This window comes from Papaver somniferum, chromosome 9 (assembly GCF_003573695.1).
Source record: "Papaver somniferum cultivar HN1 chromosome 9, ASM357369v1, whole genome shotgun sequence".
NCBI classification, from domain to species: domain Eukaryota; kingdom Viridiplantae; phylum Streptophyta; class Magnoliopsida; order Ranunculales; family Papaveraceae; genus Papaver; species Papaver somniferum.
The window spans coordinates 191,385,209-191,457,297 of NC_039366.1; the positions used below are offsets into that span (position 1 = coordinate 191,385,209).

At 37.4% G+C, this 72,089-nt stretch overlaps 4 protein-coding genes and 1 long non-coding RNA gene across 5 annotated transcripts; all 5 read left to right on the plus strand.

Moving 5' to 3' along the window:
• The first annotated feature begins 8,518 nt into the window (after positions 1 to 8,518).
• LOC113313461 (OTU domain-containing protein At3g57810-like) lies at positions 8,519 to 10,944 on the plus strand. Its single transcript, XM_026562241.1, has 8 exons — positions 8,519 to 8,590; positions 8,705 to 8,855; positions 8,985 to 9,099; positions 9,200 to 9,263; positions 9,862 to 9,967; positions 10,069 to 10,123; positions 10,556 to 10,609; positions 10,707 to 10,944. The coding sequence occupies exons 1-8, from the start codon at positions 8,566 to 8,568 to the stop codon at positions 10,848 to 10,850; spliced, it is 714 nt and encodes a 237-aa protein (XP_026418026.1). The 5' UTR covers positions 8,519 to 8,565; the 3' UTR covers positions 10,851 to 10,944.
• Positions 10,945 to 27,197: 16,253 nt separating this feature from the next.
• Positions 27,198 to 28,005, plus strand: LOC113313770. Its single transcript, XR_003342040.1, has 3 exons — positions 27,198 to 27,244; positions 27,737 to 27,811; positions 27,942 to 28,005. It is a non-coding gene; the product is annotated as an uncharacterized LOC113313770 (long non-coding RNA).
• A 1,688-nt stretch (positions 28,006 to 29,693) lies between these two features.
• LOC113313019 (homeobox protein Wariai-like) lies at positions 29,694 to 38,552 on the plus strand. The gene is made up of 13 exons (XM_026561745.1): positions 29,694 to 29,786; positions 30,026 to 30,096; positions 30,222 to 30,232; positions 31,246 to 31,419; positions 32,005 to 32,145; positions 33,428 to 33,567; positions 33,866 to 33,952; positions 34,817 to 34,942; positions 35,464 to 35,622; positions 36,301 to 36,402; positions 37,373 to 37,543; positions 37,629 to 37,708; positions 38,247 to 38,552. The coding sequence occupies exons 1-13, from the start codon at positions 29,694 to 29,696 to the stop codon at positions 38,290 to 38,292; spliced, it is 1,401 nt and encodes a 466-aa protein (XP_026417530.1). The 3' UTR covers positions 38,293 to 38,552.
• Positions 38,553 to 38,844: 292 nt separating this feature from the next.
• Positions 38,845 to 45,065, plus strand: LOC113313020 (lysine-specific demethylase JMJ25-like). Its single transcript, XM_026561746.1, has 12 exons — positions 38,845 to 39,370; positions 39,493 to 39,611; positions 39,994 to 40,096; positions 40,210 to 40,351; positions 40,811 to 40,874; positions 40,958 to 41,879; positions 41,934 to 42,290; positions 42,651 to 43,217; positions 43,564 to 43,636; positions 43,714 to 43,799; positions 44,018 to 44,137; positions 44,458 to 45,065. Exons 1-12 carry the CDS (start codon positions 39,254 to 39,256, stop codon positions 44,812 to 44,814), a joined length of 3,027 nt encoding a protein of 1,008 aa, XP_026417531.1. The 5' UTR covers positions 38,845 to 39,253; the 3' UTR covers positions 44,815 to 45,065.
• A 2,854-nt stretch (positions 45,066 to 47,919) lies between these two features.
• LOC113313022 lies at positions 47,920 to 49,143 on the plus strand. The gene is made up of 2 exons (XM_026561747.1): positions 47,920 to 48,020; positions 48,099 to 49,143. Exons 1-2 carry the CDS (start codon positions 47,920 to 47,922, stop codon positions 49,141 to 49,143), a joined length of 1,146 nt encoding a protein of 381 aa, XP_026417532.1.
• Positions 49,144 to 72,089: the final 22,946 nt, after the last annotated feature.

Here is a 72,089-nt window from a genome sequence, read left to right on the forward strand (position 1 = left end):
AAATTAATCTCAACGGCAGTTACAAACAAGGAGATAGTTTTAATCGGTATAACTCAACATAAGAAAACTTACAGAGTGTATGTTGTAGTAAGAACACAAAAGTGTGATCACGAGTAGATCGACACTGCGATAAAATTTCTCAAAAGTTTGTTTTATTTCTCGTTTATAAAAACATAATAGATTTAACTTCGGAGCATATATGAAATATCAGCTCGATTCATGAAAACGTGAATGCACATATATTTCATACAACTTTTGCAATAATTAAACCGATAATGATTACATACTGCAAGTTCATCTTCCAAAAACTCTAGAATTTAAATAAATATCTCTAAAAATATGCACGATGAAAAACGTTGGAAATAGCTTGTGTAATCACAAGTTTTGCTATACCAAACCCTATTTAATTGCAAATGAAGGCTAGCAATTTCAACCTTAGAAATCGATATGAGCGTGAGTCGGATCCTTAAAAGAATAAAAAATCCAGGAATTATGTTCTTTTCTTAAAGCAATTCTTTTCAGCATTGTTTCATAGAAAGAGCTTCCTTCATTTGATTTATCTTCATCGAGGACGATGGTTTCATGAGGTATTTTTGAGCTTTCCGTTCTTTTGCAGAGATGAAAACTAAGAATCAACTATTTATTCTTTCAACCAAAGGTTTATGAACAAATAGGAAATCTCTACCTCCTTTTATAAGAAATCATAAGGTTTATCTCCTCTAAGGATACGTGAACCGGTTAAGTAACGGTCCGGAACAAGAGGAGAATCCCGGGTTGATAACTAAAACAAAGACAAGTTTACTCTTCACATAACAACAGATTCTCAGCTCAATAAAATTAGTATTCCCCAGAGACACTATAAATTAGACCACTAGATAGATACTGTTGTACAAGGAATTAATACCAAAAGGGATAAAATTTTCCAACTGTAATACTTAATCCTTATCCTAAGAGATGCAACTAAATATAGCCAATCAAGAATTAGGCTTGAGAAATCTCGATATCAAAGACAACCTTTGATATATGTATAGCCCCTGTAACTCTCAAGTTAGTTTCAAGGACACATCTGTCGAGGTTAAGCAACAGAATGAGACAGAGTCCCACCACTAGTATCAAATGGAGATATGTCGAGATTGACTTTCTTGTGAACATTGTCTATATTTTCTTTCTTTTCTTCAAAAAATATTTTTTATGAGGTTTTGATCTTATTTCCCTAGTTACAAGGAAGTTCGAAAAATCCTCTTTATTTGAACGCTTTTCCGAAGAAGAATTTACTTGAGGAGAAAGACGAGGACGTCTTGAGATCCATTTCAGAGAGTCAGAATCACTTGAATTTCATTTTCTAAACTTGAATCTCCCAAGATTACTTTCACAATCAGTAGAGAAACTGATGTTCGTAGTGTTGTTAGCCACTGCATTATGAAAGTTATTGTACTTATGGAATTTTCGTGAGGAATCACCCAAATTATTTCTCCCATAAGTTTTCTAGCTTTCTGTAGAATCGAAATCCATTGCAGTCATATTTTTTACTTCTTTAATTGCAAAGTTAAAACAATTTTTGAAGATAAAAAATTTGTTTCTTTCTAGAATAACAATTCAGATAAATATGATTCCTTTTTCAGCAATGTGAATAGATTCGTGGACTAGAAACCTTGATTGGTACATTATCTCTACTAATAGCTTCTTTAGATGCTGGCAGTCTACGTAAACGTTTCTTACCGGACATATTCTTGGAAGTAATTTTCTCAGTACTAGGTAATGCCACAGGGGCAATAACTTCAGGCAATGAGGTAATTTTACTTTTTAATACCGAGTTTTCTTCTTTCAAAGAGATACATTGTTCCTGAGTTAGTAGGAGATCTGTAGCCATTTTCTCTTTTTTCAACAGGAAGGCAACCCAATTCTGATGAGTGAGTCTTGTGTAAGCATTCTTCTCTTATTGTACTTTCTCTAACAATATCTTCAAGCATACTGATATTTTCATGCTTAATAGTAGCTTGTTGAACAATTTTTTGGATATCGTTAGAAAAGTTTTTAATATAATCAGAGAGTTTACGTTCCCAATCAAGGGACTTATCAAGCTCGGATAAGTTCCAACTCAAATTCTAATATTGAACTACCAGTAATTTTGGGAAGCATATTATCAAAATCTGACAACATGAGTTCTTTTCCTCTGGATTCAGAAGAATCAACTAAGGAGTTATCCTTTTAGGTAAGTCCCAAACACTTGACGTAATCAAAATCTTTAGTGGACATAATCTTTCTGCGAAGATACAGGTTACTTCAAACGTATCAAACACAGACTTATCTCTGATACCATTTGAAAACGCAGGGGTACCAAAATACACCACCAAATTTTTCTTAGGCAACCTGTATGGACAAATATAATTCCGAGAGTTCAACTTAATGAATCTCAATCAAGAATTAATATTCAAAATGTTTACAGAGACAAGTCTGTGAACCTGATTTCCGAGTGAGAGTACTTGGTGATTCCAAAGATCAATTTCCAAGTATCAATCAAGTCGTATCCAACAAACAAGGATGGATGTATCTACTTTGATTGATCGACACACAACCTGTGATATTTAATACACAAAATTGGTTAAAAAGACCAAAATCAACAATTCCTGGGTGAAAAGGACATTTAGATTTTGATACTGTTTAAATGGACAAAAATTTAAAAATAGCCAGGATGTAAGCAGTTTCATCCTACCCATTTTCAAATACATTTTCTTATTTTTAATTTACATCAGGATGCATCCAGTTTCATCCTTGCTATTTTTTAAGTTTAAGTCAGGATGAATCCAGTTTCATCTTTGATGTTTTTTTTTGTGTCCATTTCACCCATACAAATTTTTACTCGTCCATTTGAACCATGTTTTAAATATATTTGGACAAATGGCCCATTTTCCGAATTTAATAAAGATAAATAATATAATGCGGAAAAATAAATAACACAAACACCAGAAGTTTTGTTAACGAGGAAACTGCAAATGCAGAAAAATCCCGGGACCTAGTTCAGATTGAACACGAAACTGTATTAAGCCGCTACAGACACTAACTACCGATTAACTTCAGACTGAAATGTAGTTGAGACCGAATTAAACCCTCCCAGCAATTCAGTTACATTCGCGCTCCTAACACTTTCATAGCCGCCTAGGTAAGAAGTTTGCTACTTTAAAATTAAATAAATTAGATTTACGGTCATCCAAAGTTGTTTTTTTAAACAAATCTATATAAAAGAATAAAGTAGTGGTCTTCCAAAGTTTTAAAATACAAGAAATAACAAATTTTCTCAAGCAAGAAATATTTACCCGCTTAATGAAGACTTTCACTCCTTCACTTGAAAGAGTGTCCGAACAAGTTAAAAGAAAGCGAGGGTTCTCTATTTCCATAGTGGTAGCCAACTTGTTATTTTTTGCTTCACTACTTCGTTCCAATGAGAGATTCTACTTCTCATGGGATTTTGTCTTAGGTATTCAATCGCAAACCCAACATTAATACTTTTGGGTACTACTTTGTATGATGATCTAATAGGGAGAGCCTTCCCCAGGCTTGTAAGGCTTTTTGTTAATATATTCCTGTTACCAAAACAACAACAACCTAATAGGGAGAGCCTTCCCTAGGCTTGTAAGGCTTTTTGTTAATATATTCCTTGTAAGGCTTTTTGTCTTTATCCTGCTTCATCTCAAGTATTTCCAATCTGACATCATTACGACCATGATGATACTTATAAAGATACATGATAAATGAAAATTTTATGAAAATTAATTGATGGTGGGTTTTAAGGCAGAATTCAGAGTTCCAAGAAATTTATAATCACACGGGATTACAAATTCTGGGTTCATGAAAATCCCTCTTATGTTTGGTAACTCGATTAAAATACCAGGGAGGGATACTATATTGTCTGAATCTCTTCCTCAAAACATCAAATATCTAAACCTTGTGTCAGAATTGATAAACTCTGACATTCAGAAGTGGAATCTTGATACTCTAAATGCAACCTTTAACAACACATTAGTCACTGAAATTCTACAGATTAAACTTTACTCTGTTAGGCTTCTAAAAAAAGACAAGTTAAGATGGATCCTCACTAAGAATGGGGAATTCTCTGTAAAATCTTTGTATGCAAAACATCAAGATCTTGCTAACTCTGTCATGGAATGAAAATGTTGGAAATAACTGCGACTCTCAACGGATAAAACTGTTTAACTAGAAATGCATTCATGATGCATTACCAACAAGACAGAAGATAGGAACAATTCTTTACGTAGAAACTAGATTCGTTTTCTGCCAGCAAGCTGAAGAAACAAACACTTATTTTTTGATTGTTCTTGGGCAAAAAAAGTGTGGAGTATGGCACCTTGTGCCTCCCAGGGAGTAAATTCTAACTCTAGTACTGGTACTTCCTTTATAGATTATTACAATGTTTGGTGAATAGGAAATGAAGACTTCATCTCCATAAATTTAACTTCTAACAAATGCTGGTTCATCTGGAAAAAGAGATGCTCTAAAATTTTTGAAAGTAAAAAGTGTTCTTCATCTCAACTGGCTATGTCAATAACAAGACATTACGCGCATTAGCATCTGAATATAATTCTCTCTAACAGTTTACCCATAATAGTATAACATTTTATGGAAATTTTCTGTTAGAAATACTTATAAGATCAACTGTGATACTTCCAAGGTATCTGTAATTTCTAATGCAGGTTTTGGTTTCCTTATGCGTGATTATACAAGAGGTTTCAGAGCAGCAGGAACGGGAAGTTTCTGAGCGTCACCAACAGAAGAAACAGAAGCAGTAACTCTGCTACAAACAGTTCAATGGGCCATCACAAATAGGATAAAAGATTTGGTCATTGAAGGGGATAATCCAGCAGTTATGTATGTTCAGTGAAGAAGTAGTTCACTTCAGTGGTAATATATTGCAATCTTAGATGAAGTAAGGAAATTATCAAACCAACTAGAGTTTTTTTTTTTTTTTTTTTTTTTGGGGGGGGGGGGGGTGGTGGTGTAGGGGGTAAAAGCATATGATGCAAACATTTTAATTAATGTTTCTCATGTAATTCTAGAGGAAACTGATTCATTAGATTCAGCCATTGTTGGGGATACTCATACAGAGTTGACTTTAAACGAGACTGAATCAAATGATTAGTGGATTCTGTTTCGTAGGCTTAATATATCTATCTTACTTTCAAAAATAAAAAAACTCAATTAAAATATTTATGAATCATAAAATTTGCTTGTTTTGAAGTCCATGTACTGTTTGGCATAACCCTCAGAATATTGAAATCGTGTATATATATATATATATATATAATTTTGGATTAAAAAAATTGGGTCCATGAATCACTTGATAAGTTTCTCATCAAATCTTAAGGGAGAAGGGTCGGACTCCATACGAAAGATTTGTTGGAAAAGTGATCCCGTAGGAAACGCAATTATGGGATTTTCGCAACCAAATATTCCATGAGAAATGTAATTCCACCAAATCCCCTGAGTCATGAGACTAAGTCTTATGGGCTAGATTGAGCTGCTAGATTAGCCAAAAAGTGTTGTAGTTCAAAAAAAAAAATATGTTGTCTATTTGTTAACATTGGTTCTCTCTCATAGCATTTGCTCGCAGTTGAACTAGCATCGAGATAATACTGCTGAATGGTTCAGCGCTACAAAAATTACCTTTTCGCTGAATAATTCAGCGCAAATTGATTTATTTTTTGATCTGACGGCTGAGATTGGTTGCGCTGAACCAAATAGCGCTGAACTCTAAACCAAACAGCGCTGGACGGTAGTCCTAGCTGACGTGGACTGCTAATCTAACTGCTAAATTAGCACTTCCATAGGATTTAGGAGGTAGTCCTAGCTAACGTGGACTGCTAATCTAATTGCTAGATTAGCACACCACAGGACCTAGCCTGCATCTTACCTTTAAAAAATTTCATCCAAACCCACCAACCTATCACATAAATGTCGATCTTGTTTCCTAGTCAAATGGCTGTGATACTGTTCGACCAGTGCGATTATTGGGCTCAGTGGACTTCAGTGGTTCAAATGGGGTAGACAGTCTAGACTCTAGACGAGTAAGTGCGATAAAACGTTTTGCTGCCTTTCTGGTAGTAGGATTACTTCTTTTACCCTGAGACTAAGGGTGCACACGGTACGGTTCGGCTCGGTTCTTTCCGAGACCGAGTACCTGTACCTTACACCCTTCGGTACCAAAAAAATGGACCGGTCCCGGTACCGAGTACCTCGGTTCCGGTTCCATTTTGGACCGGCCGGTTCCGGTTCCATTTCAGGGGAAAAAAAAAAAAAACCTACTGCCATGTTTTTTATCTATTCCTAACTGATGATACCATAAAGGAAATGGGATTTCATTATTAATGATGAAGACTGATACAAGACTAGTACTGTTTATATTTCTAACTACTAACAATATACCCACTAGGTGTAAACCAAGTGTGGAAACAAAAGAAAGACTAGATTTTCTTACTCAAATAATAATGTTATCTTGTGAAATGCTCTTGTTTGCAGACTGCGCTATCTGCCCTTGCAGAGGTCAACGGCAAGTGTTTTGTGGATGGTATTGGTTCTCACACTAGTAGTAAAGGAAAATGAGAGTGTCACCTTTACTACTCGACTTCTTGACCCAGCGATCCAAAGCCATTGATTGGCCAAATCGACAAAAAGAGCAGCTAACACAAAGGTATGCTTTCACTTCTAATTCAAAACTAATGACTAAAACGTTTGGGAACCACAAACCACCAAAATCACTTCCTGTTGTACCAAAGCCAAGTTAAGATGATATCAAATTATTATACATAAAAAAACATGTATTTTAGTAAATCCAAGGTTGCGTTGTTGGTGGACAGGATGGTGACAGTAGATGTGATGAACCTATAAAAGTGTTTAGAGAGAATTTGGCAACAAGACTGAAAGAGTTAAGCAGTTGACACAATGATGGATGCCCTACAAAGAATTCCTTCAAAAATAAATCCCTACTAAAAGACTTGCCAAATTAATTTGGCCTTATCTATTAGATTCAAAAATCTAATGATAACAACATCAACTACTATGACCTGATTCATAGTCTTAGTTTTATTCCTTGGATCACCAAGACATCATCAAACCACAAATGCTGCAGTAACCAAGCTATGGTTCAAACATTAATTTTGTGGTGTCCAACCATTGTTAATACATAGATCTTTTTCAAAGATCTATCAGTGCTCTTAACACACCACATACGAAGTTCATGTTTCATTTTCAAACACCAAACATGCATATTTATAACACTTGATCAAATGCATATAACCGTAAACAACATGAACCAAGTTCATTTAACAGCATAATTTATACCCCCACAGTTTATTTACTTCAAATATATGCATTACTAATTTGCATTATATTTCATACCACCCTGGCGTGTACTGACTAATAAAGTTTGCATCCATTAACCGTCAACAAACAACTACGCAATTCTAAGTTTAACAATTTGCAAACGTTCATGATACCTTACGACTTTGCTGCAGGTTTAAGGCAAATATATAGATCAATTGGGGCAAAGACCTCATAAGCCTCAACGAACTGTTAGTACACACCAAGCAAACTGGGAAGCAAATAAGATCCAAATAGGCTAGCTGATTTTTAAACCAAAAACATTCATACATGTAGAAAATTTAACACTTAATATATTAGTACTAAAATTGGTATCCAAATTTAGAACATGTTCTCTAAAAACAATAATTTAGAGATTAACACTTAATATATTAGTCAAATTCAACACCCATATCTCAAAACAATAATTTTATATCAGACATAGTTAGAGATTTGAAAAAAAACCCTAGAAATGAAAAATGAAACAAAAATGGTTTCAATCAAAAAAATAATAATTGAAAAGAAAAGAAAAAACACTTACCTAAATCTGGTTCCAGCAGGTTTGAGATCCACAAATTGAATAATGAGTTGCGGGATTTTAGAATCAGAACAAGAATCAATGGTAAATGTTTGGGGTTACTAATTTCTCCATTTCCATGGCTGGGTATATAATAGTTGGTAAGGAAATGAAATTGAACCTGTATGAGTGGATGAGAACGATGAGAAGAAACACAGTGAGGGAAAATACTACGAAGACAATCTCCAAGTTGTTTAGTCTTTTGAAGTGAAGGTTAACAGAGAAGATAGAAGAAGTTCTTCTCCTTCTCAGAACTCAGACACAGAAGAGGCGAAAAACAGAACTGAAACCCTAACCAAGTAACCAGTTAATGTTAGCTTATATACCCCCCTATAATCCAACGACTGACACGATCCCTTATCCCCTAAATCTAACGGTCATAATCATTCGGGAATTCGGTCCGGTACGGGACGGTTCTTGTATTGGACCGTGTACCTGTACCCCCAGAGCTCGGTTCCTATATTTTGGACCGGTACCTGTACCCTGTACCTCGGTTCGGTCCAAAATCAGGTACGGTTCCATCGGTTCCGGTTCGGTCCATCGGTCCGGCTCGGTTCCTGTGCACCCCTACCTGAGACTCCATTTTTATTTCCATCCTCTGAATTTATACAATTCTCATGGCAGGGTGGAACGATTCGAATGGTAATTGATAACTCCACGATTTTTAGGGTTTTGAAATTGTTAAACATGAAAGACGGAATGGATTTGCCTTCCTATTTAGTATTAATCGTTCTACTTGTATATATTTGTTTGCAGAGAGTAGGATTCTACAACAGTTAAAAGATGGAACTGCTAGATTCGAGCTAGTCAATTCACCTGTTTCTCCCATTTCAACTCAGAGTTTTTCGTCCCCGTTTCGTCGAGAAAAATGTAGCACTCTCTTCTTTGCTAAAATTGGATCCTTTTTGTAAGTATTCGGAATTATTCGAATTGGGTGTTTTTCTTTTTTTAATTTGAGAAGCTCAAACTCTGAACCCTAAAAGTCTAAATTGAATATTAAAAATTGAAAGATGTAGTCTGGGTGTGATTTTTGTAGTGGCGGTGGTGGTAATGATACTGGTGGCGGTGGAATGTCACCTGCAATGAAGAAGGTGGAGCGTTTCTCAGTTCGGAAAGTTACAGGGGATGGAAGATGTTTGTTCCGCGCATTGGTAATGACTTCTGGTTTTTTTTTTTCAAAGTTATATGTGAGGGTTTAAGGCTTTTGGTTTTACCTAAGCGTAATTTCATAATTTGGTTAAAATTGAGTAGGTGAAAGGAATGGCTATCAACAAAGGAATTGGTTTGAGTCAATGGCAAGAGAGAAAAGATGCAGGTAATGTTGATTCTATTCTGTTAATGTGCAAGGATAATTGAGAAAGGAACCCATTTGCTGCTGGATAAAACTTACTGTGATGAGCTAGACAACAAAGTGATATTGAATCTTGTTTGAGGAAATGCATTTGAAGTAAGGAAGCTGATAGTGTGCTATTATGTTTGTTATTGTTGTCAATGAATTCCTCTAAACATGACCGTTTTGAACCATAGAGAGCGGTTGTTCTTTAAGGTGTCCATATTCAATTTTTATTCTGCTCTTGCTGTACTTTTGCAATGAGTTATCATGGACTTAAGCTGTTCTATCTTCAGTTAAAATTCTGTCCTTCCAAGAATTCAAGCTTTATTATATGCTGCTGCCTGCACATTTTTTATTGAGATTCGGCCATCTTTTGTTCACCACGCTGGCAAATCTGTTCTGTTAAGTGATACTGGTGATTTTGACCGGCGAATATTCTCTAATTTTTGCATAGTGTATTCTATGATTTGTTTGAGCATGGTGTCGATCACTTCACTTCGTAGCGCCTTATTGGTTAGGAGGTCCTTCAATAACACATTTGCTTAGTTTCCAAGAAGAATTACTAATGTAACTGATGCAGATGAATTGCGCATGGCTGTAAAGGAGGTAATATGTGGAAGTAGTAAAGAACGCCGTCAGTATGAAGAAGCACTGATTGCAATTACTGTCGAAGAGTCATTGCCACGGTTTGCGTCTCTATCTTGGAAATTTTAAAAAGTAGTTCTTTCCCAGTTTGTGTTTCTCTTCTAGGATATTGTGGAAGTTAATATTTTTCTTCCCGTTACAGATACTGCCAACGGATTGAAGGATCTGATTTTTGGGGAGGAGAGTCGGAATTATTGGTGAGTTCTACAATGATACAACATGGTTTTCTCCAGCTTCAAACCTCTGTCTCTACATAGTTGTTTTAGTTCTGAGATCCCCTCCTTGGTTTAAGGGCGTAGCTCACGCACAACTGCAAGTGTTAGAAGATATAGAACTTAGTAATTAAATTGGTTGCTTGATGCCCATAAGTTCGGTTTCGTAGAAGTTCATTATGTTTAGGTACTTATGATTATTGAAGTATTTTATCTGCATTAATCACCTGTATAGTTACAGAAGGTGTAGAATATTTTGAGTTATCATTATTCCTTTGGTTTACATTGTCTAATATTTTTTCATATTGGTTCACTTGGATCAAGCATGTGGATGAAGATAATATATGGGATGGGTTCAAAGCCCTAGATATTGATATAGTACCGCTCCAGTGTTTGATTGTCATTACTTCTTTTCAGGTCTTATCGAAATTATGTCGTCAGCCAATTGTTGTGTACATACCAGAACATGAGGTATGTTTTACTTACTGCCGAAGTAATATATCAAAGCATGGACTCTATTCATGTTTCCTGTTACTGTTAGTGATTGTCGATTTCTATCAATTTGCAGCATAATCGGGGAGGATGGGGTGGTGGTTTTATTCCAATTGCGGAGTATGGAGATGAGTTTCGTAAGTCATCTAAAAATGGAGAACCTAGGAAAGCAGTGAGACTTCTATACAGTGGGAAGAACCATTATGATCTTCTCGTCTGAGAGTTTGTAGTTGTATTCAGAAGATACTGTCCTTTGTATCAGTGACATGGAATTGTAATCTTAAATATCAATGAAATCAATGCTTCTTCCTCAATGTGAAATGGTAGGAATTTAGTCTGATACACTAATGTTGCACCTTTAAGTTCTCTGTTTGCAGAAATCAACTGGTACCTTTTAGTCTCTGTATGCAGAAATCGACTCGAAACGTCATTATATCAGCCTGCAAGCAAGAGGGTCATTGCACATTTTTGAGCAGTGAAATGGTGCACCATGATTCATGAATTTCTGCTATGGGCCCTATCAGTCTCACCAAAGACCACTCAGTTATTTTTTTTTAATAGGAAATGAGAATTTTATTTGTAATAGATCAAATAATATTGTTTTGGTCACTCAGAACCATAGTGTTGATCCAAGCAGGTCAATCATTCGACCAATCTACTCTAGTAACTTGAGTTTTTGCAAATTTGGCTAATGAATCTGCCAACTTGCATCTCTGTTAACATAGCTACATTTCCGGTAATCAAAACTTGCTAAATAGATAAAGTATCATTAATGATATTATTATTGATCTGCAACATGGATTTAGCTTGCACATATTACGGCAGCTGCTCTACGGATCCGGAAAAATTAATGAGTCAACTCAGTTGCTAAGTTTTTTCTTTTCTTTTTTTAATTTTTCATGATTATACGCTATCTTTTCTATCTGAATCTAATGTTTATACAGTTTTTGTAATAGATTTCATTTTTAAAATTTAATTTCTCTTTACTGTTCTTCCTTCAAAGAATCCGTCTTAAGTTCTAACTTAAACTTTTATTTCGTTCAAGTTTGAAACTTTTTCTTTCATTAATCTTTATAATGCAGAACTGATTCAATCCTTTTCTCTCCATCATGTTTGTGCAATTTGGATTATCAATCATCGCCTTTTGGCTTTATGTTTGTGCTAGTGATTATTGCATTTGCTGAGAAGTTTGCTAATCGCTTGAAAGCTTGAGTCGTCTTTGGAAGTATGAGTGGTTTGCAATGGCAAAAGGTATTGGATCGGTTCAAGGTTCTGAGTCAAGCATTCAATGAAGCACGCCATCAATGGAATGAAAAAAAATCAAAAAACGTAATTACAACTTCATCACTATCTGCAACTAAGTGACTTATAGGAAACTCATTATTTGAATGATTAGAAAATATCTCATTATGCACGTCTACTGTCTCTAAGTCATCAGACTCAACAATAGTATCTTCTGTATAAATATATTCTTCTAAATCATCATTATCTAAATGAATGGCGTCTCTAACACAACTCTCATCCTTTTGAATAGACAAATAATCAGTTAAATGATCATGAGTTGGGTAAGATACAACAAATTCAGATATTATATCGGTATCATAATTCCTAAAATCACTTGTAGCGTCAAGTTTATTTTCACCCTCATGGTATTGGGGTTGATACTCATCTGAATAACCACCCATAGCAAAATTACGTGGATTCCAAGTTCCATACCTGAGACGATTATAAGCAAGAACTTCCTTATACCGTGACCCATACATGTATTCACCAAGCGTCATATGAGATGAAGTCTCCTGAGGATGTGAACTTCTACGCTTATATTCTCCAATTGTCATCTTAGATGACGTCTCCTGAAAAGCAGTCGGCATCCTCAAAAAGGTACCCGAAATAAAATTCTAACACACAAAGCAAGTCAAAAAGAAAAAGAAATCCTAAAAAAAAATATTGTACAAAAAAAAAAAACTAATTACAAAATCGAAAATACTAATTACAATATTCCACAACCGTTCCTCGGCAGCGGCGCCAAAAATTGATAGTGATTTTCACAGTGGTTGTAGAAGTGGTAAATAATAGAGTTCGTTCAAGACTTGTGAAGGTTGTGCTTTTAGATTTAAATTTTAAGAATAACAAAAATAAAGTAAGTAAAAGTTGATGTAAAAATTAGAGAAAGACCGGTGCTAGGATTCCACCATTGGTCGATATTAGTGATTTAATAAAACAATAATAATGCAACTCAACATTCAAATTGATTCTAATAATATTGCCTAGACATGTAGATTTTCAAAAGAATAGATGTTAATCCAAGCATAGAATATCAAAACACTAAAGAAAGCATATTCTATCAAGAGAAAATACACCTAACTAATAAAAATCATATAATCAATTTTGAGTTCAATGCAAAAATCATAATAGAGTTCTTATAATTAATTAAAATAAAGATATATCATTTTTACCGAAATAACAGCTTCCTCCATCGCCCCAAGGATTGGGTTTAGCTCATCATCATGTTGGAAACAAGCTCAAAAATTTATTTCATTTATGCTTAAAAATGGTTTACAAATGATGAGAATGGTTAAAGTTACAGAGAACGATAATGCAAACTGTCGATGTTATTGTAGTATATAAGACTGTCAACTGTCAGGCGCTGTTACTGTAGCTTCTAAGATTGCCACTGCTGTGTTGCAATTATTGTAGCATGAACGACTGTTTAGGATGGTCTTATGTTCTTCGTGTTCTTCACAGCAACAGAAATGGTGATTTCCTGCCACTTGATTATCTCGACTCTATGATGCTCTGCAACTATCCCAATCTCCCTCTTTTCTTCGCAGCACAGCTAATTTCTCAAAATGTCCAATGAAACCCAACTGCAGTCAACTGCTGCTCTTAACCCCAGTTCAGGCTACCCCGTTCACAGCAAACTCCAGTTCCAGCTTCGTAGTTTATGTCTCTAATCACCACACTAACTGCAATCAACTCCGGTAACTTCTACCCGATGTTTCAGCTGAAGATCAACAAACCCCGACGGCAAACACTCATCTATCGACTGCATTTCAGGCCAAGAAACCCAAATCCATTTTTGTTGTTCCTGTCGACGAACCAATAGCTGCTTCTTTCAATCACGAAATGCAGAGACTCCATAATCCAGATTGAACTCCGCCTGTAGTAGATGGGTTGTTGTTCTTCTCTTCATCGACGCCACAATAAGCTGCTGTCGTTTAATCAAGAACAATATACAGTTCGTTTCCGGAGTCTCCATCTTAGAATCATTTCTTTGGCTAGGAACAACACTGCTGCTCCAGACATCCCCTTTGTTTTGACACGAACAAGGTGATGTTCAGTGCTTGGAATGTACCACAAAATTATATGTTGTCATAGTTCGGTAAAACAGGTCCCACTTTCTCTTTAATTCCTCAATGACTTGGCTTCAATACACGCACACAACACTTGCCCTCCATGTAGACCTAGGTAGTATATACTCCGATAGTCCTAGTGTCAGTCAAATGGGCTGTTGAAGAGTGATAAGAGCAACTGCAGTGGTGCGATCAAAACCAAAGATCAAAGATCAAAAAAAAAGACCAAAATTTGGGTTTAGTCCGTGTTGTGACGCAACGGTACATGATTAAAATTTCATCAGGCGGACTTTAAAAGTCCGCCCCATTTTTTTTTTGTAAAATTTCATCAGGCGGACTTTAAAAGTCCGCCCCATTTTTTGTAAATTTCATCAAGCGGACTTTAAAAGTCCGCCCCATTAAAATTTCATCAGGCGGACTTTAAAAGTCCGCCCCATTCTTTGTAACTTTCATCAGGCGGACTTTAAAAGTCCGCCTCATTCTTTTTTTTTTATTATTTAATTAAAATTTCATCGGGCGTAATTTAAATCTCCGCCCGTTAACAAGCGTACTTTAAATTTATGCCCAGCAACAAGCGTACTTTAAATTTACGCCCGACTATATTAGAATTTGGGATTTGGTCGCGACCATATTTGGTCTGGAATTTGATCTTTGGTTGGGATTTGATCTTTACTCCGTCCCACTGTGTTACGATCTCATCCCAAATTTTTGGTTATACTCGCCCACTGTGGATGCTCTAAGCCATATTCCAATGGGTTTCACGTGCTGGACTTGGTGGACAAAAAAAATTCTTTGTTGCTGTGATAAGTCATGGCAATGTTTGTTGCAAACGCCAAAATAACTCACAATTTAGCCTTTTTTCCTTCGGTAATCGGAATTGCTTGTATTTTCTATAAAAGACTCAGAGTAATGTTATTAGCCAAAATATCGAATTCTAACTAATTTAAATGTGGGTATAAAATGTAGCACTTATGTGATTATCACGTACTATTCAAATTGGGAAACATAACATCCTCAATTGTGACATGTTCTCTTTTCTTTCTCTTGTTAAAGTAAGAGAAATAGAATTGGATGTCTCTAACCAGCTTTAAAGGGTCTGATTTTTGGTTCTTGAAAATTACATTGCACCCGTGTTTCCAAATAAACCAAGTAATTACAGTAGCTGTTTCAGTCAAACAACATCATGATTATGAAAAAGACTTGTAATCCAATCCTGAATGGAAAGGAAAGTAGACCCTGCAGTCAAATGAGTTAGGCTAAGAGCAAACCAAATAGCAGAAGAAAATGGACAGTTTATAAACAGATGCAAAACACCCTGCAATCAAATGAGTTACCTTATTCTTTTCAGTTGGTCAATATACGTACCCATTACTTACCAAACTTCAAATCTCAGTCTATCAATATGTCACCGTATTTCAAGCCAAAATATTAGAAAAAATATTTTATGTATATACTCGGTTAACCCAAATATTGAGAGTTCTTTATATAATAACCCTATTTTTATCTCTTACATTACCAATAAGAGAAATTCTACAGTTCACAATACAAAACAATTGGAGACTAGAAACTCAAGCCAAATGGGAGATCTAGTTAACAAGTTCAAACAAGCCACTTTGGATCTAGGAGACATAGTAGGACTGGAAACCTACAATTATAAACCGCAAGCGCACGGTGTCTAGAAAATAGATAACAGCAAATACAGATCAATCCTACTGGGACTTGGTTAATATGAAATTGAAATCTTAAGTTTTACTATACCAATTTAAATCGTATGATTGTCGAAACGATGAAATAGTTTGTTTTGTGAAAGATAAAATATTAAATGCGACAACAAAAGAGAACGATTTAAAATAGTTGATGGGAAAGTACTAGGGCAGTTGAATCCGCCACCTAGACCACACTAGAATTCAGCCACTGAAATTGTTCTTTTCACTTATAATGGATCAGCAATGAAGATACGAGTCTTTCGCTTTTCCAAAGGGGTCTCAAAGATGGAGAATTCAATATCAAACAATTACTCCCTAGTATTAGATGTCTTCTCACAACACATCTAATCACAAATTAAAGATATCAATTAAATACGAGTTGATGAGCAATATACAAGTTTTCTAACAACCTAGGATACATGATATACTAGGTGAAAGACTTATATTGCAGCTCAAAAATTAAACATCTCCTAACTCAGTAAAGCTCAACAAGAACAAAATCAGAACATGAATATCTAGTGATAGTCTAAGGGTTTTATCTCAACCCTAGCTTAAAAAATTAGAACATACTGAAAACGGGAGATAAATGAGATCCAATTATAGATAAACACATTGATGTAACAAAAACCCAATTGATTTGTTTTTCAACTGATCTCATTTAGAACCCTAAGAACAAAGGAAAACTAATTAGAGTGCTTCCCCTGTCTCCCTCACTGCCCACTCGATTACACAACATAACCCATTTTTATACAATTCCCCCCACCCAATTTCTGCCTTATACAGTCAACATACACATTATAAAATCGAAAAGTATCAACAGACCGAGAAATAAACAAGGGGAAAAAACCCGCCACACACAAAGCATGGGAACCCCTGCTAAACTCCCGAGGGGTGGGTCCCACTTAAGCCCACAAAACCTGAAGTTCCATGAGAGGCGGTTTTCTCGTTGTTTTATTTCTCGGTCTGTTTAGAATTACTCTTATAAAATTTAGGGGTTTGATGTCCTTGGAACTCACCATTGATGCAGACTTCAAAATACACATTCATCTCACAACGACTCCTGAATTTGTCTGCACGCCTCTACGTAGCAAGCTTCTAACGGTAAATTGATGTGAAATGGTACTAGGTTTGAGAGAAACAAAGAACCATATAGGGATAGAGGGAAGAGGGTTAGGGATGTTTATATTGAAAGAGAAGGTACTGCTGTCGGGTGGAGAAAGAAAGAGATTGATTTTTTTAGTTCTGATGTGAATTTGGTAAAGGTGATGAAAGGTTTCTTTGGTTGTTAAGCACTAAGACCATGCTCGGGTAAAAGAGAGAATAAAGATTTGACCTATTATTTTTGTTTTCCAACAGTGAATGACTTATTTGGCATGACCATCTTAGACGTGTGAGCTTCAATGAAAATAATTTGTCTGCCACTTTAATCAAAGTCACGTGCCTTCTTTTGAACTTCATTTCTCATGTGAACACCAAGTCCTCTCTAACATTTCCCTTTGTATCAACCCAATGCTTTCTTGCTCACCATTTACTCAACCACCTATAACACAGTACAAAATGAGAATACTCCGACAAAAATACCCATTAAAAGAGATATGCGCAAAATACAAGATTTGTCATAAAATAGAACATTAAGACACTAAAGATGCGATAAAAGACAACAAAATGATCTAGAAATATGCATTATTAGTCAACAGTCAAGACACTAATGAAGTGGAAGTCATTAATCCAGAAAGTAATCATGGAGAGGAGGATGGAAATAATTGGGAGGCTAGCGCTATCGGAAAGGTGATTATAGAAGGAAAAATGAGCTACGAAACTGCGGAGAAGCTTATCAAGTTCACCTACCTTTCTTGACTGAAGAACAAATCAAAATAATTGAGGTTGATCCAAACATTATGAAATTGACATATTTAAAATTGTTTCCATCCTCCTCTCCATTAGTATTGAACACCTGCACACCTGTGTTATTAGTATTGAACATAGCACATTACCAATCATGGAAGTTGTTCCTCAATGTATGATAAAGATAATGATTTACTAAATTCCAGATATACTTATAGTAAAAGGACATTCAATAAAGAGATGATGAGCAGTTTCAATACCATTAACACACAGGGGGAAGAAACACTTTTATGCTTAATAAATCTAGCTGGTCTATCCTTGGTGGGAAGACAGGAAAGCAGACACTTCCACATAAATGTTGTATCCTAGGTGGCAACTTGATTTTCCAGAAGGATTTCCAACTGATATTCAGATTATTCTTAGAGGGCACTTGCGCTAGAGACTCATCTAAGATAGCCATGTAAGCAGTTTTAACAAAGAAAATACCATTGTAAGCTGTAGACCATCTAATCTTATCACAACCAGAAAAAGGTATCCTAATTTTTGTTATCTCATTAACTATTTCCTCATCAAAAAGAACACTTAGAGTGTCAACTTTCCAGGGTTTACTATCAATTAACTGTCTGACATATTTCATGTTAGCAGAATAATTGACAGAATCTGGTGGCTTGTTTTTATTTGGGATCAGTTATCCTTCTAAATAGATATGTTTTCACCATTTCCAACCTCCCACACATGATGTAATGACTCGTCCGTCCACCGATACTATCCCCACTTATCCACTGCGGTCATCCGGCAGTGTGGGGTTTTCAACGAGCATCGCTGCGGTCATCCAGTATCAACTTCTAGGATGGTCACCCATCCCCGGATTACTCCCGCCCGAACTCGCTTAACTGCTGAGTTTTCTGCCAACTCCGGAGCCAATTGTGCTGAAAAGGACAAACCATTACTTATATTCCATTCAGCGAACCCTACCTGCCGAATCGGGGTATTACACATGATGTCTCTTAACAATTTCAATACCTTGACATATCCCTTTCCATACTCAGGAACCCTGAGTGCTAACACAATCAACAAGAGGATTAGTATTGATAAAATATTTGCAACCCATAATTTTGACCCACAATTCATCTTCACTAATAAGCATTCTCCAAGATAACTTAGTGAGAAGAGATAAATTCAAAATATCAGTTCTTTTAATGTTCAGACCACCTAGAGCTCCAGGAAAAGCAACATCTAGCCATATTTTAGGGTATATACCCCCTCCAATATCATTTTTTACCCCACTGGAAATTCATTTGGACATTATTCATTTCATCTGTAATTTTTTTTAGGCATAGGGAAAACAACTCAGTGGTGATTAGCCATGTTCCCTAAAACAAACTAAATAAGGACAATTCTACCCAGAGGAGCAACATATTTACCTTTCCAAGTAGCTAGATTAACCTTTAACCATATATCAAATGATAAAAAGACTGAGATTTATCCCTCTGAAGAAGAAGTGGCACTCCCAGGTATTGCTCCTGTAAAGCCATTCTTTTAATCTGCAACACATTAGAGATAATGTTTTTTATGTTACCTGGAACTCTTGGACTAAAAGCAATTGCAGACTTGTCAAAGTTTGCAGCTTGACCTGAAAAATTACTAAATTAACTTATAATAGTAGCTAAATAATTGGCTTTATTTATTCTAGTTTTGATGAATACAATGCAGTCATCAGCAAAGAACAAATGAGTTATAGGAGGAGCATCTTTAGTTACCTTAAAGCCATGGATGAGATTGGCATATTTTGCAGTCTTTAAAGCTCTTGAAAAAGCTTCCATACATATAATAAAAAGATAGGGAGAAAGAGGATCTCCCTGTCTAAGGCCTCTTTGAGGAAAGTATATCTTACCTGGAGATCCATTGAGGATAATAGAAGTTGACATAGTTGATATGCATTGTTCAATCATTTTGCACCAAGTATTAGAAAATTCTAGTGCTTTTAAATTAGCAATCAAAAAATACCACTCTACTCTATCAAATGCTTTAGACATGTCAAGTTTTATTGCAATGCCTCCATCTTTAGCTTTGGTTTTCTTCAGAAAATCAATCATTTCATGAGCTATGACAATATTATCTTGAATAAGTATATCAGCAATAAAAGCAGTTTGGTTAGGAGCTATAACCTTATGAGGAATCTTTTTCAATCTAGAAGCAAGAATTGACAATCTTATAAGCCACATTACATAAACTTATAGATCTGAACTCCACAGCAGACTTAAGACAATTAGACTTAGGAATGAGAGTAGCAAAATTATGGTTAAGTTGTTTTAAAATATATTGTTCTTCAAAAAAAAGATTTAACCATATTTACCACATCTTGACCAACTGTTTCCCACAGATTAAGCCTATGATTGATTTCCTGATTTACGATATAAATGGATGATCAGATCAAACGATAGATCCAGGTGATGGGAATCAATAACAACTTAGACAAAACTTTGGCTATCCTCAAAATCCGGACTTATGCAACCCGAAGTGTATCCTAGATTATTATTCACCTCACAAGTATAAAACTTGTGGAATCAACAAAGTAAGAGACGAAGAGACTTTGTTGACTACTATCTATCTTGATTGATGGAGCAAGGCTCAACAAACAATCAAGATCAGGATACTCAAGTTATTAAGATAAAAGATAACTGGACCTGGCTTCATGAATCCCAATGAAGTCCTTGTAGTCGCTAAACCCTAAAAGGGTTTTTGGGGAGGACGACTCTAGATACAACTAGGACACACCAAAAAGTAGTGTCAGGATTCAAAGATCCCAGTTGCCAAGAGTTCCCCTTATATAGACTTCAAAGCCTAGGTTTCTTTAGGTTTAAGCTAAGATAGCTTTGGAATTTGATCAAGTATACAAGATACAAGATATACACTATGGTTAGGTAAACCGTAACCGAACCGTGTATAAAGACTATGTTCATTGTTAGCCGAAACTAGCCGATTTGAAATTAAGGCTTAACACTCATGTTCATATTCATTAAGACATTAATATTGAGTCACAATCATGTGAACAAATGAGTCTAGTGATAATTATAGAATTAATCAAATGTAAATTACTTCAAGGAAATAATTTAATTGAATCATTCATCGACATAGTTTGTAAATGTCCAAAGTACAACTACTTGAACCATTTCTTGAATCGGCTGAGTCATGGTACACAGACCGTTTGCAAACTTAGATGCAATAACTGAGTTCCGGAGTCTACAGAACTTCTGAGTTCATAAACCGGTTTGCAAACTCTGTGCAATTACCGAGTTCTGGACTCTACAAAACTTTTCAGTTCACATACCCATTTGTAAACTTTGAACCAAATCAAAGTTTCGGAGTCTACATAACTTTTTAGTTCATGTACTAGTTTGCAAACTTAGGACCTTTGCCAGTTCCGGAGTTCACAGAACATTCAGCTTGCTTACCGGTTTGGGTACTAAACTGGTTTTAGAACATATAATTGTTTTGTCTCGCATACCGGTTTGATTATTTTAACCTGGTTCCCTTACCACAGTTCCATAATGGTTTGTATATGAATATACATACCTATCCGGATCACGAAACAAACATATTTTCCCATGATGTACATACGACTATGATTATCATACAAATTTGAAAGTCGATATATAGCTACTCTGCTACGTGTACGAATACATGTAGTATTGCTTCAGACATATAACATTTTTCTCAGTTTGTAAGACTGATAACACTATCTTGTATCATGAATATAGTAGTCCTATATTTCTCTAAATCAATTCAAAACATTCCTGAATAATATCAATGACACATATCACTGTTTCAGGGTATTTTAAAATGATAAACTTGAATCATGATTTCCTTCTGAACAATAAATTTTTCTCCACCGAATTTGATCAAGTATGAACAAATGTTCATTAAGCTTAGTCATTATATTTCGAGAAATTCGTAAACTAAATAATTAGTTCTCAACTCGAAATTCTTGTCTATGCAAGCTAGTCTAATTAGTTATGCGACAACCGTCTCAAAGATAGAAAAGTGAATATAACTTGAGAAATAGGTGGTTCAGTCTTCACTTACCTTTTGTTGAGGAAGTTCCCCAAAAGCTTCGGTCGATTTTCGCCTTCAAATGGTAGAACGCAAATGATGACTGGTTCGTTTCTCAACTCCACTATCTTAGACCGAGGCTTAACTAAGTATAGACTAGAAATCAAGATATAGTTTTGGCAACTAAATTTGACAACAAGCTTGATATAGCAACACTTGTGAGTTCGGCCGATCAATGCTCTAACAATGTCCCCCTTTGTCAATTTTACTGACAAAATTTATTTAATATATATGGATAACAAAAATAAAGTTTTGAAAAAACTCCTCGATCCACCATGTGTTCTTGATTTCCTTGGTTTCTCCAACTCTCCTTGAACTCTTCGTTATTTCAAGTAGCAATGATTTTGAACGTGTACAACTCAACATCGTTATTGTTGAAGAACCGATTCCATAGCGATAACAACCTTTTGAAAACAAATATTCTCAATCGTTGTTATACAAAAACATAATATTATTATCTTCTCTCCAAAGTTCAATTGTATCTCAACTCTGAAGTAATACTATGGTGATATGTTTCTCCCCTTAATCAATCCTTACATCCTTTGTTTAATAGGTAAACCTATTGCTCAAATGATTCACTTTCACTTACATAATGATCCGTAAAACGTATGTATGTAGTATGAAACGATTAAATAATTCTCCCCCTTCTGTCAATAAAGTTAACAAAGATACGAAAAATCGCGGGATCATAATAAACACAACCAAAAGATATCTAATGATGTCTCGTTCGTTTCTCAACTCTACTTTCCTAGATCGAGACTTAACTAATTGTAGACTAGAAATCAAGATATAGTTTGGACAACAAGTTTGATATAGCAACACTTGTGAGTTCGACCAAGCAATGTTCTAACAGATAGATCCTATTTATGTCATTTAAAGCCCCATACATAAAGGAAACAAGAGAAGTAGCGTTCTTAGAGTCTATTTTTACTAAACAATTTATGATATTATAGTTGGTATCAACAATAGTGATATCACATGAGACAAAGACCACCAGATAGACCAATAGGATTATGAAAGATAATATTTGGGAACTTGAATCTGGCTGTAAGATATTGCATTATTTTCAATTGGTTTTTAGTCCCGGCTAGTAAAATCGCATCAGGGTTGTGAGCTCTAATTAAAGACTAAAGATGGCTTCTAGTGTCCTTATTTCCAAACCCACAGACATTCCGAGCTAAAAACTTCATCTTTTGAAAAACAAGAAAAGTATTCTTAATAGTTTTATAAAAAAGGACAAACTTCAACTTTTGATAAATAAAATTTGACTTTAAAATAATTAAAGTAATGTCTAGTAAATACCTTTTCCTTCCCAGTGTTATAACAAACTTGTTTTTCCAGCTGAGTGGTCTTCAAGGTTGAATGTGCCTCAAGATGTTTATCATTGCAGTTAGAATCAACATGAAGTGTAATAGGAATGTCATTGGAAGATTGTTTTGTGTCAGTTATCTATCTTTTACCAAATCTAGCAGCCTCATCATAAACTTCTTCAGTTGCAGACAAAAAATTCTCTAACCCTATATTGATACCATTCCTAGGAGGAACAAAGGTTGCAGTTTTGTAATTGTTTTTTTAAATTGTTTTTGGGACTTGTATTTGACTCCTAGTTGGTGCAACAAGATTTTTGCCTTTGAATTTCTTAAATCCAAAATAATGAGTCTTCTTATGAACAACCTCCAGATATTCAGCAACAACCTTACATAATCTCTGGTTATGATTAAGATTGAAACATTATGGGAAAATCTTGTTATGTTGGTTCTCATAAAAGAGTCGAAACCATCTTGAACATCCTGCTTCAGTGATATCTATTACACCTCTTATCATAGGATTGTCTATGTATGTTATAAGAAAAACCTTCACTAGATCTCCTGCACTTGGTATAGCATTTGGTGGATCGACTCCTGATACTTCTCTCATAAGAGAACCATCTTTCTAACTGATTCAACATTCATGTGCTCATGCAATAACTTTTTAGGTTTAATCCACAAACTTGGTGTTTCTAGTCAAGTTTTTGATAGACCACATATCACTGTAATCATGACGGATAATCAGACTTCCTTTTACAGTCAATGGTCTTGTTTCATAGATTTTCCTTAGCATATCCCAATCATTAAATTTGAACATCATAATGTTGGTATCAATTTCAATAATTTTTACCTCATCTATAGTAAGAAAAGTCCAGGTAAAACCAATGTTGTTATCCACTTCCTTTCAACCCCATACTGTCTTCAATGATGATTTTTCCAACCAGAAATATGTCCCATTCATTCTCTTCCATATTTTCTTCAGTATCATTGTGATGAACAGTAACCTCTGAATCATTGATTAACTCAATAGTTGCATTCTTGATTTTCTGAACCAGTTCTGAAATATTTTGGTTATCTTCAACAACCATTTCTCTTTCACAAACACTAACTCCTTTTTGATTTTTGATTGCGGTGTTGAAGCTAGGTATTACACAGTATTTAAAGAGATCATTTCTCTTTCACAAACACTAACTCCTTTTTGACCTTTTGGTAGGCTCGAAATTTCGAAATGTTGTTAGATAATCATCTATTATCATTATTTGCTTTCTGAAAGTTGTAAATAAATCTATCTCGTATCTATATAAATATAAAATATAAATAACCTTTTTATCATTACAATTATGTTATCTGTCACCTTACCTTCACTGCGACCATCCACCACCACCATGTTGGTGGAAAACTAAAAGCTATCAAGTGTTAGTTGTTTGCATTCGAAGAGCTTAATACATCAGTTTTGTTCCTTATATTATGATACTAGATACTAATGAGTTTTTTGCACTAGACTGACATCTCATATTAAATGGAAACTGCCATTATACTAACCTAGCTATAACCGCTTTTGTACAAATGGTTAGCAAATTATTTTTTCTTGAAATATTTTTTATTGTGTTTAGGAACCTGGAAAGATGGACAAATGGAGGCAGCAAAGGCAAGTTGAGAGATCTCGAAAAGTTGATTTTTTTTTGAGCAGAAAGACCAATATATTGAATAGAAAACAAGTACAAGACTCGAGACTAGTACATATCTTGACTTAGAACATTACTAAGCAGACTAGGGGGATATTTCCACCAAACTAAAAACCTAATACTAGTTCTGGCAGCTTTTGCAAGTTTATCAGCTACCTGGTTACAAGACATTTTTTAAAAAGAAACTAGGACACTAGACATACTACTAAGAAAACTTTTACACTCTAACAACAAGTTTTGATCCTCCCATTGAAATCCTGAAACATCTCCTTTGATCCCATTGATGACCGCCAGATTATCTCCTTCTATAATCACTTAATTTCTGCCTAACTCCTTAACCCATTGAAGAGCTTTAAGCATTACCAAGGCATCAGCTTGATTTATATTTCTTACTCTGGCTGTGAAGGCCATTACTCCCAAGAAGTTCCATGTATGATCACGAATCACAAGTGCAAAACCAGGTAAATTGTTATTACCTTTCAGTGAAGCATCAATATTAATTTTCAACCAATTTATGAGAGGTTTCTGCCATTTAGAATCATAACTATCAATGCTTTAAGTTTTAATGTGAGAGCTATTTATGCAATTGTAGAATTGTCTAATTATAGTTATGATACTAATGGGATGATGCATCTTATTGTTAAAAACTTTATCAGAATAACAACAGCAAAGTTCAACAGATGTTGACTGTTAGCTTCCAGAGATGTCTGCCATCAAACCAACTTTTAATCCACATTTGCAAACTGTGTTGGAAGGAAATAGAATGATGAAGGGTTGAGGAGACTCCAATCCATATTGTTTCTCCATCGAAAAGCTGATTCTCCAGCTGCTGTACTAGATGAAGAATTTTACGCTAATAAAGTAGCGGGAGAAGTTCTGGGCAGGGAATTATGCGTGACCTGTCTACTAAGTAGGATAAAGGAAGAAACACCCGAGGATGAATGACATGCTTTTCAAATCTCAAGGGAAGAAACACGATAAAATAAAAGAGTAAAAGATATTGATACTTAGCTCAGGATCAAGGTCTCACGTTAAACTTTGGGTCAATATGAATAAACAACGACGGGTATTTGAAGTGCTGTATGGTTTAATTATTTCGTCTTTTCTTATAGCAGCAGAGCATTAGGTGGATAATGCTCCATATAATGAGACCAAGACTTACTAATTTAGGTGACATTCATGTATTTGAGTGGAATTAAAAAAAATCGCACATATCACGGCAGTACGGTAATAGAGTCACTGGATGATGATATTGATGACTTGAGTTCAAAATCCATCGGCATCGAATTCTTCTTTACCAATCAAAAAATGACAACAGATTTTTGGTGGTCTCCTGTAATGTGGGTCACCAAATACAAACGCTTTACCTTGTTACGCCTGTATCTAACGATTTGGAGCCGTACTCCCAATGATGTTGTGAGTTTTGACTACCTCCGGTTACTTGTTGGTCAACAAATGAGAACACTTTTTACTCTTCCTTTCTGAATGACGTGTCAATTCTACAGGTATCCAACCGTTCCGTACACTGACATTTCTTGGCGCGTCTTCGGTATCTCAGAAAATGAAAAAGAAATAAAGAATAAAAAAGAAAAACACAAATAATCAAGCACTACCAAATTTTTTAAATCTCTTCACTCTTTTAAGTTGCCCTTTCCACTCGCACAACAATTTCTACTCCTGAAACCCTAAAATGGAGAGCAAGCAAAGTTCGTTTCCCTTCTCTGTAAAACCCTAGCTAGTTTCTTTAGTTCTGATTTTGAATCTTCTTCTATGGTTTTTACATTTTCGTTTTCTGTTTTTGCAGCTCCACGAAAACTAGAACACCTCGATCTCAGGCCGGATAGAGATGAGCTCAATATGCTGTACTCTCCATGTATGTATTCTTCTACTTCAAAATTCTACATTTTTTTGCGATTTTGATTTTGAGTTAGTTTGACTCTTTTTGCAGGTTGTATGTCAGCTTATTTTGATCTTCTCAATTCTGCTTACACAGGGGACCTTGATCGTTTCAAGAGTAAGCTCTCATATTATCTGATTATCTGTGATTTTTTTTCTATTTTTTCTAAAAATTATTGTTATTATTATTAGTGAAAAATACTAGAACCCCCTACTATATGGGTTCAAACATATAGAAGCCCCACAAAATGGATCCTCCACCCTCAACTCCACCCTTTCATAAAATGATATTATTAGGCCCGAAAAATCAAATTATCTTTAGATCAAGCCCATAATTAATTATTCCGAATTTTAATAATGGCAACATTGACCTTTAGTATTTATACAAGGGAATCCCAGAAGCTTCTTTTCATTTCTGTATTCTCTTTCTCTTTCATCTTTATCTCTCTCTGTTGTAGAACAATGGTTTCTAGGGTTCCTGAGATTCATTTTCGACTGCATCAAATCTTCTTCGTCTTCATCAAATCTTCGACTGCAACAACAACGATTGATTGCATCTTCTCCTTTTATGCCTCTGTAGTTTCATTTATGTCAAAGATCGATTGAATCTGATCAAAAGATAGATCTTACGGAAGATGCAGATGATTTGTTTAGTCTGATAATTAACCAAAGAAATCGAAGAGAAACATCAGGAAAAACGAATTGAAAGGTAAGTTAATCTTCCTTTAAAGCTTTCATTAATCGATTTCGAGTTGAAATCAAATTTCTCGTGGTTTGATTTTAATGATTTTGAAAAAAAAATGAAAATTAATCTCGATTTCATTATCTGATCCTTAATTAGAGTTTAGATCCTTAATCATGGGAAAGATGAGCATGATTTTGCGTATAAGTATCATCTTCTCTTAAGGATTTTAGGGTTTTCAGAACCTATATCTTCATTTTTTTTTAATTAACCTATCCTAATTGAAATCGAAGCATAGATCTACAATTTTCTACTCACTCTGGTTGTTTTGATTTAGATTTTTTGAAAAAACTTGAACAAAAAATCCATATCTATTCGTCGTAAATCTTAATTTGTAGCTACGATCTAAAATAATGTTTTGAGATTCAGTATCAAAGAATCATTGTCTCTGTTACCCATAGATTTGATTTGATTTTTCATCCACTCATATGAACTGGTCTGGTGATGTTGGTGGTGTAGGTAGGGGTTCTTTAGGAGGATGAGGAGGCACTGGTGATATCAGAATTGATAAATTGAATGAGAACTGCTTCATTGGTTAGTTTGTTTATCCAAGTGGCTATATATGAAACAACAGAAAACACTCTTGAATCACAAAAGAGTTTGATTGCTCAATTGTTGTACTTTTCTGAGAAATTAGAAAGCTCTGATTCATCCTTATCACCAGGCTCATATGTGTTGACATATATGAAAGAAAGCAGTGCTGAGAAGTAGAAGTCAACTGATAAAGATGATTATAGGTACTTCATTTCAGATGCCATGCTGCCAATGTTTTTCTCTTGAGGTAAATTTTTTGGTTGTTTCTCACTGGTTGTGTCTTAGTTATTTGGTTGTTAGGTACTTCATTTTCCGATGTCATGCTGCAAATGTTTTGGTTACTCTGCAAATGTTGGAAGTATGTTTAATCTGTTTTTTACGTGGTCCTAGGTCTGTTTTGGTTACTCTGCAAATTTTGGTCATCATTGTAACTAATTTTGTTGTTTGATATACAAAGGTGTCCTCGTTAAGCATTTGATTCTCTGAAATTTAAGTATAATTTGTACAACTGACCCAATTTGATAAATTTCATCTAACATGCTTATCTGTTATATTTATGTAGCTGCTCTGAGATAGGAGATCGCAGATGAAACAAATAAAGGGACATGACGCTCCAAATCTATCTCTACCGATCCAATTCATCTCAGTATCTATTCTCCCAATGGTAAGATGGCTTTAAAAAACACTGAAGTGTAACTGCGGCTTACACATGCCATATGCATGTGTAACTTCCTATTACATATGCTTATGACATATGTAACTGCGAATTACACATGATATATGAATGTGTAACTGCCGATTACATGTAGTACAATTTTCTTGTGTATGAACTTTTACCAGGTTTCCCACTTCACAGTGTAAGGCTTTTTTACCAGCATAGTATTGGTAGACTATGGATGTGTAACTAGTAGTTACACATGCTAATTAGATGTGTAACTTCTAGTTACACAAGCTAAATTGATGTGTATATATTAGTTACACATGCAAAATAGATGTGTAACTATGCTAATTTGATGGGATATGCATATGTAACCTAATATGAAACTTCTATCCGTTATTAGTTGATTGAAATAGCATAAAATTTCATGTTTGAGCTTATGTTGGTTGGATAAGTAGTAGCTTTTAGAGTCTCTAGTTTACATGGGTTATTTTCTTTGTCACTGGTCTTGCTGAGCTTGTATTTCAGTAGTTATATGGATGTGTAACTAGTAGTTACACAAGCTATATGGATGTGTAACTGCTAGTTACACATGCTGTAAAACCACATATATTACTCAAGAAAACTTGAAAGATGGAGTTTATGTTTCTTCCACTTGCTAGATGGTTTTATCCTTTGTTCAGTCCCATAGCTTCGTGCAAGTACATTCTTTTGGAAGTTTGTTATGTCGTATTCTGCGAAACTTGTATGACATGAAATGAGAAAATATAACTATTACATATTATGCATTAGACGAGCAAAAATGATATCATGTGGTTGCATAGGATATTTCAGTTTAATGATTTTATTATGTTTAATGTTTCAGCAGTTTCTAATGCAGAAAAGCGACTCTGGAGCATAGTCAAGTCCAGATCATTAGACTCCAATGCTTAATGAGAAGGAGAAAGCTAAAGCTGAGATACATCATATGTTGTAAGTGTCATTTATCTTATTTATTGAGCAACTCTATGTGATATCCCTGTTTCTAGCGCTGATGAAGATAATTTATATGCTCTGAGTACACAAGCATATGGATGTGTAACGGAGATTACACAAGCCATATGCAAGTGTAACTGCCGTTTACATAAGCCATTACATGTGTACCTGCTAAGCACCATGAAACCCAACTGTTTCAGTTAGCGTGTTCATCTTGAGTAGCATTATTGTGTTAGTGAAATTCTTTGTATGAAGGATCTCCTCTGGCTAATAAGTGGCGGTGGTGGTATATGTGCAGGTTTTGGAGCCGGTGGTGGTGGTGGTGTTGTAGTTGGAGCTAAGGTGAGGATATGCCTTTGTTATATACTTTTTGCTGTTAAATTTTGATGGATAATATGCCGCCAAGAGTTTCTGATGCGCATTATATGTTGCATACATGTTTTGATTTCCATTTGCGAGATTGATGAATATGTTTCTTGTGCTGAATTGCTTTTAGATTCGGATATTGATTTTGGTTTTCACTTTGAAAATTTTAGGGATCTTGTATTGTCTGGTACTGACTACTGTGCTGCAATTTTCAGGGTGATGAATTGTTTCATAAGAAGCATGGGATTCATATATCTGGAAATAGTGTGTCGTTGCCACCTCAGAGGTAAAAGCTCAACCCTGTTGACTTAATCATTTGTCCTTCATATGAGATGATAATTCTTGAAAACCACATTTTAGATCTCAATTACATGCCTCAAACAATGTATAATAATGATGCATTATCTCCAGATTACAGAATGGTAGGATAATACTGATTATTAGACTGATTAGATACATGTGTAACTCTTAGTTACACAAGTGAGATGCATGTGTAACTATTAGTTACACATGCTAATTAGATGTGTAGATACCAGTTACACATGCAAATTAGATGTGTAGTTTCTACGTAGATGTGTAACTTTTACTTACACATACTGATTTTGGGTACACATATCAATATGTATGTGTAACTCCTAGTTACACTAGTCATATGCATGTGTAACTGCTAGCTACACTAGCCATATGAATGTGTATCTCCTAGTTACACATGTTATATGCATGTGTAACTCTCAGTTACACAATTCAGATGCATGTGTAACCGCTAGCTACACTAGTCAGATGCTTGTGAAACTGAAATATACATTGTTTTATGTACTGTTCATTTTAATCGTATAAATACTGATTGCTTGTTGTTATATTTCAGGTTTTAGATAACTTCATAAAAGCTAATTGCTTAAACGTGGTAATGGTCTCGCTGGAACTGGAGTTGACGCTGAATACACAAGTCAGATGCATGTGTAACTCTCAGTTACACTAGATAGACACATATGTAACTCTCAATTACACTAAACAGATGCGTGTGTAACTTCTAGTTACACATGCTAAGAAATTATTGTAAATGAATATTAAAGTAATAACTTTTTTTTTTGTGTTTTTTTTTGATGTCTATTTATTTGCATATATATACAAGTGTAACTTTGCATTACACATATCATAAGGATGTGTAACTTCTGGTTTCTGTTTACACCTTCGTACTGTATTTTAATAATTTCGGGCCTAGATTTAATAATTTTGGGCCTAGATTTAAATTTTATTTAATTATGGGCTTGACAATATGCATAAGGGTATCAAGGTCTTTTAAAAACTCGGGGCCTAGATTTAAACTTTTTTTAATTAAGGGCCTCATATTATGGGTTATCCATGGGTTGGGTCTGAGCCTAATTTCCCCATTATTATAATTTTTTGTTTCTGAAGATATTTGTATGATTTTCAGAGGTCGCTTCATGTTACGATAAGAGAGGTGAAGGTTTATCAATAACGGTCCAACGTCTTGTGGATGGAGATGGAAGAGGATCTCTTGCGTTTGCTGCTGCTGGAGGAAGAGTTGATGTTTGTAGATACTTGCTTGAAGAGTTGAATCTTGATATTGATGTGAAAGATAATCATGGTAATATCTTTCTTTATAATGATTTAGTTACGTACTTTTGATATATTCCATTTCTGATTTGGTTTCAATGTAACTTTAATTTTTGTTTCCTTGGAGGTTAAACTCCTGGAGAGCAGATTTCACTATGAGCCGTTGTCCATGGATTTAGTTGTTGTTCGTTATTGATTAGGAAAAATTGTTATGGTAATTCTTTTAAGTATGATGACGGTTGTCAACAAGATGTGGTGGATCTTCCGAAAGTTGTTTGCTTGAACAATACAAATTCAAGCACTTCATGAAAGATTTTAAGTCTCCTATTAATAAAATATTTGCTTGTTAAGTTTGTCCATTTTGGGATTGATGATTTCACCATGACCTATTGTTCATTTTTTGATTCACGGCAGCCTTCTTCCGAATGATGTGATGGGACTAGAATACTTTGCATATCGTGCCTGAATAGACATAGTTGAGGAGGGACTGAATGGAACTTGGATTAACTGTTTGAACAATCATGTTTGCATTTTCCCTAACGATCCGCGTGAAACATAAAGGGAAACCTCTTCAACTAAAATAAAAATTGATCTTATTGTTGTTTTTGTTTTTCAGGTGTAACTCCCTTATCTTATGGAGCTGTTAAAGGACAACTTAACACTGTCGAGTATCTTTTTGAGAAGGGCGCCAATCCTGATGGATCAAATGATCCAAATAGTACAGCTAATACTCCTTTGCATTATGCTGTATTGGGAGGTACCTCCCATATCTTCAACCTAAGAACATCAGTTGTACATTCTTCTAAAACTACCTGTTGTCTATTTATATATTTATGTCCTTGTGCGTGAACTTGTTTATAATTTCCACTTAATATTTAGTAAGTGAAAGCAATTTGACTTTGTGTGTTGATGGTAGTTTCCTTATCTAGACATAATTGCAATAAATGCACGTCTACTTATAGACGTAACGACGTGCGAAGATCCGATTAGCGGGTGAGGAAAGCCCATTCCTAGCTTAAACTTTTCCTGCTACCATATCCCAGTAAAATTTAGTTTATTACTAGTTGTTAACCTTATTTTGTACAACAGTATAATATTACGCAACCTATATGTATCCAGCAAAACCATCGACCAAGGCGTCCTTTCTTGCATCTTCGCCTTAACTAATGCTATGCTTTTATGAGTTTCAATAGTTGTATTTTTAAGAACATGGAATACTTGAACTGTCTAACATACTGTCATTCCCAAGGAGACCATTCTTGTAGATAATCCCTTTTGACTGGTTTGCGATTGGCATACAAGTAAAATATCAGACTGATTTTTGCCTGGTTGGAAAAAATTCCATTCTTATCTTTGCCCTTTTAAGGAAAACTTTCTGTTAGGACTGTGCCACATCCTACAAGGACTGAGCATTTCCTTTAGAAGGGACTGCGTATAAAAAAAAAGATTGTTCTTAGTACTGTTATGTGGATATATTCCAGTTTGATAATAGTTTTTTTTACTTCTTATCTTTTCTGATAGATATGCTTTATTTTATCCAGATCATTGGGCTTTAGCTTTCCTTGCAAAAATTCTCTTGCTGTGAGACTCTATTCTGCATTAGACAAGCATGCTTGGTTAAGGCTTAGATGATCCTTCTCGAAAACTTTTTATCCTCCATGAGTTCATTTTTTAGAATTTTTTATGTTGTTTGGAGTTTTCTAGAGCATTGGAAGATTGAGGCTTATGGCTTACCTCTGGCCGCATACGCAAACACTTGGTACATGCATATTTACTTAAGGAGAGTTAGATGTATACAGTATACATGAATGCGAATCTGTTGGGAATCTCCTGTAGTGAACCTTGAGATATATCAATATGTGTCAAGTTGGTGCTCGGTCCAACTGGAGCAATGTAGACATCTTCATGTTGCTACTTCTTTATCCCAAAAATAGCATAAAGACGCTGCCTGTTCATCTATAATATATGTTTTTCTTTTTTGCATTTGGATTTTGGAAATATAAATTGGCGTGGATTTCATATGCCCGCTTTATCTGCAGGTGATAGAAAGATACAGACATTGTTACTTTCAAAAGGTATTCGCATTAATGTTGCGACTAGATCTGGCACAGCCCTATCATATGCTGCTGTTCTTGGCCAGGTTGATGCTGTTAAAGTTTTGTTGGATCACCATGCAGATGTGAGTAGACTTCTCCACCACTAAATAAACAGTTATTCTTTTTCAAGTAGTTGATCAACAAAGAAAAATAAAAACAGGGCATTGTTACAATCTTTCAGTTATCTTTTATAGAAAAAGGAGATGTTAGTTTCTTATGGTTCAGGAACTTTATGCAACTCTCTAACCTGCTTTTGTATAAAATGACTTGATTATCTACTCGAGAACAGTTGGAGTATTGTGTAGTGCACAAATGATTCTACAATTGGTTTTCCAACTTGGTTGGGCTGTTCACTAAATCTATGCTCCTTCATGTATGCAGCCTAATGTAGGGTTGTTTGGTGTGGTTACACCGGTGAATTCGACTATTATTAACAATTCACTGCAAATCATGGATCTTTTACTACAGGTACAAAAAGGTCTCAACCTTCTGATGGCATAGTGTCTTATTAATTATTATGATATTATCTTCTCAGATGTTTCTGAGAAATGTATTGCAGGTAGTAACAATATATATTTATCTACTCAGATTTTTTTTGAAGGAATTTACACAATATCTACATCTAGTGTTTCTAGATTACAGTTCCTTCTTGTATGAACTCATCCCGTTATTTATCTGTTTGACCATTTGTGAGTAAAACCACTGGTGGTAACTTTTATATTTGAGTTTGTTTCTGAACTTCTTTTTCTTAGTTTGTGCCATTTTCTTCTGCCAGTGTATAGCTTGTTTTCTAGGCCCAAAGGTGATTGTTAACTCAACATATGAGCACCGTTACACAGGCTGGTGCTTCACACAATCCGAGAGTCGGGTACCCTAAGTACCCACACCCTGGTTAATATGGATGACATGGATACATCACGCTTGCTGGTCATAAGTGCACACAACTTAGATATGCTTAAAATTAATGTTTCTGGTTCATTATAAATTGAAATCATGAACATAAATAAATAAAAGCATAATAATGTGAAAGATAATTATGGACCTGGTCATAACATAATACTCCGGGCCACATGCTATTGTAAATCTTATCTCAGAATCTTCTTGAAGATGTAGTGCTCTGTCCTCCTAAACTTTTATGTAATTTTCCCGCATATCTTGATAACTAATAAAATCTTACCTTTCTTTTCTCGCATGTCTCTAGGCAGGTGCCGATCCAAATGCCAAATCATGTGGATTTTCCCCTCTGATATTGGCAGTAGATTAAACTTTTATGTAACCCGCATATCTTGATAACTAATAAAATCTTACCTTTCTTTTCTCGCATGTCTCTAGGCAGGTGCCGATCCAAATGCCAAATCATGTGGATTTGCCCCTCTGATATTGGAAGTAGATTATGGGCTAACACAATTTGTTGTGCGCTTACTGGAGGCTGGTGCTGATCCAAATGTTACAGATATAGTATGGATACCTAATACTTAGCCGCTTATTAATTTCTCTCCAGTTCAAATCATCTTTTATTTCCATATAAATGACTTTGTGGGCCCATTGCGATCCCTCCGTCACGGGTTCAGCTAACCCCTATGGCACTCTAAGGATGTTCATCCGATAGGGTAAATTGGGGTTGCACCCTGGTTTACAAGAACAGGTGAAAGGTAGTATGCCTATGAGACTGTTAAATAAAATGCAATTTCTTATACTTTGGAGTTATTCGACCCACTTCTATCGAAATTCATACCATCATAGTCTTAGTGTGCTACACCTTCTTTACAATTAAAAGGTTTGCCAAGATACCCTCTTGCATGAAAACCCATATCCTTGAGAATATAAGTGGCAGGCTGGTTGTGTGTGGGTATGACTAACTTTTCCATCAGAAGTCAAGAAAATTGGCAATACCATTTGAGAGAACTGGATTGACTGGATGCCATGTTATCTTATGATCCAGCTTATGGAATCAAACTTCTTTTTTATTTTAAACACAGAAAGGGATGACTGCAGTAGAAAATGCTGCCAAAGAGGGTAATAATGAAATCGTTGAGATTCTATTTCCTGTGACTTCTGGCATTCCAACATATCCGAACTGGACAATTGCTGGACTTATGGAGCACGTGCATTCTGAGGCCACAAAAAAGAAGAAGAAGGTACAGAATCTATATCTTACACAAGTGATGAGTTGACTTCTAACTGTAATTATGTGTTAACTTGAGTCGGACTTCCTTATATATTGAGGAAAATGGGAGGAAATACTTCCGTCTGTTTGCACTTACAGTAATCCTTCACGACCTCACCTTTTTCCTCCATATGTCATTTGCATCAATATCAATATCAAATACTGCAGATGCCTGACAACTATTACCTAGCAGGCCCTTATGTTAGGAAGTAGATGTACATTTACAACATTATACAACCCTTAAAACAGTACGCTATGGGATAGCCACTTAAATAAGTAGAGGCCCTAGTTTTATCAAGAATAATAGACCAGTGTATCTTTTACAAACTTAAGCAGTTATGGTTGCAGAGGTTACAAGGACAAGGGAAGAACTAAAGGCTTTAAAGCTCATCTGCATTTCTTGGCTTAAATCTTTTGGAAAAACTCTGCAATTCAAAACGAATATAAGAACACTAAAAGGAAGTAAAGGGATGGAGGCATAATGAAGTAAAATTACATCAAAGGATAATATGTGTCACGTTATGATGAATCAGTGCAATAACCATCATTTCACATCTCCTACTGCCATTTTACGTTTTTTTAAATGCCTTGTACTTCCAGTTCGTTTCTGAAGTCTTTAACAATACGAAAATTCCGAACTTTTGAACAGAAGAAACCTGAAGCTTTTGAGACGTTTCTTGAAGGAAAAAGGAAGGTGGCAGAAGCATTTCACAAAAAGCAGTATTTTTTGGCAGCGACGTGGTACTCAGAGGTATTTATCATTAACTTTGAAAGCAAATGATCCCTCAGTAACATAATGGTAATTGAATAACATTTAAGTGGTGATATGTAAGAGTAAACTTAGTTTCATGAGTTAATTTATATAGCCTACTAGTGTTGTTGCTGATGGTGAATATTTATGTCTTCAAGCTTTACATCTATATTTCTGATTGCACACAATTAATGAGTACAGTGGTAAGTGAATGTAGGGTTAGTTATCAGCTTGTTTGGTATAATATGCATGTTAAGTTCAACACGGCTATTTGGTGCTTCCTTTTTCGTCCAAGTCTACCATGAGTGTTTGTAGTTCCATCGTAATAGGCAATAAGATGCACCATTTTTCAGGCGGGGCAAGCAAATTACTTTAACCTTCACTTAATCACGAGTAACTAAGGTGCACATCACATTTCCATTATATAGTAGAATGAGTGTATGCTTCCAGAGTAGACTTACAGCTGAAAGCTACCATAACTATGATCTTTAAAAAGTTGACTAGTACTTACTAGGGGTTTCTGGGCTTCCGGTAGTGCATGGATCTATTGGAAGTTAAGAACTGATTTACGTCCTGGTATCATCAATCATATTAGTAGCTTATCAATTGCAATAATTAATTGCTTTATGAAGTTTGTTTAGCCTTATTACTATAATGATCATTGATATTATCTATAATTTAGGGGACTAATTAAGCGGTACGAAATACTGTATTAACATCATCCACTCTAAGTCTGGTTATGGAGAGGACAAATAATAATAGTAGATTAACAAGAGACGCCGTGAAATCTTTTCAGCCAGCCAATTTTTACATGTGTCAGACTTTGTTTTAGAAGTCCTAGTTTCTCACTGTCTGAAATCTGAACTACTTTCTACGTTTTCATTCTTATAGTCCTATTTTCTTGGGTTTCCTCTTGTCTGTTGTGAGTTGTGACTGCTTTCGCAATTAAATTTTGGTGATGGAAATACAGGCGTTGAAAGTTGCTCCAACAGATGCAACTCTACTATCCAATAGGAGTGCGTGTTATGCATGTAAGCGAGACGGAGATGAAGCGTTAAGGGATGCAACTGAATGCATATCTTTAAGGCCTGATTGGCCAAAGGCATACTACAGGGCAGGCGTAGCACTCAACATTCTGAAAGTCTGTGTCTTTGCCTCACATTGCTTTTTCGGTTTTCCCCAGACATATCACATCTTAATTTATTTGTTGATTTCTTTTATCACAGAGGTACGGCGAAGCAGCAGATGTCTTTTTCAAGGGTTTGACGCTGGATCCTGCAAACAAAGAGCTTGTAGATGCATTCAGGTTCAGTTTTATCGACCTTTGTTAAATATTTATTATTAATTACGTCATTTGTAAGTGCTTGGATTCTCATTCAAATTTGGCAACCATTTTGTTTGTCTAAAGGTGTCCCTTATTTTTCTAGATGTCAGTCTCTTCATTTTGCCTATTAGAAACGTGTAGGACACGTTTACCCACAACTTACATGGCCAGAGGGTTTACTGGCGATACTCCTTTGAATCGTGTGATGGGGTGTTCATGACCCATATGGAACGTCAGTCAATGTTGCACATTGTTTCACAACCTATATGATCCATAAACTCTGTCGGTGGGAGAAGTATCATTTCTGTTTTGCCAAATATATTTGCCAAGCATCATTTCTGTTATTTTATTTATCGAACCTTCTCATATTTTGGTGTATTTTGATTTCTCTTCCAAGTCTGAAGCCATTCTATTGTTAAATCTGAAGAATCTGTCTCTTTTAGTAACAAGAAACTCTATCATAGTTATTCTGTTTTACGCTCTGGCGTACTTTCTATTTATCTCCTGTCCGTGCTTACAGGGCTGCTAATGAAGCCAGATTGAAGTCGATCATCGTACGTCCATAGGAAGAAGAGGATGGCGATGGTAGTAACTGATAATCTCGACTAGAAGACGTTTATGTGACCAATTTTTGTGTAGGTAGTACTGGAAGGGGTTTTGCCAACATTGTAACTATATGTGGCAAGCCATAGGGTTTTTACTTAAAATAATTAGTACATTTCTACTCCGCTTGGAATTTTTTGTTGGTGAAGATTAAATGGAACTCTATTAGCTTCTTATGCCACTAGTAGGTGGGTGAATAAGTTCCATTTGCTATTACAGGCTAGACATTATCCCTGCTTACCTCTTCCTTTGTTTTGATCCTCGGAGTGTTAGATAATTGATATGGATTTCTTAACTGAAGTCTTTGATCTTCCTTAGCATAGAACATGTGATTTTGTTGGAAAATACTGATTAGCCCAACCATCAAAATATGAGAAGTCGTTCCACTTTTAATAGTGTACTACTCATGGAAAGTGATCACAAGTCAAGATTTTTTTTTGAAGGAGAATCACAAGTCAAGATCGATTTACCAAACTTCAAAAAAAAAAATCAGAAAACGAAAAGATTTACCAAATTCAAATGGCGTAAAAAGCACGATGCTAGTGAGGGCACCAGCAGCAGCCCAGCGGTGTGGCACGGCTCGGCTGCATGCGGTCTCTGGGCCCCACGTGGTAAATACTTTTTGTTTTTCCTGAAATTTTAACGAAAAGGTTAAATATAATACCGACTACTGAACTTCCCACTCTCACTCATTTCATTCCATTCCATTTTGCACTCACCACCTACACAAAGTACGGAAAAAAAAAATCAAGGGTCACTCACACTTATCCCAATACCAAAAACTTTACGGAGAAGATTCTGGCTAGGGTTCCCAAACTAAAAGAATTCTAGAGAGGTTCAAAGTTGAAGCAGAGAGTGAGAGGCGAAAGAAGTTTTTTTGGTTAAAACGGATTTGATTACTGTGAGTGAGTGAGAGGTTGAAGTATGGGTCGTCATATAAGTAAGAAACCAAAGGTTAATGGAAAGAAGACGAAGAAGAAGAAGCATGAAAGAAAGTGGATTTCTGTTGGCAACAAGAGGAAAATGGTTCAGATTATTAATGTAAGTTCACTCTCAGTACTCTGATTTTTTTTTATTGGAATTTTAATTCATTCTTCTTGATGTTAAGGGTTTAGGGGTTTACCGTTGCTTGCTTAATATTGTTTTTTTTTCCTATGTAACAGGGCGAAGAAGTGGAGTCTCGTATGTGTCATCAGTGTCAAACAAATGATAGAAAAGGGGAGGTTATTCGATGCAAAAACTGTATAACGAAACGACTTTGTACCCCATGCATAAGCAAATGGTGAGTTTATCTAACACATTTTGGTCATGGTCTTCAATTACGTTTTTCAGTAAAACTTTACACTGTTGGTTAGTGGAATAAATACTTGGAATGATACCAAAAAATTTCAAACAATTTGTATAAAAAAATTCAAGCCAGCATTTGCAAAAAGCGGTGAAGTTTTTTTTTTTTTTAATCTGTGTTGGATGATGATGATATTACTAATTTTAGTGTGCTTGTTTTTACAATGCTAGGATGCAAATTATTTGGCAGTTTGTGGGCAAGGACTTGCCGTTTACAATCTAATTGCTTATAAAATCACATTGTTCGGATAGTAAATTTTATTTCTACATGATGTGGTTGTGGTATTTAGCATATATGAATCTGTGTTTGTGTATTATAGGTATCCTGGGATATCATTGGAGTCAATTGCAGAGGCTTGCCCAGTTTGTCATGGAACTTGCAATTGTAAATCGTGCTTGCGTTCTTCGTCCATCAAATCAAAGGTTATTCTACTATTACTTTTCCTTTCTTGTTCACTGCTGTCAGCCTGTCACCACTTGTGACCTTCTAATTACCTTGGTAAGTCTTATATACTTGTCTCATGATACATGTGCAGGTTTTGCAGAAGTCGGAAATGGAGCTAGATCCAGAAAAAAAGGTTGAATACAATACTTATCTGTTACGATATCTTCTTCCAATACTGAAACAGTTTGACCAAGAACAACTGAAGGAAAAGGAGACAGGGGCTAGGATTCAAAGTATCCTTCATAACCTTGGGCATCAAACATCATTCTTACTCTCCTCGGGTTCTAGTCTCGATGAGTGAACTGCTATCTTTCATGAATTCCATATATTAATTATAGCTTGTGGTCGTGTTAAATGACACATGTCTCATGCTTGTATGTTACTAATACGCCAAAGTTGATACTGGGACAATTTGTTTTTTAAGGCAAAAAGAAGTAGCTGTATTAATAGAAGATAGAACATTAGAAAGGTCACATGATACAGAGGCTAAAAGAAAGGGCACATGATAAAAAATCACCTAAAAAGGACCCTAGAAAACTGCAACATTATCTTAACATTGAAGGCATGCAACAGTGCAAGTTATGCACCAAATGGAAATGCGCATCCTTGAAAATTTGTATAAGACATTGCAAAGTTTTCTCAAAATTTTGTCACTGTTATCTTTTTCTCTAACTAGATATCCTTTTGGACAGGATTATCTCATCAAGAGGTATCTATGAAAGAGGTTATATGTGGTCCTAATGAGCGTGTCTATTGGTATGTAATTCATATATGTGTTTCATTGTGTGGTTGTCCTCCTATTTTTCTGGACTTACTGAGTTTACATGGCTTGTGGGCAGTGACAACTGCCAAACTTTAATTGTTGACTTGCACAGAAGTTGTTCAAACTGTTCGTATGATCTTTGCCTTTCCTGTTGCCGGGAGATTCGTGATGGTGTGCTACCTGGGGGTGCAGAAGAAATAACTGAGGAGTATATAGACAAAGGTACACCATATACACATGCTAAAGAGTTGAAACCTTCTAAAAGTCTTGCAAAGTCTTCTATGCGGGCTAAGAAAGCTAAGCCTTCGAAAGGTCAAGCAAGGTTGTTGAAACGAGCTACAAATGAGTGGAAAATTGTGGATACTGGCAGCATCAGTTGTGCATCTTGCCGTTCTGGTATTCTAGAGCTGAAGTACATTCTTCCGGATAATTGGGTGTCGGAGTTAGTAAATAGAGCAGAACAAATTTCAAAACAGAGCATAATTTTTGATGATCCTGCCACTCGTACACAACAGAGATCCTGTTTTAACTCTGTTACCGATGTGGGCATTGACAGCAGTAAGCTAAGGAGATCTGTTTCTCAAAAAGGTAAAAACAGCAACTGCTTGTACTGTCCGGAAGCTAAAGAAATCCAACATGGGGACATGGAGAACTTCCAGAAGCATTGGGTCAAAGGAGAGCCCGTGATTGTTCGTAATGTGCAAGAGCTAACATCTGGCTTGAGCTGGGAGCCAAATGTTATGTGCCGGGCACTGCGTGAGAAAACAACTTCCAGGTTGATGAAAGGTTCCGAACACTTAGTTGCCAAAGCTGTTGATTGTATGGATTTGTGCAAGTCAGTACCATATTCAGTGGGAACATCCTCCTCTATACTGACAAAGATTCTATATTGTTCTACTTCATTAATAATGCTGTCCTTCTTCCTTTCCCGTGTCACTGAATTGTATTTTACATACCTAGTCTTCCAGTATATGGGGATTCAGGATTGTCTAACTAATTGATTGAGACTCAATTGTGGGATACTACTTAGTTGTGTTCAACGTATTTTTTAGTATGTCTTAGGAATGATGCTATTGTTGGGTCTCTTTATGACGCAGGTTGAGGTGAAAATAACTGAATTTTTCAAAGGCTATTCAGAAGGTCATATGCACCCTAATGTGTGGCCTAAGATGCTCAAACTGAAGAACTGTCCGCCGTCTAATTTATTCGAGGAGCTGTTGCCACGCCATTATGCTGACTTTATTGTTTCCTTACCATACCGGGAATACACTAATCCCAGGTTTGGATGTCTCAATCTTGCTGCTGATAAGCCTTACTTGGGGCCAAAAACGTATATTGCTTATGGGCATGCAGAAGAACTTGGTCGAGGTGATTCTGTAACGAAACTTCATTACGACATGTCGGACGTGGTAGGAACTTCATGTATATTGTTTGTCATTTGATTGCAAACATGCAAATTACTTACCTTATTATCTTCTTGATTGAGAGTTTTATTTTTGTAACCCTTTTAGATGTGGTTAGATAGGGACTACATGTCCTTGAAGTGTATAATGTTGGCTTAGAGTGTTTTCTCTTGGAAAATTCTCTACTGATAAGAAAATTAGGAGCATCTAAAATCTACTTTCATCAAAACCATCTGAAATTCTAATTTTTTTTGTTATTTGTTGCTTCATTCTATTGGTACCTGGATCGTGGTTGCCCTGTGAAGCAATTTTATTTTTACTTGGAGGACCATAACTGATTTCTTGATTCTGTTTCATTGCCACCAGGTGAATGTATTGTTTCATATTCAAGAGGTGCCTCTTTATGAAACGCAGCTTGAAAATATAAACTTATTAAAAAAGAGGCACATGGCTCAAGATAAAAAAGAAAATGAACAGTACCATAATGTTGATTGCAATGGCTTAACTACTGAAACATGCATTCACGAACCAGTTGAATCACTTGTGGCGTCTACAGGTGAAGAGGAAAATAAAAGCATGGAAATGAGAAATGAGTTTATGGGTGGTAGAAAGAGGAAGAGGGGTGATGGTTATCATAGAGGGTCTACACAAAGGAAAAGTGATAATGACGTAGGAAGGAAGTCAGGGAAACATGCTACTGCGAATAATCAAAAAGAATCTCAGTATATGGGAAAAGCTGGGAAGGATGAAGAATTTGATGATAGTCCTAAGAAAAAAGAGCGCAATGTTGCTTCATCTGATGATTCCACAATGAATAGTGCTGGTGGTGCTCTCTGGGATATCTTCCGCAGAGAAGATGTTTCAAAGCTACAGGAATACCTTAGAAAGCACCATAGAGAATTCAGGCACCTCTCCTGTTCTCGAGTGGAGCAGGTAAGATGTTATTTAATACCAGTTAGGATACTGTCCCCATGAAATCTGTTTTGTTATTATCCAATACCAATTGGTATACTGTCCCCATGAAAGGTAACACCTATGGTGGGAACCCCAAGTTTCGCTTGCCATTAGTAATTTAGTATAATCGTTTTGTTTGAAATAATGGTACCCAAGAATCTCTTAAATGGATGTTTACTGTCACTCGAGAAAGAACTTGATATATCTGGAGCTAATGAATCCACATTTCCCTTGTTGAAATTATAGTAGGATAAAGTAATATGCAGTGATTGTAATGAATTGAAGCGTTGATTCTTCGGCTCATGTTTACTACCATTATTTACAGGTTACGCACCCAATACACGATCAGTCATTCTATCTGACTTCAGAGCATAAAAGAAAGCTCAAGGAGGAATATGGTCAGTTTAAGTCTGTTGCCTCATATTCGTTTTGCAACTTTCTATCTGTGTCTAACTTCATGTTTGCTTTGGTTTAGGGGTTGAACCTTGGAGTTTTGTCCGAGAACTTGGAGATGCAGTATTTGTGCCAGCTGGATGTCCGCATCAAGTCAGAAACCTTAAGGTACTTACAGATCACTGAGTTTGATGGCTTGCCTTAGTTTTTAAGTTTTTTATTTGTTCTTGTCCATGCCTTTTAAAACCCTTGAAAACTAAAAAAAAATGGAGAGTTCCAATAGGCTTTGTTCGTTAGGTTGATCGGTTCTCATGATATCCGTAGCCGTAGTTGATTTTTGTTCTCATAATCTCATCATATCCTAATCCAGTAATTACTGTTTACAGTCATGTTTAAAGGTTGCAATAGACTTTGTTTCGCCAGAAAGCATTCGAGAATGCATGCGATTGGCTGAGGAGTTACGTTTTCTACCGCGGAAGCATATAGCAAAGGAAGACAAGCTAGAGGTACAATTCTAAACATATGAGACTAAATGCTGATATATCGAAGTGATAAACATGAGACTAAATGCTAATATATCGATTTCCACTAGTATGTATATTTCGAAGTGATATTACTGTAATTCAAACATGAGATTGTTAAACCAGGATATCTTGTCAGAGAGTACGTTGGGTTGCATTATTTCATTTTTTTGTTTTGAATCTCTGATTTTTGAGATCATGCCTTCATATTATTAGATTTGGCCTAATGATATTTACTGTGTTGTTTCCCAACTTTTCTTTGCTCAAAATGTTTGACCCAAATATTCTTAATTTCATATGTACAGGTTAAGAAAATGATCCTCTCCGCTGGTGACAGAGCATTGAATCATCTGGGATGTCATTTCAAGGTTCCAAACGGCAAACACTCCAGCAATTGTGCTGGGAAGCTTTCTCCCAAGCAACCAAGAAAAGGCAAAGCAAGTGTTAATCCAAAGGCAGAACCTAGCAAAGAAGATGTGCATGCTGCAATGGTTGAATTACTGAAAGAAGTGGATTTCGAGACTACAACTTTCAATGATATTTGTCAACAGCTGGGAAACCATTTTGGTGTAGATCTAATGTGTAAAAAGGATGGAGGTGACGGGCATCATCCAAGATGTGTTGATCGATATTATGGAAAACGAAGAGGACGTGGAAGCTGAAAATGAGAATGCTGCAGAGAGTTCTTAGGATGAGACAGTCAAAGATAATGGTGATTCTTAGCTCTTCTTCCTTTGTGACCAAGGGGTATTCCTTTCTTTTGGATGTTAGATGAAAAGGCTACTTTTCTCCTCGAGTTTTGTTTTAAATGCAGTAACTCTTAGCCCTTTATGTAGCACAGTATAATGTCTTGTTTGTTTACTAGAATTGCATTTGGTTTTGGGGAGAAAATAATCCGATGCAAATGAGAAAAATGGCAATTTGTAGGAAGCTTTGCTGATACTAAATTTCTCTTCAAAACTTCTATTATAAGAAGAGGCGTCGCTAGGCAAGAAACCAAAGAAAACCTAGCGTAAGCTTCCGATCTCAACCCTCTGGCGATGGGCTTGACGCCTCGCCTCCCACAACATATCGATGGCTATATATGGGGACTTGTCTAGTTCACTTTGTTCAGACCAATGTAGTTAATATCAGATACCGATTTGTCTCGGCTTAAGACCGATACACTGGTACAACTTTGTATCGGGGAGATTTCGGTTTCAAAAATCGGGTGCAATATCGGTCAAATTTCATATCTATAATTTTACAGCAAACAATTTTAATACATTATACTATATAAATTACTGAAGAAAAATTAAAATACCATACATTCTTTGAGAATTCGATAATTTGGTTAGCACCAACAAGGATTTGAGAATGTAATATACTTGTGGACAATGGGTAAATATTTGACACGTACGTATGTAAATTCATGTGTTCTATTTGACACATATCCGAAACGCAAGTATACAAACTCATGTGTTGTTAAAGTTAAAGAAGTAGTCGTGGTTTCCACTATTCACTCGATCTCTCCGCCTCCCTCTTTCTAATCTTCTGCTTTGGATCAGACCATGGTTAGGTATGGAAAAATCTACCTCTTCTGACTCTGTTTTTCTAGTATAGTTTGGAAGTCCGTTATGCAAAGAGTTCTTCAACAACAACAATTGATAGGAGTTCTTCATCGACAACAACAATTGTAGGTGTAGATAATCCACATGGTTAGGTGGCAAGATCCTAAGCTATGATACACCAAAGAAAAAAGAGCGGCGAAGCACAGGATAGAACCGAACGACGCAAAGAGCGAGGTATCACGTGGGTCGGATGTGATGGCCCAACAGTTGTCGGATGTGACGTGACCTTTATCTCCTGACAGGTCGGGCGAACGATCAGAAAGCACTCGGTCAGACGAAGGAAGATGGTCAAACAAAGGAACAAGAAGAAAGAAGGGAGACATCGTGTTAACCAGACGATCAAGACTCGGCCTCGGGTGAAGAACAATCAAAAACCAAGACTCTATCGGTCAAACCAGAAAGTCAGGCGAGCAATGCAGGTCCGATAGGGAACAACTAAAATTGATGTAATGTGACCAACATTGTAATTATGTTGTATGTCGACCTTGGCCTATAAATACAAGGGCTGGTCGAGAGAGAGAGGCAGGTTGAGAGAGAGAAAAAGAAGGCATCATACTCGAGTTTTTGAGCTTCATCATTTGAAACGAAGAGAACAACTTGTAATCAAAGAAAAGAAATAATAACATTCATCCTTTCACCCCGTGGACGTAGGTAATCATACCGAACCACGTATATCCTTGTGTCTATGTTTGCTTATGTACCTTTACTTCGTGTTAAACCATCTTCTACTTCGTTGGATGTAGTGTGTAGTTTTATGCCACTACATTCTGGCGCCGATTAAGGGGACCGTCTAAGTTCTCCGGATACCTTGACTGCATGAGCCAACAGAGACGATCCAAAAGCTCCTAAAAACACTTTGCGTGTTGGTTGATGCTATGGGATGAACTCTGTTTGCTGAAGTCTGTTTATGTTTGTTTGATTTGAAGTTTGTTGATATAGTTGAGTTTTCATTGTTAAAGTCATGTCGTTAGCAAATATTTTCAGTTGGGTCGATTCCGAACAGTCGACTAGTCTTGCTTGTAGGCGAGTCTATTTTCGTGTCTTAATCTTCGTTTTCATAGTATTTTTCGCACTGGTCTTCGTATTTCGATCTTAGTTTTTATCTTACGAGTTCAACAACGGAATTCCCATAAAACTCCCAAATAACATCTTTGATGTGTGGTTGAAGTTGCTTGAGGTTCCATGTTAGCTTGGGAAAGTGCCAAAACAACGGCACGGCGAGATTATCGGTCGCCGGTGAAAGAATCCAAGGAATCAAGGGAAGACATCCCTTTGTAGTTCCAAGGGAGTACATAAGTCTTGGTCCAGTTTTTGCCATGGCGTGTTGACCTCATAAAAGTACGAATTTGGACCTTTTACTCACAAAGAACTAGGTGTTAATGATTTGGAGTCTAGGGAATGTAGGACAAATTGTAGTTAATGCAGAGTCGTGGTACTGAAAGCGACGTCGTGCAACCTTGAAAGCGACGTAGCATGATACCCGTCTAAAAGAAACACTTAGAGTCTAAACAGGGCAAACTGGCGAGGTCAGCGTGGTAGAATAGAGGGAATCGTACTTTTGAGACTCAGTTTTAGTGTCAGTCACCTTTTTCTTTAAAAAAAAAACCGTATGTACTATAGAAACTTTTCAAAAACAGGTCAAAGTAAGGTGTTGTCTGTTTTCGCTGACGTAGGTAGGGACGACTCTCGGACTCACAGCACACTGTGTCCGATGGCTAGCACGTCAGGGATGGGAAGAACTCTGAGGAACCGCACAATCACCGACAGTAGCATGCAAGGAGGAGTAACTGGGCCGAGGCGAGGGAGTGACGGGCATCCACCACCAGAGGAATCACGAGCTGCTGCAAGGGGTATGCCAACTGTAGACGAGGAGATCGATCTGGGACGAGACGATGACCCATCGCCTCTGGAGAAAATCGCCTCGCCCCCATGGAGGAATGATCAAATAGATGGACTTACCGCGTCAGAAGATGATGAATAAGCGTTAATCTTGCATTCCCAAAGACGAAACATCAGACGACAAGATGAGTATCAAGAAGCCCTCGGGCGAGAGCAAGAACGACTCAGGCGAGTACAACTAGGACGAGAAACAACTATCGGGGTCGATTCGGCGGCATCGACTCAGATACCCCCACTGTACCACCTCCACCACCTGTGATGACGGCGCCACCCCCTGCCCATTTAGGCCATCCAAATGGTCACTCTAGCCATGAGAGTACAGATCCAACACTACTCGCAATTCTAGAAATCCAAAGAAGGCAAGAGGAGACTTTAAGGGATCTTTAGCAGAGGAACCTAGCTCTAGAGTTCGAGAACTATCAACTACGGAACTTAAGGTCGAGGTCGAGAGGATCTTCTAGCCGAGGGACATCAGGTCACCAAGGACGAATTGGGCAAGTACCACCAGCGGTAGGACCGAGCAATTCCGGTCGATCAGGACCACCCCCGACACCACCTATCATAGGATACGGTCCACCCGAGGATTCATCAACAGACGACGAGAGGCACGAGAGGAATAATCAGCATAGGAACACAAGGTCCGACAATGCGACCGAAGCCAAGCTAAGAGAGTTAGAAGAAAAGATAAGGAAGCTGTCAGGAACCAGCGAAGAAGATAAGCTAGTCGAGGTCATAAGCGAGGCCGAGAGGACCCCTTTCACCCAAGAGCTAGAACTAAGGGCCTTTCCACCTAAGTACACGCTCCCCACCTTCCCCTCCAGGTTCGACGGCACGGGAGACGCAGTTGAGCATTTGAAGATGTACATTATGTCCCTAATCCAATGGAAAAACCATGAGTTGATAATGTGTAAGTTCTTCCCGGCAAGCCTGAAAGGCGAGGCAAGGAAATGGTTCTACAACCTCTCACCAGGAACAGTTGACAGTTACGAGACTCTAGTCGAAGCCTTCCTTGAAACGTACATGCACAACAGCAGACCTCGGCCCAGGGTCAACAGATTATTCACCTTGGCCCGACGGTTTAGAGAGCCTCTCAGATCATTGACCGATCAATGGAGAAATTTGTGTACAGAAATTGGGAAGGTACCAGTCGACCAGCAGATATTCGGGTTCGAAAATGTACTAGGGAGGTCGGATCCCATCTGGATAGCCATGTTCACTGAAAAGCCGCAAACATTGAATGAAGTGAGGAAAATGCAAGAACATTTCATCGCCCTAGAAGAAAATCAGGAAGAATCAAGGGATAGGGGAGTGCAAGAGGCTAGTGCGGCGCCCGAGTCGAGATCGGACGATGTTCAACGTCGGCTCGAGAAGAGACCGAGCCCACCTACGCGAGGAAATAAGAAGAAGGAATGGGTAGCTAAAGGAAAGAGGCCGAGGCACGAGGCGAGAACATACACCCCTTTGAATGCTCCACTAGAATAAATATTCAAAGAGGTCGAGAAAAGGAGTGACATCATATACCCAGCTTCAAGAGGGATACAGTTCGAAGAGACCAAGGATCACCCAGAGTATTGCCATTATCATCAATATCGAGGCCACTCTACAAATAACTGCCGAGAAGTAAAAGACATCATGCAACATCTTATTCGAGACGGTTACCTGAGACAGTTCGCCCGACACCCAGCCCAGATGACTGCAGCGCCCGATGCACCCGTCCACCAGGTCAGAATCGACAGATCCACGCAGTTTGTCAACACGATTTCGCATTCGTCCACTCAAGCGTACAATCTGAATCCTGGAATCATGTCTAGAATCCACAAGAGGGATCATAATGGGAAGGAAATTTTCAGTGTAGCAAAAGCTTTGCCGATGGAACCCTGGATACTACGACCCATCTTTTTCTCGCCTCAGGATGTCCCGATGAACGGCGAAGCTCACAGTGACCCCTTGGTTATCACCCTGCTGATTGAGGAATGGGGGGGGGGTAAGAAGGATACTAGTGGATAGTGGGAGGTCAGTCGAAGTACTCTTATACGACACGTTCAAGAGGATGGAGTTGTCAGATGATATACTCGTCCCATCGACATATCGTATCTACGGTTTTAACGGGACCGTGACCATCCCAAAGGGCGAAGTAACCCTAAGGGTATCGGACGGAGGTGGTTACCTAGATACGTTAACTACATTCTGTGTGGTCGATGTTGCCTCACACTATGAAGCTATTATCGGGAGACCGTGGATCGCAGGAATCAAATGAGTGGCATCGTCTTATCATCAGTGGCTACGATTCCCAACGTACAAGGGGATAGCTGAGGTCGTAGGAGATTCACAGGCAGCCCGACAGTGCATGCAGGTCGATGCCCAGATAAATGAGGAGCGGCGAGCACGACAAAGGGGAGAGAAGAACAAGGTTAAAGAAACCAAAGCTGCAGAGGAACTGGAAAGAATTATTTCGCAGGCGGTCATGACATACGAAACACAAGGAAACGAGCCTTCATAGCAATTAAAGGAGATGACGCCGATGAAGGAATCAAAACCAAACTTCTCGGCCGTGGAACCTACTCGGGAGATTAATTTAGGAACTGTAGAAGAACCAAGGATAGTAAGGATCGGGTCCTTACTATCAGACGAACAAGTAAACCAGCTCGTGGCGGTGCTAAAGGAAAAAATGGACGCGTTCGCATGGGACGTGCACGATATGGAGGGCATAGATCCGGAGGTATGCTGTCACCATTTAAAGATCGACTCAAGCTTCAAACCAGTCCGACAAAAGATGAGGCGAGTCGCACCAGAATTACACACAACCGTCGAGAAGGAGTTAAAGAAGTTACAAGAATCGGGAATAATCAGGAAATCGCACTACCCACAGGGATATCCAACATGGTCGTGGTACCAAAGAAAAACGGAGGAGTCAAAATCTGCATTGACTTCAACGAGCTGAACAAAGCATTTCCGAAGGACAGTTTCCCTCTCCCAAGCATCGATCAACTGGTGGAATCTATAGTAGGGCACGAGGCACTAACATTGATGGACGAATACGTGGGGTATAATCAGATCCAGTTGGCCCCCGAGGATCAAGAACACACCTCCTTCTTCACGCCGAGGGGCCTATACTGTTACACCAAGATGTCGTTTGGTCTGAAGAATGCGGGCGCCACATATCAAAGGTTGATGGGCGACATGTTCGAAGACCAAATCCACCACACCATCGAGGTCTATGTAGACGATATGCTAGTAAAAAGTCGCCTAGTCAAGAATCACATTCGGGACCTGCAAGAATTTTTCTGGACGATGAGAGAATATAGAATGAAAGTTAATCCGACCAAATGCGATTTTTGGGTCACATCAGGCAAATTTTTGGGATATATCATCACTCCAAAGGGGATAGAGGCAGATCTCGAGAAAGTTAGAGCTATACTCGAGATGTCGTCATCGGCTACAATAAAAGACGTACAAAAGCTGAACGGAAGTATAGCAGCGTTGGGGCGATTTATATCTCGATCGTCGGACAAATGCAAGAACTTCTTTAGCACTCTCAAAAAGGGGGAGAAATTTAAATGGACGGACGCTTGTGAGGAGGCATTTCAGAATATTAAACTACATCTCGCTAGCCTACCCGTATTACAAAGACCCAAGCCATCAGAGGTCCTCACGTTATACCTCGACGCAACCTCATATGCTATCAGTGCAGTCTTAGTTCGAAATGAAGGGAGCGAAGAAAAGCATGTTTACTTCATCAGCAAAACATTAAGTCCCGCTGAGAAAAATTATACAAGGATGAAACAGATGATTTTAGCACTAGCTTTCGCCACTCTGAAGTTAAGAACGTATTTCCAAGCCCATCGGATCCGCGTGCTCACAAAATCGCCTATTGAGGCGGTACTAGACAAAGCCGGCCGATCAGGAAGGATTTCCAAATGGGGGGCACAAATCAAACAATTCAACGTTTTCTACGAAATGAGGACAGCAGTGAAGGCACAAGTAGTGGCAGATTTTCCACTAAGCGACGAAGATGAGGTCGAGGACATACTCAAAATGGAAGAAGATCGATAAGATCCGGCCAACTTACTCGAAGCAAGTAGCCCATCACGTTGGGAAGTATTCGTCGATGGAGCGTCGAACAAAGATGGATCTGGACTTGGGATAGTCTTTACCACACCAAGGGGACGAAAAATGGTCCATCCGTTTAGATTGGAATTTAAGGCGACAAACAATGTCACCTAGTACGAAGCTGCGATTCACTCCCTAAGATTAATCGTCGAGATGGGCCTACAAGATGTCAGACTAACTAGCGACTCGCAGTTGGTGATCCGACAAATCACAGGCAAATACGCCATCCACGACCCGATTTTGCAGAAGTACTGGGAGCTCTCCCAATTCTTTATCGACCAGATCCCCATTATCAAATTTCGCCGCATATGCAGAAAAGATAATCGACACTCGGACGCATTGGCATATATTGCATCCCAGCTCACAGACCCAAATGTGGAGGGTATTCGTGTCATGAGACTCCTCGCCCCATCTATACCAGAGACACCCGAGGTGCACGTCGACGTGGCTATCAACACGGCCGACAAATATCCGGACGGAGATTGGAGAAATCCGATTCATTCGTACTTGGAGACAGGCGTGTTACCCAAGGGGCGACCCGAGATCAACAAAGTGAAAAGCAAATCGGCCGCTTACGAGCTAAGAGACGGAATCCTATACAGGAAATCATACCTGGGACCACTCTTAATATGCTTAAGTAAGGAAGAAGGCCAGAAAATCTTGAATGAACTACACTATGGAGCAGACGGAAATCACAGCTCGGGACGAAGTCTGTCAGCGAGAGCGAAAACGATGGGATACTTCTGGCCGTATATGAACGATGATGCAAAACAAATGGCGAAAGCTTGCGAAGAATGCCAGCGGTTTGGTAAGAAGATACATGCACCATCAGTAACTCTAAACTCGGTAGTAAGCCCCTGGCCCTTCGCAAAGTGGGGGATCGATATCGTGGGACCATTACATGTGGGATCGGGGCAGAGAAAATACTTAATAGTAGCGATAGATTACTTCACTAAATGGGTGGAGGAGGCACCACTGAGACATATTCGTGACAAGGACGTCTTCAGGTTCATTTGGGAGCACATCATATGTCGTTTCGGAGTACCGGCGGCCATCGTCTCGGATAATGGAAAACATCTCCATGGAGAAAACATCGACCTACTATTTAACACCTACAACATCAGAAAAGGCAAGGCTACCCCCATATACCCTCAAAGTAATGGGCAGGCCGAGATCACAAACAAAACTATCGCCGACAATATGAAGAAAAAATTAGATGGAAAAAACGGTGATTGGTGCGAAAAACTCTACAATGTTTTATGGTCCTATCGAACCACTCGAAGGGAAGCAACAGGGCTATCACCTTTCATGCTGACCTATGGAACCGAAGCGATACTACCAACTGAAGCAATGATACCCACCACAAGAACTGAAGCCTGGAGGCGAAACATATCGACAGATCTAATATTGGCCAAGCTCGATGACTTGGAGGAAACAAGGGAGATGGCGTTGCAAAAAATGGAGAATTACCAAAGGAGATTACAACGAGAATACAACAAACGAGTTCGACCAAGAGAGTTTCAACCGGGGCAGTTAGTGTTGAAATATCTAGACGATTGGGAACGTGACAAAAAAGGCGGTAAACTAACGGCAAGGTGGGGAGGACCATACACAGTCGTGTCTAAAGCTGTCGAGGGAGCTTATCGATTACTCAAACCAGACGGCAAACCCGAGTTAAAACCGTGGAACGCTCAACATCTGAAACTCTATTACCCATGAGGGGTTTGAGGGAAACATGTAAACATACTTGTCATTCATTTCTTTAAAACCGCGAGGGGTAGGAAATATGACATGAGCGACCAATGGTCATTCGTACTTGGGGAAAACCAGTGAGGAAGTGCCGAGGTGACTTACTCTCGAATGGTCATTCGTACTCGGGGCAAAGCCAGTGTGGAAGTGCCGAGGTGACTTACTTTGCAAGTGCCGAGGTAGCCTAAGGGTATTGGTGGTTGGAAGCCAGATACCAAAGGTTGTTAAGATACGATTTCTTCTCAGCTAGGTAACCTACTTACATCTGAAAGGTTTCCCCCATCGCAGGTGGACGTGACCACTTGCCCGAGTTGGTTGGTCGATAACCACTCGGATTATCGGGCCTAGAACTAGGACGACTAAAACCCTTCCACTGAACCTAAAAAATAGTGATGAGATACCTCAGCTGGGACATGGCATCGGGCCCGATGACCCTCCTTGTTGAGTGTGTTCGACAAAAAAAGGCACTAATACTAATGCATGTGACATCAAATGCAGATACGGAGCACAAACAACAAGATAGCAACCATAAAATTAAACAGCGTCAACACAATGATAAAGGCGGAAATTGTCAAGGAAAAGAAAAAAAAAACAAGCTTGGCGACGCAGCGCCCCATTCAAAGAAGTTGTTCAAAGAAGCATGGGTCAAGTGTTCAAACGAATTACAACCCGCGACAAAGGGCAAATTAGTGGCGCAGTACTACAAAAGACATGATCAACTCCTGGGTGGAACAGCATCGGCTCCCCCCTTTCTTTGAGCAACCTCGCGGCACTTTTGCGCGATGTACTCGTTCACACCGGCCTTGATCTCCTCAGCAAGCTCGCTCTGATGAGCATTTCTATCGTCCACAATCTGCTGAGAAAGCTGCTTGGACCTCGCCTCGGCGGCATGGAGCTTAACCTTTACCTCACCTTCGGCCTTCTTCCACTGATCCACCTCCTGCCCGAGATTTTGCACATCTCGCTCCAGATCTTTGACACGACCCTGCTCGGCTGCAACAAAACATTATAAGCATATTAAACACAGAACATAGCAGAATACAGAGTAAAAACAACAAACTAACTAGGTCTTAAGGTCGCCCCAACATGCACTCCAGAGACCTGACAGAATTGGCAATACATATTCGAACGACTCCACGGACTTGGCCAACTCGTACTCGGCCTAAGAAAGCTTCAAAGTTAACTTATTATAGTATGTGGTAATTGAATTTTTGTCCCTACTTTTGATGGTCTATACAAATATCCTTATCACATAATAATTTTGTCCCTCTTTATCTATAAGCCCATCAGGGGCCCATCAACAATTTAGGGATTTCCAAATATACCAAACCTTTATACCTTATTGAAAGTAGGGACTTCTTCTTATCTTCTTTATTTCTCATACAGAGAAAAACTATCGAGATCACCACCATTTTCATCTCCGTCGCCACCATCATCTTCATCTCCGTCGCCACCATAACGAACGCAACCAACACCAGCAGCATCTCCATCGTCACCATCTTCGTTTCTAGTCCGTCGTTACACCACCTTAACCATCTTCTCCGCCGCTAATTTGTAACCTAAAATCAGATCGCTCCACCATCACCTCTGCAACTACGACCACCTTCTCCTCTGCTAATGGATTCAGGATTTAATCGAACTATCATCAACGAATGACACCTTATTCTTCTTATTCTTATTCTAAAAACTGAGTTTGGAATCGGATTCAAATATATCGAGATATGTTTTTATGTTGAAATTATAGATCGAGATCCGTTTCAGGTTACAATTTATGGTGGTGGTGTAGCATCGACGGCGGATGAGGTATGTTTCTTTCGGTAATTGTGATGTAGATAGAGGTGGTTTTGGTTGGAATGACAAAATTGGTGTTGGATTTTTGTTTTGGTTGTTTTGGTGTTGGTGGTGGTGCTGGAGATGTGTGATTTTGTTGGTGGCAGTGTTGGTATGAGTTGTTGTTACAGAGATTAAAGCATGTTGCTGAATGAAATATGGTGGTTATCTGGGTTGAAGCAGGCAGAGATATTGGATCAACTATGGTTGTTGATCCATATATTTTGGATCAACTCCTGTTGTTGACCCAATTTTTTATTGGATCAATTATGGTGGTTTTGGTTGGAATGATGAAGTTGGTGTTGGATTTTGGTTCTGGTTGTTTTGGTGGTGGTGGTGGTGCTGGAGATGTGTGATTTGTTGGTGGCGGTAATAGTGGAGAGGTACGAATGAGAAATTAGTCATGGAAATAGTAGTAGAATGGTAGTTCCGGTTGTTGTAGTTGTCGAGATTGGTTTTGAAGCTGGTCTTGGAGCTGTTGGTGTTTATGAAGCAACAGGTAATGAAATATGGTGGTTATCTGGGTTGAAGCAGGCAGTGATATTGGATCAACTATGGTTGTTGATCCATATATTTTGGATCAACTATGGTTGTTGATCCATCTATATGGGATCAACTACTGTTGTTGATCCTTTGAACTCATGTTTTGTAGTTTAAATCATGTAAATTTCTTCTAATGTTGAACTTGTGGTGCAATGGTAGCATGACTGACTCCATGTCGGATGATGCGTGTTCGACTCACGCCAAGTTCACTCCATTTTACATGGATCAACTTCCATTGTTGATCCACTAAAATTGGATCAACTTCTACTGTTGATCCTTTTTTCTTGGATCAACTATCGTTGTTGATCCCCTAAACTAGATAAACTTCTACCGTTGGTTCTATTTTTATTTGGATCAATTACTGTTGTTGATACAAAATTATTTGAACCGGTGGCGGCGGCGGCGACGGTGACGGTAGTGGCGGCGGCGACGACGAACTTGTGGTGGTGGCGGCAACAGACTAGTGGTGGTGGAGGACTAGTGGTGGTGTAATGGTGGCGGTGAAGGAGTGGTGGTTTAATATTAGTGATGGTGGCGGTTAGTAGGTGGTGGTTGTTGAACGGTGGTGGTGGAATGGTAGTTGAATGTTGGTGGTGGTGGTGCTAGTGGTGGTGGTGAAGTGGTAGTGGAAGAAATTTGTTCCATTTTAAAATAAAGAAAAAATATTATATGGATGAGGGTATTAACGTAATCTAATATTAAATGGATAAGGTTATTAAAAAAGGAGGGACATATTTATTGTTGCATAAGGATATATTTGTAGGGAGTTAAAAGTAGGGACATATAATTAATATGTCCGTTTAGTATTGTTCATTGAACTCATTCGAAGGGCAATATTTCTTGTGATCACTCCAATCGACCCTCTGACAGTTATAGGACACTTGTAGCATCGATAACTGGGCTTGGGTCCACTCTAGGTCACTGGACAGCTTATCGAAACCCTTGGTCCTTTCAAGAAGATCTCGGTTGGACTGCTCGGCCACAACTTTTTCCCTCAAAATTCGTCGCCGATCTTCATGAAGATCTCGATTTTGAAGTCTAAGGGAACCATTTTGACTCTCCATATTATCGTCTAGTAACGTTTTATCACCAGCAAGTCTTTGAAAGATGCCCAAGCGGGCCCGTAAGTTATCTATCTCTTCGGGGACATACTCAAACAGGCGATATCTATCCAATTCCTCTTGAAGTTGCTGGATCTCGGCCTCCTGTCGGTCTATCTTCACATCCTTATTGGAAATTCGTTGTCGAAGATTATCCACAAGATCTTTCTCGATATTCCACTTTCTCTTCAGAAGCCTATACTCCGAAGAAGCGTCTAGATCTATACTAGATATTTCGGCTAAACGAATAATAATTGACTCAGGACATTGGTACGAAGAACTCAATCAACACAACTATTGCAAACAATATACCTTGCGCATCGGCGAGTTTGATCTCCAGATCACGAGATCGTTCCTTCTTCTGCTGAAGAGAAGCCTCCAACTTCCTAATCTCCTGTCGACGGAGAGCAGCCTCCAACCTCGACCGATTCAACGCCTACAAATTCCATCCCAAGACGAGATTAGTGGGGCCCGATAACATCCAAAGGAAAAGTACAAAAAAATCACTTACCAAATTATCAAAGACTGGCGCGATATTACGATACAGGGGCACGACAGCAATTATCTGCTCATTAGTATAGGAGTCGAACTCCTTAGAGTGCAATGCGCCAAGTGAATCACAAATAGGGACCGATATGGTAAAGGACGTCTGAACACCCGAGGGAGACCCAACATCCTTCTGGGGAAACTTTTGGAGTGATGTTTGGGTCGGCCCCTGATCACCAGACTGCACGACAGGAGTCACAATAGCAGTCTCCACATAAACCTCCGCTTCCTTCTGGCCACCAGCATCCTCATCAAACAGCTGATCGTCCCCGAATATATCGTCCTCATCATCTTGATCGGGGATATCGATCACAACGTCCGAGCTTTTCAACACCACGCCCTTTTCCGCCACCTTCCCCTGAGGAGGATTACGCCTTAGAACCAAACTTTCACTACTACGAGTATCAGACCCTCCAACATCTTCATCCTCGCGCCTAGGGAATTTCTGCACAAGGTTCAGCGTCAGAACACGTGAAGGAAAAAAACATGGGCAAGTACATTTACTTAGAATAAAATCTACATGTTTGTTACCTTACCCTGATCCTCATCGACCCTTGTGCCAGCACTCCTCTTCTTGGAAATATAAGCCGATTTGGTAGACTCGCCCTGAGGCTAACCTACGACAAGAAAGTAATCAGTACCCCAAGACGATATAGCAGGAACCAAAGAAAGTGGAAAGAAAGCAACATACCCTGTCATCGTTAATCACCCAGAATGGATAAGGCTCCGTAGGAAATTGAGGAGGAGGGAAGCTACCATGCAAAATTTGGCCGCGAACAAGTAGTGGAACCCGGTCCCAGTATGGGTCATTGGTGTGGCGAGCACGATTGTTGGAGCCTTTACCAAGGGGATCAACATCTAGCATCAATCGTTCAACACCCTCAGGCATAAACTTCAGACGATGAGGGCTAGCAGCAAAACCAGCGAGGTCACCATTGGTAGTTGTCCCGCTCCGATAGTTCACGACGAAATTGACAGAAGTATAATTAGGAGCATCTTCAGGCTTAAAGGCCGACCAATCGGCCGTAGATCCATGACCCTCGCCTCGGTCCCTCCACTCATTCATCAGGCGGAAAGTGTTGCCATTCCACTGGGTAAAGGCCCGAAGCGAACGAAGCTGTGACAACACCTCGTAGTAGAAAGGGCCAGCAGGGTTGTATAAAGGAAAGCGAAGACCAAGTTCTAATTGCCCACGAGAAACAATGACTGCCTCGGATGACTACTTATACCTATCGACATCGGACTTCTTCAACACACCCGTTTGGCCCGAGACTAGGGTCACTTCATAGTTTTGAAGACCAAATTCTTCCTTCAACTGTTCAATGAACTCATCATCAGACAAGTCTTTGGAGATCCTCTTATCAGCCCTACATGAAAAAGAAGGAGAATCATCAGGGAAAAGGGAATTTATAGCACGATAATCGTGATGGGAAGGACTCTCAAGACAAAACAAGGAATCAAGAGAAACAACATAGCCCTCGGAGAAGGTATCACTCACGCACCTTATTTCAGTCATTGACGGAGAAGAAGTAGCCATGGCAGAAAGCGAACGGGGATATATGAACTTTGATGGAGAGAGAAGTAAAAAGAAGAACCAACCACGACTGTTGCAAACCTCACCAACAGAAACAACAAAGATGAAGACTGAGAAGATAAAAGGATCACCAGAATTAATGGTGTCGACAAAGAAGGAAGGAAAAGAAGAAGGAAGAACATCGCTTGGTTTCTCTGAAAATGGCGAACGAAGGAAAGAGCACATAAAGGGAGATATTTATAGGATGCAGCGCCTCGACCGACAACAACGGTTACAAGTCATAAAGGGAGAATTAGTGGGAGCCTGCATGACGTAATTCTCGGCATGCTCGAGGACGTGGGAAGGTGGAACGATTTTCTTTCCCTCGTGCCAAGCACATGAGCGAAAGAAGGGGCATAAATGTAGGTGTAGATAATCCACAAGGCTAGGTGGCAAGATCCTAAGCTATGATACACCAAAGAAAAAAGAGCGGCGAAGTACATGATAGAACCGAACGGCGTCAAAGAGCGAGGTATCACGTGGGTCGGACGTGATGGCCCAACAGTTGTCGGACGTGACGTGACCTTTATCTCCTGACAAGTCGGGCGAACGATCAGAAAGCACTCGGTCAGACGAAGGAAGATGGTCAAACAAAGGAACAAGAAGAAAGAAGGGCGACATCGTGTTAACCAGACGATCAAGACTCGGCCTCGGGTGAAGAACTATCAAAAACCAAGACTCTATCGGTCAAACCAGAAAGTCGGGCGAGCAGTGCGGTTCCGATAGGGAAAAACTAAAATTGATGTAATGTGACCAACATTGTAATTCTGTTGTATGTCGACCTTGGCCTATAAATACAAGGGCTGGTCGAGAGAGAGAGGCAGGTTGAGAGAGAGAAAAAGAAGGCATCATACTCGAGTTTTTGAGCTTCATCATTTGAAACGGAGAGAACAACTTGTAATCAAAGAAAAGAAATAATAACATTCATCCTTTCACCCCGTGGACGTAGGTAATCATACCGAACCACGTATATCCTTGTGTCTATGTTTGCTTGTGTACCTTTACTTCGTGTTAAACCATCTTCTACTTCGTTGGATGTAGTGTGTGGTTTTATGCCACTACAACAATTTATTTTTTCCCCGGTCTATTAGCTCCTAAACAGGAGTAATCTTTTTTCTTCACAGACCCCTTTTTCGTTTCTTAGCTTGTTTATCGGTCACGGTTGATTAGATTTTTTTTCTAGCTTTTTTGTGTTTTATAAGATGAATCAATAAAAATGGATCATTTAATCGTTCTATGTGAAATCAACAAAAATGTATCTCTTTGACTTTTTTATGTGAAATCAATAAAAATGTATATAGGAGTCAACCTGATGAAAAAATAAATATTCGGCCGAGATAACCGGTTCTAGCCGATAAAACCGGTACCATCCGAGATTCTCTTAAAAATATTGTCTCGGCGAATTATGAGAATCGTTTTGCTTTATGGACGAAACGCGGAATCTCGCCGATATCTCGGCCGAGATGGCCGAAATCGACTACACCGGTTCAGACGCATATTTCGAGAATATCGGCATAGGATCTCATTTCAGTTATTCCAAACATATTTGTTTGGTAGATATCCATTACTTTCTGCGAAAATATGATAACTTTCCCTTTAAATTAGTTTTATCAATCGCCTAACGCATCGCACAACATATTGATGGCAATATTTGGCGACTTCTCTAGTTCACTTTGTTTGTTCAACATTTTTCTTGATAAACAAGAATATAATTAAAAAATTTGAGATATACGCATATCTTTATCTTCATGCCAAGGTAAAAAATATCGATATATGATCTCATTTCGGTTACTCAAAAACGAAAATATTTCTTTCGCAGATATACATTATTTTCCGTACAATTTGCAACTTTCCTTGAAATTGGTTTTATCCATCAGTTAGCCCTATAGATTTTCGGATCGAAAACATACAAAAATCTATGTTTTGGTATAGAAATTCTATTCTCCGCCCCGGCATCATACAAAACTGTCACCTTCTCATGCAAGTCCTGCTTGTAAGTTGGTATCCAAAAAGATAGAAAAATCTTATTCAAAAAGATAGAAAAATCTTATTCAGCATCCATCGTTCTCTAAGATGCATTTCAATCGTCTCTGTGATTCCGGTAAGTTGAGTTTTGTTGCCTTCGTCTGGCGATCTAAGTTTAAAGGATTTGGATCAATTTTATGGTTGTCGACCAAGTTTCTTAGATCTCAGCAGAACAGATGTACTCATCACAAAAGGACCAGAAATTGGCCATTAGTAGAAAAACTCACAGTAGGCAGGCTTTAGATGTGGTTTCCTCATTTTTATTACAGATTTGTAAACCATGTGATTTTGTTTGTCTTTATAAACGAGTTGTCATTGCTGCTGCAGGAATCTGTCTGATTTTTAATGGGAAGCAATGAAAAGGAAAAAAATCCATAGGCAGAAAGCAAACTTGAAAGCTTTTGCTGCAGGCTCATGGGGCCACGATCTTTCCCAACGCTTATTAGAAGTTCTATTTGGTTTCGTCGAAATGGATCTTGGGATGCATGATACCTGGAATAGGTTTCCATATCCATCCAAGGCGTTCCATATGGATCATTGCTCACGGTGTCTAATTCCACGGGGAAATCTACATTTTACTTTGAAAGAGGTGAAGTACTTATTATTATTTGTATACGGGAAGGAGGTGAGGGAAAATCCGTCCAACCTGTTTCGGTTCAACTCGGTCCCGATCCAGCGGTTCAACTCGGTCCCGATTCTGTTCCAATTTGGGTCCTGTTCCAGGCTGATTTTGGGGCATGCACGGTTAAGGCTGTTCCGATCCTGCCTATATACAGGGGGAACCAAAGCTTGAGTTTAAGGTATGTAACTAATTTTAATGTGGGATTTAACATTGAGTACTTACTGGGATTATTTTTTTTTAAACATGTCTAGTTCTTTATTATTTTATTTTTTAAGATAAGTCCATATCATAAATGGTCAACTTAAATTATGATTGTTGATCTCGTTCATTAAGGATTTTGGTTTATGTTATTTAGTTCTCTTGAATATGATATTGGCTACAGTTGAATGTTTTTTTTTTTGTACAATTGGTTGTACCAACTTGATTCAAATGTATGTATTTGGGGTTTAGAAGTACTTGAACACCATTATTGCATATTTGATATCTTCTTCCCAAACTTGAATGTTCCGTGGAATGTGATACACTTGCGCGACTATTAAAGAGTCGGTAGTTTTAAAAGATACATTGAAAATAAAATCACATGTATTCCAATTTTTGTTGAAGAACTCACAATTTTTTTTTTATTTGCGTCAGAACATTTCCATTTCTCTACTTCATCCATGATACTAACGAAATAGTATATGTTGAAGTGTGACAACAAGAGGATTACCTTTAATAATCTACTCAACCTAAAGTAAGTGGTTGACATAAATTCTCTTGGCCTATTGAGATAAAGAAATTTCTCAAATTAAGCTAAATGTAGCAAAATTGAAAATTGAAAGAACCCCGAAGTAATAAGGGTTAGACGCAATGACTCGTGTAAAGCATGAGAAAAGGGACATATATATCATGGGATGAAGTTAAAATGTAATTCTAGTTTCCATCATAAATGAAAGAGTTGGAAATGCACCTAGTTATAGGTGTTGGTATATACAATGTAATGTGTGTAACATAGTAGCAACCAATTTTCACATCAACTTTAATGACAAAAAGAACTTTGCCTGGCCAATTGATTATTTAATTGAACTAGATCCAATGTCTGCGCTGATGGAATGAAAAGTACATCATTCCCACGAGACATAAATTTTCAAATGCACTTGAGATATATTTGGATGAAACATATATCATCCCTCTAAAACGTAACATATTTTCCCTCTAAAGTACTTGAGTTGAATCACAATATCCCACTTGTGTTACGAATAAGGCCACACCACTTATTAAATATCTCAAGATTCAATGTCCAACTGATAGTGGTTTTTCTCCCACTAATTTAAGGAATATACACTAGTTTTTGAACTGATTCTTTATAATGTGACTACGATATTGGATCATCGAGCAAAAGAATGCTCAAATTTTGTTTCTGAGATGGAACAAAGATTAAAAGTCACAAAAGCTATATATGTACCGAGAGCTAATCACCTTGTTAAATTCCTAAGAGACCCATGCAAGTGGATATCATATGGAAACTCACACTGATGAGAATGTAATTGATTGCATCTTTTATAGTTTCTAAAATATTTGGATGGAAATATATCTTAGAGAAACTAATGAGTCGATATAGTGAAATGTAAATCACTACATTATTTGGATTATTGAATCCATATTGATTCCGACGATGAAATGTTGGGAATTGACTCATTTAGGCTTTGACATAACAATAAAGCAACTTTGGTTGTGACATGATGATCGTTTTGAAAGGACTCATATGAACATCAATGTATTTGAGTGAACAAAAACGGAAAAAAGATTGACAAAATGCGAATTGACGGCATATCTCTCAACCCCCCCTATTGCTTTTAGGTAAGAGAGCACATCACTCATTTTACAAAGTCTTCAGTAAAACAGGAGCGAGACCATCCAGAATGCGGACCATTAAAGTGACTAATGGATCTGGTGAATGTTTTGACATTTTGTACTAGTTATAGTTCACAATAAATTTGCGTTTGAAAACTCATAGCACATATTACAAAATCCAAAGTGCAAAGGCTAACCACCCTTGTTAATGCTAGAGAATTTACATCAAAAGGACTTGATGAATATTGCATGTTTAATAGGATCAATATAGAGCATCTTATACCCGATGGTCTCGCAGAGGCTACCATCAAAGGTTATAAATGGTGTCTAAGGAATAGGTTATGTGTACCAACCTACCTTTTATTGCTTTTGGGATATGCAATATTACATGCATCTTTACTTAATTCGTTTTAGAACCCAATATTAGTCAACCTTTTCTGCGTACCAGTTGGTAACTGAATTAAGCATGACATTTGTGTTCTTACACATTTTTGGTTGCACTATATATGTGCCATTACGAGTCCACATCGTACTATGATGGGTCACGAAAATGATTAAGTAATTTTGTTGGATATTTACTCTCAACAATTATCCACATTTTAAAACCTTTGACAGGAGGTCTCTTACTGCTAGATTTGCAGGTTATTAGTTTAATGAGACAGTCTTCCCATCGTTAGGGGGAGGTAAGAAAAAGTATTTTCTAAGGGACGACATGAATTGTCGTGGTTTGTTCCCACTGTGTCTCATATTGATTATTGTACTCCACAAATGTAAATGTGAAGTGACAAAGAATAATCAATTTTCAGAATGTACATTAATGTCGCTAAGGTGACAAGATCATATATACCAGCTGCAAATATTCCTGCAAGGTTAGAAATCCTCAGTATGGGGAACACCATAGACTAAGGTGTTGCAACTACACTTGGTGGAAGTGTAGTTGAGGTCGTGGCTCCATAAAGGAAGATGGAGAGACCGCCAGGTTCGATCAATGCTCACCTAGAAAGGAAGTAGATGAGTAAGGCACAACCTAATTTGTATCATCAATGAAATCATCTCATTTTATTGTCTCTGACTATGTCCATGAATCAATGCTGGAGGACGCTCCGAAGTTTTAAATGATTCTAGAGAATAATGAAATCCTAGTGGATTATGAGAATGCACATGAGTCAATGGAAGGATCATGCACGCACAGTGATGATATAATCTATAAATAGTTGCTCCATAAGTAGAGCACAATGAGATCGAACCATGCTTTATTTTGATTAATTTCAAATAAATAACATATTTTGCCTACACAATCCAGGTAGAACTTAGTTCTTTGGCAAATATACGGGTATTTGGTGTGGTAGTGCTAACCAACCAAGTGTAAAGCCTATTGGACATAAATAATTAATTTGTCATAAAGCATAATGAGAAGAAAGTAGTCTTAAAGTACAAAGACTTGCCTTGTGGAGCGAGGTTTCTCACAAAGCCATGGAATTATTCTCTTGTAATGAACGTTATAGAGTTCCGCTACTTAGTTAGCTTGGTAAGTTCAAAAGGACTTGAAATGCAGCATATGTATGTGGTTATTACATATCTCTTAAAGAATCAAGAGATAGAAGATATTTACAAAAGTACTTGATAGCCTTTTGTTTCCCAAATCAAGCGACTCAAAACCACATAGTGCGTTTACAGTTAGATAGAATGCTCACTTAGAGATTAAAGCAATCAGGCGGATGTGGTATACCCGTCTAAGTGACTATGTGATTTGGAGGGGATAGACAAGTAAGTTATTTTTCCTTGCGTATTCACAAGAAAGTTCTTGATTTGGAATTGTAGCTATCTATGTCGATGGTACAGACATGATGGGTACTCTTAATGTAATAAGAGACCTTAAAAGCTATTTAAAATCCGAATTTGAGATAAAAAGTCTAGGGAAAGCTCGACCAAGTACTGAGCTTGTGGGATATTAATCCACCAGTTTGCATATGTCTAAAGTTTTCAGGAAATTTAACAAAGATATGTATCCTGATAGCACTCCCATGATTAGTCGAGGTTCAAATGTAAGTAAGTGACCATTTCGTCTAAAGGAAGATGACGAATATGTGTTGGGAGATGAAATTCCCATATCTAAGTACAATAGCGCATTGTTGTACTTAGTATAATAATGTACTCGATTAAATTTTACATCCTCAGGGAACTTGTTAGCTAGATATAGCTCAGCGCCAACGCAACGTCATTGGAACGGTATAGTGAATCTAATCATGTACTTAAAATTAACCATTGACATAAATTTGTTTTATCCCTACAAAGACATTAAAAGGAATGCTAATGAAAGTGCAATCCAAAAGTTGTTGATTATGAATGAACAATAATCTTTTCTCCAACGAAAGTAATCAGAGGGAGATATGGTAGATTATTTTCTAAGTCATTACCAATATTCAGTTTCTAAAAATACATGACTAAATGAACTGTCAGGAACAACTCTAAAAGTAATCAGGGGGAGGATGTCGATATCAGGGGGAGGATCCAAGGATATGATGTCGACATATTTTACTTCGAAACTGAAGATGTGTTGTACTATTTTTCCCTTCGATCGAGAATAGTTTTTCCCAAAGGGTTTCGTTACTCGACAAGGTTTTTCGCGAGACAACAATAAAAAACATCAAGTATGTTGAACGTTGAAGACATAAAGATCGCCGTTGATATTACTGAAAATATCGGAATCAAAGAAATGAAACACGATAGTATGTTAAGCAATGTAACTTCCAAAATCAACAACATGGTCTTATAAACATTCAAATCACCAAAGTAATGTGTGATAAACTTCTTTTGACTGCATTAGACTAATGAAAATTTTCTGACATCAGGGGGGCATCTAATGGTGTGTTGAACTCTTTTTCTTCACCGAGGTTGATTTTTTCCACAGGGTTTTGTTGCTCAACAAGGTTTTTAATGAGACAACAACAAACACCGGGAATTAATTTCCCAACTAATGTCTTTCCCACGAGGATTTTCTGCCTTAGGAGTTGTGAAGCAACAAAGCAAAGTGATCATCTACAACAGATCACCTTTACTTGCATTTGTCACGTTGTACTCTTTCCCTTTCGTCAAGGTTTTGTCCCACTGGGTTTTCCTTTTCAAGGTTTTAATGAGGCAACGTATACACATCCAACTATGTTATAAGTTTACTTAATATTGTACTCTTTTTCTTTATTTCAGGTTTTATCCCTCTGGGTTTTTCCTGACGAAGTTTTAACGAGCAATTAACTTAGACTCATCGATCTTTGAGGATCGTATTGCATGTGATGAACTACATGTAAGTACGAGACAACATGTGAAGTACTATATGTGAAGAGTTGTACCAAGGTTTTATCCCACTGTGTTTTTCCTTGTCAAAGTTTTAATGAGGCAATGGACTTCGGCACAAGTCATCAACGAGAACGACATTTGAAGGACTATATGTGAAGCACTATGTATTAATTTTTGTTATTGAACCGTACAAGGGGGAGTGTTAAAGGGCCCATGCCCATGGGTGTGCGGTCCAGATTTGGTGTCTTTTGGTTTTCCCCTTTTCCATGTATGCATATGTATTATGTCCATGCAACCAAGAGAATACTGATCAATAGAGAATCTTTCTCCTTCTCCACCTCTTTATTTTTCCCTATCTTTTATACTAAAACATTATGCAATATTCATCCATTTTTTCTTCGACAAGTGTGTGTATGACAGACACTTGAAAAATATGTTTGTTTGACTAATTTTCACTAGCTTGTTGTATTTTTTCGGTTACCAATATTGAACTCATTATAGGCCAAGATATCCACCGGTAGAATTTATAGGAAGGTTTCTATCTTCCGTAAGGGATAGGAAGAAAGTGATACCATCGCCATGGGAACTATTATTCAGGTTATTTTTGACAATGATATTAGTACAAAAATATTGATTGGTAATTTTTAGACATAGATGTTGAAATCGTTTTTTTAGACGTTATACTATTGATTAGTAATTTTTTGTGCCAGAGATGATTACATTATACTTATTATTAACATTGCAATGATAGTAGTACAAAATATTATTTATCTTCTTAGAGTAAGATCATATGAATCATTGCACACTTAAATTCCTGATTACATCCATATTGACTCGATGAAGAATCGAGAGAGTACCAATACCAGGATTTTAAAGAAATGGGTCCGGATTTAAGAAATTGGAAAAGAGTTTACCATGTAACTAATCAAATGTGTAAGGTTCATATCTTTATATATATATATATATATATATATATATTCTTTTTTTGAACATTTGGATCTTTATATCACAAATAACACAAATTATAACAAATTCAAATATTGAGAGAGGTTCTTTAATAATAGATAAACCAATATACAAACTATTATTATTCATAAAATCGATTAAAGTTTTCTTGCTCTTTAAAGATTTTTAGGTTCCAAGCAATTCACTATTGTGCGATAGTTAACTTTTATGCTTACTATCATTTTTAAATTTTACAGAATCAATTTTTTGTTTTTATTTCTGAAGCAGAGAAGTGGATGTATCTAAACAGTTTTATCTTTGTACCTTCTGTTTTACGTGAACTTTCACCATTGCTTAAGAACTCCACTGCATGTTTTACGCTTATGACTTGTAACCTCGTGCTCCTTTCAGGTATCAAGGTAAACTAAATACCAATTTATTTGGTGTTTCAATTTTGTCAAATGCAGTTTATTTGGAGGAAAAAAGGATAACGGGAATGGTGATGATGCACTTGCAAATGTGTGTTCTTTTTAAAACAAAATAAATAAATTTACTTCACTCTAAGATATGGGAACTTTTTACGATTATGAAATATAAAAAGAAAGAAAGTTTTAATATTCAACCTAAAGATGTAAGCACATCATAACACAACATGTTAAACTTAGTGTGTTGTGCCGTTCTTGACTAAGCTCGAAGCACAACACAACATGCGGCACAACACAATAAGTGACACGGGTAAGCACAAAATATATCATAATAAAATATTTCAAAAAAATCTGTATTCTAGATTTGATAGTAGAATAAGTAATGAAAACCTCGTGTATACGCTAATTTTTAAGAATAAAATTCCGTAAAAATTTCGTAAAATTAGGCAATATATACTAGTATTATTTGCAAAAACTTAGGCAATTATTATTTGTTGCTAACTATGTTAGAATTATTTAGAATTATATCGAAAACTTATTAAATCAATCATTATACAAATATCTTTTGAAAACACAAAATGCGTGCCAACACATTACAACACGGGACATCACGACCATTGTTAAAGACACAACACATTAATTTTTTGGCACATCACATCACGACATCACATACCAACGCATTAATTTCTTGGCACATCATAACACATAACAACACACTTGAGATGCCCTTTCGTGTGCTAATGCCAGCATAACACGACATGTTTTACACCTCTAGTTCCAACTCACTGGAACATGTAACTAAACTATAACTAAAGACAAAGTTCAAACACAAGTAATTCGCCATGAATGAGGATAAAATTCATCAAGAACATGAAACATGTATAAGAGACAATCTGTTGCATGGTTTGACCGTGAAGATTTATAAACAAGGTACGAAAAATAAATAAATCAATATTGGGCGTATACTTTAAGGCGTTAAACTTCAGAAGCATAAAAAAGGTGCCTTGAGACGCATTTTTACATCATAACAACTACCTATCTTTTATTATTCGATGATCTCATATTTTGGGTACCTGTACAAGAGGAAAAAAATTAATTATATAATTCATTTGATCGTTTAAAAAAATCAAACAATAATTTTTCAATTGTAAAGAGTGACAAAAGCTGAAGAGCTATCAAATTAACAACAACAATAATTTGTTCATTTTATAAATAAATTATTGGGTAATTAGTATCTTTTTCCACCGTGCTAGTTTCGGAGATTGTTCATTTTATAAAAAAATTATTGGGTAATTAGTATCTTTTTCCACCGCGCTAGTTTTTGAGATTAATTTAATTTTGATTTCCGCATACGATAAAGAGTTATTTTGGTGCCTACACAACCCTTCTAAATTGCTAAAGCTTATAATTATTATACCAAATTTAACAGTATAACGATTTGGGTTCCACAAATGCGCCGGTTTTGATGTCATTCCTTGCCTGTAAAAATAAATAAAATAATTTGCAGGCAAACCCAGAAATTTAACTCGCTCATCCCTTCCATCATTTATATAGTTCCACAAGAACAGATGATTCGCAGCTCGTTGGTGAAATTCCGAAATTTTTATCTTCCAGCTCTTCGTCAGAATCCGGAATGCTTACGAGGCTTGAAGGTGAAGTTGCATAACCTATATTTGGTGAGAAATTGATTAGACATTTTACAAAGACATACAGGAAATGAGAAAGAGCGATTACAATTAGAAATGAATTTGACAAACAACTTGATAATGTTCATATTATACAAGCACAACTTTCTCATGCTAACCCAGAAAATGGACTACCCATGAGCTTAGCTAAAACTTCGCATGTTGACGGTTTTGGGTCGTAGGACGAAGAATCCAGATGCACACCAGCCCGAGTGAATTGTTCTTACATATGAATTATTCATCTTACGACCCAAAACGACAACATACAAAGTTTTTGCCAAGCTCATGGGTAGTCCATTTTCTGGGTTAGCATGAGCAAGATTTTCTTGTATAATATTAGCATTAACAAGCTGTCTATCGAATTCTTTTCTAACTTTAGTCGCTCTTTCCCATTTTCTGTCTGTCCATGTAGAACTGTTTCCCCATTGATGTTTGGTCCATATAGAAGTGTTTGTTACACCAACAGTCACGACCTGACAACATGTATCTTTCAAGTACGATAATCCCTTCCTAGATTTCTGAACAATACAAACAACTTTGTGCGTATTGGTACCAAGAACACATCTTAAAGCACACCGAAGAGACGTATACGGTCTAGTGAACCATGGTATGAGTTTCATCCATGGTGTGGATTCTCCGGTGCTAGGATTATACACACACATATGTTTCGTGAGTATTTAAAAGACATATCAATCCATTCACTACACCAACAAAGATTGGATATCCCCCATATCTTTAGGAGGTTTTATAATAGGAAAGTTCCTTTGTCCAACTATTCTTTTTTCTCCTTGTCTGCCATCTTGTAGTTTGGCTAACACCAGCCTTATCATTGCGCCACGGGGTTCCCAACCATAACCTTGAACTTCGATAAGAATAGTGATGTCATATTGTTGTTTAGATTTCTTAAGACTCTGAGCCAAGTGCAGAGTTTGCAAGAGTGGACTTTCAATCATATTTTGTCAATGTTTGCTAACAATCTTGAACCTCACCGCTGATTTAACAGGCAGTCTACTAACTATTTCAGGATACATATGTTCCATCTTTCTTATTTTGGAATACAGTGAGATTGAAAAGTGAGTTGAGAGAGGAATAAAGATTGAACATACTATGAGAAAAATAGGATTGAGAGAGGGAGAGATTGAGAAGACTACGAGAAGAATAGGGAGAGATATATCCCTTAACAGTCTCTTGAGTTTATATAGGATTGAGAAGAATATGTTCATTGCAGTTGCGTCTCTTGAATTCATTGTCATTCATTGTAGTTGCGTCTCTTGAGTTCACTGTCATTCATTATATACACGTCTCTTGAGTTCTCCCAAAAATCTTTCCTTTTTTCTATAACACCGGAGAATCCACACCATGGATGGAATTCATATCGTGGTTCAGTAGACCGTATACGTCTCTTCGGTGTGCTTTAGGATGTGTTCCTAGTACCAATACGCAAAAGTTGTTTGTATTGTTCAGAAATCTAGGAAGGGATTATAGTACTTGAAAGATACCTGGTCAGGTCATGACTGTTGGTGTAACAAACACTTCTACATTGACCAAAAATGAAAAGAACGAAAGTTCCAATATTCCAAACTGAACTAAAGGTGTAAAGTGTGTCATGCAGGCACGAGTACAATACAACATGTTAAAATTTGAGCACTCTATGACACGTTAAAATTTGAGCACTCTATGACATGCTACCTAACACAACACGAAACAATATGCTAGCTAGCATATCATGACAACATGTTAAACTTAATGCGATGTGTCGTGCTTGACTAAGAAAGAAACACAACACAACACGCAGACAACACAATAATTGACACAGATAAGTACGAAAACACAACAAAATAAATCTTTATTCTAGATTTATTTGGTAGGACCTCTTCTGTTATAACCAATTGTTCAAATTTAAAATTGAAAGAGCACCTCTTAGAAGATCTATAAATCTATAAGGTTAACAATAATAATTTTTTCATTTTATATTTTGAATAAGTGACCATTTAATCAAACTACTTTTTTAACATAATATTTTGATTAAATTATATGGTAACTGGTATCTATTTAATTTTAATTTTAGCATACGATAAAGAGTTGTTTTTGGTTCCTATAATTTTATATTTTGAATAAATGACCATTTAATCAAACTACTTTTTTAAC

Excerpts from the sequence above, each read along its gene's own strand:
- LOC113313019 (XM_026561745.1), top strand. The coding sequence starts at position 29,694 with ATGAAGGATCTCCTCTGGCTAATAAGTGGCGGTGGTGGTATATGTGCA. Across the intron at positions 34,943-35,463 it reads ATCCAAATGTTACAGATATA|AAAGGGATGACTGCAGTAGA; the intron begins GTATGGATACCT and ends TTTTAAACACAG. Across the intron at positions 37,709-38,246 it reads GAGCTTGTAGATGCATTCAG|GGCTGCTAATGAAGCCAGAT; the intron begins GTTCAGTTTTAT and ends CCGTGCTTACAG.
- LOC113313022 (XM_026561747.1), top strand. The coding sequence starts at position 47,920 with ATGACGGCGCCACCCCCTGCCCATTTAGGCCATCCAAATGGTCACTCT. Across the intron at positions 48,021-48,098 it reads ATTCTAGAAATCCAAAGAAG|GTCGAGGTCGAGAGGATCTT; the intron begins GCAAGAGGAGAC and ends ACGGAACTTAAG.
- LOC113313461 (XM_026562241.1), top strand. The coding sequence starts at position 8,566 with ATGGCAGGGTGGAACGATTCGAATG. Across the intron at positions 9,264-9,861 it reads GCAAGAGAGAAAAGATGCAG|ATGAATTGCGCATGGCTGTA; the intron begins GTAATGTTGATT and ends TAACTGATGCAG. Across the intron at positions 10,124-10,555 it reads GAGGAGAGTCGGAATTATTG|GTCTTATCGAAATTATGTCG; the intron begins GTGAGTTCTACA and ends ACTTCTTTTCAG.
- LOC113313020 (XM_026561746.1), top strand. The coding sequence starts at position 39,254 with ATGGGTCGTCATATAAGTAAGAAACCAAAGGTTAATGGAAAGAAGACG. Across the intron at positions 40,875-40,957 it reads CCTAATGAGCGTGTCTATTG|TGACAACTGCCAAACTTTAA; the intron begins GTATGTAATTCA and ends GCTTGTGGGCAG. Across the intron at positions 43,637-43,713 it reads AAAGCTCAAGGAGGAATATG|GGGTTGAACCTTGGAGTTTT; the intron begins GTCAGTTTAAGT and ends GCTTTGGTTTAG.